The sequence below is a fragment of the Pelobates fuscus genome, chromosome 6 (genome assembly GCF_036172605.1).
Source record: "Pelobates fuscus isolate aPelFus1 chromosome 6, aPelFus1.pri, whole genome shotgun sequence".
In the NCBI taxonomy this organism is placed as follows: domain Eukaryota; kingdom Metazoa; phylum Chordata; class Amphibia; order Anura; family Pelobatidae; genus Pelobates; species Pelobates fuscus.
Genome location: NC_086322.1, coordinates 163,328,731 through 163,390,026, shown reverse-complemented (window position 1 = coordinate 163,390,026; position 61,296 = coordinate 163,328,731). Strand labels below are relative to the sequence as shown.

The following is a 61,296-nucleotide window of genomic DNA, read 5'->3' as shown; positions in this document are numbered from 1 at the left end:
CTCCTCCCCCGCCGCTCCTCCTTCTGCTTACGTCGGCCAGTGGGCGAGACTGATCTCGCCCGCCGGCCGAGGAGACCTAATGCGCATGCGCGGAGGCGCATTAGCGCACCCCATAGGAAAGCATTGAAAATGAATTTCAATGCTTCCCTATGGGGAATAGAGCGACGCTGGAGGTCCTCACACAGCGTGAGGACGTCCAGCAACGCTCTAGCACAGAAAACCTGTGCTATAGAGCAGGAAGTTCCCTCTAGTGGCTGTCTAATAGACAGCCACTAGGGGAGGATTTAACCCTGCAAGGTAATTAGTGCAGTTTAAAAAAAAAAAACTGCAATAATTATACTTGCAGGGTTAAGGGTAGTGGGAGTTAGCACCCAGACCACTCCAATGAGCAGAAGTGGTCTGGGTGCCTGGAGTGTCCCTTTAAGTATTGTCTTGGTTACATAAGAATACAAGCATTTCAAATTAAAACTGTGGGAAGTAATGAATTTATATGAATGGTAACCAAAAGATAATAAAGGCCAGAGAGTATAATACATGGCTAGCACAGACAAAGTCTGTTTAAAAGAACACTATAACATTAGGAATATACATCTGTATTCCTAACAGCAGTATGTGTCCCTGCCCCAGGTGCACTACATTTTTTACTTTCCTTCCGAGCTGCGTACCTCTCCATCTCCTGAGATAAGCACTGGGGGCATGCAATGCATGTATTAAAAACTCCCCATAGTGAAGAATTTAATCAATGCTTTACTATGGGTCTTGAGTTTTACTCCGTCAATCCAGCGAAACCGACTCTAGTGACGGTCATACTGACAGCCACTATAGGGGAACTTAACTCAGCAAACTAAACATTGAAGGGTTAAAAAGACAGGGACACTGCACCTGGTGACTATAGTGTCCCTTTAATCCAGTCTGTAATGAAGCTATTCAAGTTTTGTCGGTCACATGGGCAGGCAATCATTATTAGCAATTGTTCAGATGCCCTATACCAGGGGTAGGCAACCTTCGGCTCTACAGATGTTGTGGACTACATCTCCCTTGATGCTTTGCCAGCAATATGGCTGTAAAAGCATTATGGGAGATGTAGTCCAAAACATCTGTAGAGCCGAAGGTTGCCTACCCCTGCCCTATACTCATAAATAACTCATATATAACTGAAATTCTGAAAGTGTATATGTCACTATTTTTAGCGTCATTGGCAAGCGGAGATTGTTTTAAAAAAAAAAAAACCCTGCCAACATTATTTCTCAATATATCTGGATCTTTGCCTTCTGCAGAGAATCTGTCAGAATGTGAATAGAAATCCTGGGTAAAGAAAAGAGCGAAAAGTGGGTGTTGAATGCAAATAATCTAAATTTCTTCCAGGTGATTGCAACCAACAGAGGCAGATGTAACAAGATGGCAGTGGTAGGTTTAATGTAGATTTTCTGAAAAAGCCGTTAAAGACCCACTTGAGAGTACTAGGATTCTAGCAGGTATGTTACAGTGAACATTCAAGTCAATATCTAGACAGTCATGAAAGAAGTCAGGAATGGAGATTGTTTGGTTTATTGCGTGTTGTACATTATGTGTATTTCCAACTTGATTATTGTAGATGTGCTACTACTTTCCAGTATCCCTTTTAAGATTTAGAACTAAAATCCTGTATTTAAAGGATTGTATTTTCACCGACGACTTCAGGGCCATCACTCCATATTATGAATGGAGCATTAATTGTATTCTGTGAGCATCTACACAATGAAGCCCATGGATTGTATTTTGGTTCTTATTATGAATGTTCACAATTCTCAGTAGAGGTGGTAACATGAAAGATGCCATGGCAGGCAAGGCACATTCTTATAGGACGGAGTATGAAAGCCTTCATTCTAAAACTGGTACAGTTGATTTGACACAAACAACTTTGCATAGACCAACACAAGTTCAAAAGTCAGTCTTATATCATAGCATCTGTTTTTGCACTTGAGTCTTAAAATAATTTCTAGAGCGGTCACACCATTGCCTTAAATCGGAAGGCCATCATGCCCAACTGCACACCTCCACAAAATAGCAGTTTAGTATTTATGATTAAAGACTGTGCTGGAAAACATCACAAAAGGTTAAGATTTACTCTGCGAGGTCACATTCAGCTGTGCATCACTTAGTTAAATGAACCTCTATTGTTTAGCCTGTATAAACACTATTGTTGGAACTTTCATTTAACAAGAGAAAAAAAAAAGACCATTATTCTCGGGAGTACATGCAACCCTTGAATAAACCAGTTATGTATAACGTGTATTTTTCATGCATTAACCCCTTGTTTTACTTTCTGTAATGATCCATCTTTTGCCTCAATAAAAACAAAGATTGACAAAAAAAAAAGATTTACTCTGTTTCTAAAAAGCAGCCTTAGGAACCATTTCCGTACGGTCAGCTTCAGAATTCTAAGCCTAAAAAGGTGCATGTCATTTGCAGATGATGCCACTTTTGTAATTACTTATTTTCTCAGAAGGGAGCTTTTGCGGACTCCAGGACCAGAGCTTTGCGGACTCCAGGTCAGCTTGACTGTTTAAAATGTGTTAAGAATTTGCTATTGTGAAGTGAGGATTATTTCAAAATGGAATCCATTATTTTTTCCCCACCATGAGTCTTGACATGCATAGGAGTAATTATTATAAGTTTTGAACAGGGCCAAACCACTTTATTTACTCGCCACTGCAGTCTTGACAGATTCATGGCATACTCACCAGGTTTAAATTTTCATTTGACAATGGTTAGTGGAAGTTTTGAGCACTGTTTTGGCGAATCTAATGACACCTAAGTGAAATAGGAGCACTGCTCTATCGAAGTCATCCATCTACAATAAAATGGGGAGGAGGGATTTTTACACTCGAGCAGAAAATGTAGACAAATGTCAGAATGGTGAATATGTTTTAAGCCCTTTATTTAACAAGTTAAAGGAACACTTAAAAACCCCAAAGCACTTCAAGTTTGCCAATTTCAAAAGAAATCGACATTTATTTTTTAAATCCCTAGGTTGCACACTCCCAGCTGACAAGATACTCTTTCTAACATGTTTTGAGTGCTTGATCAAAAGGATAAGGGAGTCTCCTCTATGAGAAGTCTTGCAAATGGTGCACAGCAATATTCACTCATGCACCCTGCCTCCCAGTAAGTCTCTGTGAAGCATCATAACGGCCAGATCTATACTGATCTTCTAAAAAAAAGGAGAAAAGTAGTGAGATCACTAATACAGTGCCAAGTGGGATCCTAACCTATTTTACATGAAAAAGGGGCCAAGTCATCTTAAAAAAAATAAAATTTTACATATAGATATATATATCTATATATACACACCAACACTCGTTGTACATAACTGCATTTATACCGATGGAATTTTCCTTTAATTTCCACATCTGGAGTTCCAAAGGTTACCTACCCCCCTGAGGAAAACCATTAAATCGTAGACCTAAAGAACATTCAACCCTTATGTTGACTAGGGAATCCGTAAATCTAACAAAACGGACTAATCATTGTGGGCTTTAAGCTAGTTCCAGAAGAAGCTAGAAAAGGCTGCACTCTGCAGCTTTTACAACTTTTTATTGAAAAAAAAAAAATTGAACACCAAGAGCGGACACCTTAAATCCCATTACCTTTTTGGGTGTAGCCTACACAAAGAACTACCGTATTTATCGGCGTATAACACACACCGGCGTATAACACGCACCTCATTTTTAGAAAGAAATTCCAGGAAATTTCCCCCCCTCCCATAGTATTCCCCCCCCTCATCCCATAGTATTCCCCCCTCATCCCATAGTGTTCCCCCCTCATCCCATAGTGTTCCCCCCCTCCCCTCCCATAGTATTCTCCCCCCCTCCCCTCCCATAGTATTCTCCCCCCCTCCCCTCCCATAGTATTCTCCCCCCCTCCCCTCCCATAGTATTCTCCCCTCCCCTCCCATAGTATTCTCCCCCCTCCTCTCCCATAGTATTCTCCCCCTCCCCTCCCATAGTATTCTCCCCCTCCCCTCCCATAGTATTCCCCCCCTCCCCTCCCATAGTATTCTCCCCCCCTCCCATAGTATTCTCCCCCCTCCCATAGTATTCTCCCCCCTCCCATAGTATTCTCCCCCCTCCCATAGTATTCTCCCCCTCCCCTCCCATAGTATTTTCCCCCTCCCCTCCCATTCTCCCCCCTTCCCTCCTGTAGTGTACTTCCCCCCCTCCCCTCCCATTCTCCCCCCTTCCCTCCTGTAGTGTACTTCCCCCCTCCCATAGTATTCTCCCCCCCTCCCATAGTATTTTCCCCCTCCCCTCCCATTCTCCCCCCTCCCGTAGTGTACTTCGCCTCCCCCCCCATAGTGTACTTCGCCTCCCCCCCATAGTGTACTTCGCCTCCCCCCCATAGTGTACTTCGCCTCCCCCCCCATAGTGTACTTCGCCTCCCCCCCCATAGTGTACTTCGCCTCCCCCCCCATAGTGTACTTCGCCTCCCCCCCCATAGTGTACTTCGCCTCCCCCCCCATAGTGTACTTCGCCTCCCCCCCCATAGTGTACTTCGCCTCCCCCCCCATAGTGTACTTCGCCTCCCCCCCCATAGTGTACTTCGCCTCCCCCCCCATAGTGTACTTCGCCTCCCCCCCCATAGTGTACTTCGCCTCCCCCCCCATAGTGTACTTCGCCTCCCCCCCCATAGTGTACTTCGCCTCCCCCCCCATAGTGTACTTCGCCTCCCCCCCCATAGTGTACTTCGCCTCCCCCCCCATAGTGTACTTCGCCTCCCCCCCCATAGTGTACTTCGCCTCCCCCCCCATAGTGTACTTCGCCTCCCCCCCCATAGTGTACTTCGCCTCCCCCCCCCATAGTGTACTTCGCCTCCCCCCCCATAGTGTACTTCGCCTCCCCCCCCATAGTGTACTTCGCCTCCCCCCCCATAGTGTACTTCGCCTCCCCCCCCATAGTGTACTTCGCCTCCCCCCCCATAGTGTACTTCGCCTCCCCCCCCATAGTGTACTTCGCCTCCCCCCCCATAGTGTACTTCGCCTCCCCCCCCATAGTGTACTTCGCCTCCCCCCCCATAGTGTACTTCGCCTCCCCCCCCATAGTGTACTTCGCCTCCCCCCCCATAGTGTACTTCGCCTCCCCCCCCATAGTGTACTTCGCCTCCCCCCCCATAGTGTACTTCGCCTCCCCCCCCATAGTGTACTTCGCCTCCCCCCCCATAGTGTACTTCGCCTCCCCCCCCATAGTGTACTTCGCCTCCCCCCCCATAGTGTACTTCGCCTCCCCCCCCATAGTGTACTTCGCCTCCCCCCCCATAGTGTACTTCGCCTCCCCCCCCATAGTGTACTTCGCCTCCCCCCCCATAGTGTACTTCGCCTCCCCCCCCATAGTGTACTTCGCCTCCCCCCCCATAGTGTACTTCGCCTCCCCCCCCATAGTGTACTTCGCCTCCCCCCCCATAGTGTACTTCGCCTCCCCCCCCATAGTGTACTTCGCCTCCCCCCCCATAGTGTACTTCGCCTCCCCCCCCATAGTGTACTTCGCCTCCCCCCCCATAGTGTACTTCCCCTCCCCCCCCCATAGTGTACTTCCCCTCCCCCCCCCATAGTGTACTTCCCCCTCCCCCCCCATAGTGTACTTCCCCCTCCCCTCCCATAGTGTACTTCCCCCTCCCCTCCCATAGTGTACTTCCCCCTCCCCTCCCATAGTGTACTTCCCCCTCCCCTCCCATAGTGTACTTCCCCCTCCCCTCCCATAGTGTACTTCCCCCTCCCCTCCCATAGTGTACTTCCCCCTCCCCTCCCATAGTGTACTTCCCCCTCCCCTCCCATAGTGTACTTCCCCCTCCCCTCCCATAGTGTACTTCCCCCTCCCCTCCCATAGTGTACTTCCCCCTCCCCTCCCATAGTGTACTTCCCCCTCCCCTCCCATAGTGTACTTCCCCCTCCCCTCCCATAGTGTACTTCCCCCTCCCCTCCCATAGTGTACTTCCCCCTCCCCTCCCATAGTGTACTTCCCCCTCCCATAATTACTTACCTGTCCTGAAGCGTGGGCCGGCTTCACAGCTTGCACCGCGGTACAGGAACTTTAATTTCATGTTCCGGTTTCCGGCGGGACTGAAAGGAAGTGTGCACACTATTGTGCACACTTCCTTTCAGTCCCGCCGGAAACCGGAACATGAAATTGAAGTTCCTGTACCGCGGTGCAATCTGTGAAGCCGGCCCACGCTTCAGGACAGGTAAGTAATTATGGGATATCGGCGTATAACACGCACCCACGATTTTCCCCCTATTTTCAGGGGAAAAAAGTGCGTGTTATACGCCGATAAATACGGTATGTATTGTTAATACTATATGATGAAGCAACGTCTAGCTAGTTAAATCTTTGTAGCAAGTCATTCAAGAATAAATATTGCTGGTAAAAAAGTAAACCACTTTCTAAACCAATTTACCAATCATTTTTAAAGAACTTACTGACTTCCAATCAATATTTATAAAATGTAATCTCCGAAGCTTACTTGGAAGGAAAAAATATCCAATATAAAGTCCCCTAATGTGACAGACACACAATCCATTTTGTTTCTTGAAATTAGTCAAATCTTTTTTAAAGGGTTTTATTGCATTATATTTGGTACCTTATGTTTGACAAAAAAAAAAAAAATTACATGTGTAACTGCAGGGAAAAGAAAGCTGGTCTGTTACTGGAAGAAGAAAAAAAAAAAAAGTGCTCCCTTTTACAAAGTGTGGAGCCTGCCTGAAGTAACCGAGCAAGAATTGGCTTCATAGAAACATAGGGCTTCAAGTATTACAAACTTGTGATACTATGGAAAAATCCAGAGGTATCTTAACTGCACTACTTGTTTCTATCTCCATAAACAACACGAACATGGACTGCTGAGGGCTTTGACTGTCCTGAAAAGTCCACAACACCAACAGGAAGACACTCCCGTCTGAAAACCCAGCTGTAGATGACAACCTGCTTTTTCTTTTTCCTTTAAAGAAAAGCAGGGCAGATTTTTTTTCTCTCTACAATTTCAATTAACGTCAAGACAGTGCATGATTTCTTTTGGTTGTTGCAATACAGCTGACATTTGGCAAAAAAAAAAGGGAGTCGAAACAGGTCTCCATTTTAGAGTATATTAAGGAACATTTTCTTGGGTTTCAAATAGGTTATTCTAAAATCGTTAACAAAAAAAACCCCACTGTTAAACAAGCATGATGAATTAATAAAAAAAAAAAAAAAAAAAATCCAGGGCACAGCAACTGGTAAACCCTGTGTTGAATTATTTACTTATTTCAGATTATGTAACCCAGTAGATCACACTTCTTCAAAAGGTCTCTGCTAGTTGCATTTCACGTGGAGTACTTCTGATGTTCAGGACGGGACAGAAGCCAAAGCCCAAAACATCTCTTGTGCTCAGTATAAAAAAAAAAAAATAATTAAAAAAAAAATTTAAATCCAGTGCTAAAACAGCAACTTGAACCCCTGCAACGTCAGAGGAGTCTGCACTGCTAGATACATGCGGGCACCTCAGATATTGTTGGGAGTGAGCTGTCCAAAATATGTAATCTCTAAAAGACAAATGGTTAGTAATATTTCTGTCACACACATGCTCTGACTACTGTAACAACCTTTATATCTCTCAATTAACATGTTTAAAAACCGGAATTCTGTTCTCTTTAGTTCTAACACCATTTTTTTTTTTTTTATATAAGTTTAGCAGCAAATTTCTTTTAATTATTTTTTTTAAAGAAAGTGTTTCACCCATATCCTGTAACATCACTGCATAGGAACTCAACATATGTCTTCTGCAGGATATAAAAAAAAGTAAAACAATAGTTAAAGGCAACAATATTTTTACTCCTTTCATTCTCCATACAAGTTACAGAGCGATACAGCAGGTGCGTGACAAAAATATTAGATAGTTGATATGGTCCAATGTCGCTCATTAGAAGTTCACATTTCATTAGTCAGTTCTTCTGGTTCTGCCGAACTATCTCCATTGACTGTGATGCTGAAGTCCTCCTCATATCCAGGTGGCATGAATGCCAGAGCATAAGGATAAAGCTTGTGGCTGCTCACTCTGTAAGATTCAGCCACCTCTTTGCAGTCTCCTAAGCTGCCATCACGCAAGGCTTCTAATGTGTCTGTACAGATCTACAAGATACGAAACAAGTATTATGCTTAATACGATTTCCTTTTTTTTTTATTCCCCTAAATTTTCAAGAATACCAATTTGCCCTGGTCTGTGTGTGCAAAAGTGAAAGTATATCACATGCAAATAGGTAGCAACGTGATCATCTCAGAACAAAGCATTCTACGGATCAATATAAGTTTTATTCTAGTAAATGTGCTGTTTGTGTCACAAAATAACTCAGACTGCACATATTCCTTCCTGAAGTCTAACGTGCAATCTAGGCTCAGGAAGGTACTTACTGTGTTCAAAGTCAATGTTATTTTTTTAAAGAAATGTCAGAAATATTCCTTGGCACATTTTTTTCTAAAAACAGGCAAATTCTTACTGATTTTTCATGGTAAGACAGCTGTCAAGACAGCCCTGCTCTTTTTCCTTTAACAGATCACCACATTTTTAAAGTAAGCATAGCCATGCACACCACTAACCATTTAAATAACGTTCATAGTAATAATTAAATAAAACCTAGAAAGCATTTACCTGGAGACTTCTATTATTTAAGGTTGCATCAAGTGCTGTAGCCAGCTCTACCGCTCGTTTCTGACTGGATGTATCCATGTAGTACATCATTTTGGCAGCTTTAAAAAGAATATTGCAACATGTTTAGACATAAAAGAACAGTTAAATAATTGCCCCTTAAAATAAGTAAATTACCATTATCATTGTGGTCATATGGTGCCATGAGTCTTTGGACACATCCTTTTTAATCATTTGAGTGGTTTGACAAACATCAGTTCTCCTGGCATCAAAAGCACAACAATGCTGCAACAGTGGGAAAACCCACCTGACCCCATCATAGCTGCCCATGAATGGATGGCTTAGGATGGATGATGCAGAAGTGAAGCTTCCACATGTGTGCACTGTTCTTGTCCATGCACTTAACAAAAAAAAACACAAGGACAACATCCATTCATTCACTGCACTATGAACATTACAATGAACTGTGGGAGTATATAAAACTAGTGTTGTGGCGCTTAATGTCGTGGTTCTGGTGTCTATAGCCTGTCCATGCAGACTGAGGAAAGGATATGCTGCCTTTTCATAGAAAAGGCACTATTTACATTTCTGGTTAGTAACACCTCTAATAGCAGTCACTCAGATGGGCACTAGAGCTGCGTCCTGGGTCATTGCTGCACATTATGTTCAGTGTCTCGCAGAGACACTGTTCCCATAGAGATGCATTGATTCAAGGCATCTCAATGAAGAGATGCCAATAGGTGCAGAGCTGTGCTGCGCAAGCGCAATAGCCTCCCAATGGGAAAGCATTGGATTGGCTGGGATCATCAAGATTGATGCATGTAAGCTCATTGAGCATGACTCAGCAGACTGCTTGTGTTTCCTGACATGTGATAGCCTGATCCGAGGAAAGTTCAGTGTCTGCATGCAGAGGGACGAGATACTGAATCACAGGATGCTCGTGAACAGCAGATCTGAGTTGAGCAGATCATATTATGCCTCCATCAACTCTGAAGTCCCTCTGGTTCACTCTGAGTGACTGCAACTGGAGGGGTTTCTAGCTTTCAATGTAAACACTGTATTTTCTCCGAAAATACAGTGTTTACATGAGAAAGGCTGCAGGGAGCTATAGTTCTCACCTGAACAACCTCATTAAGCTGAAGTTGTTCAGGTGACTATAGTGTCCCTTTAAATACATTTTTAGTTCACAGAGAGGGGTGCTGGACACCTAAACAACCATTCCTGCACTATAAGGTTTCTCCTTAATACTTACCAAGTATGAGCACTATCATTGAAGGACCCATGTATTCACACAAAGTCCCTAATTTTACCTGCTAATCTATGTGGTATTGAGTTGATATTTTCTTTCAGGAAAGAGTTGTTAAAATTTGTGGGACTTGTTTCTCCAAAAAGCCTCTTCATTTCTTGCTTTAATACTGTTCTAAGCGACTCATTTAGTTCTTTGCTCTCAGATACTGAAAGATAACAAAATACCAGAAAAAAATAAATAAATCATTGCAGTTATCAAGGTTTAGCAGGTTTGTACAACTTTATTTAAAACCTAGGTGAAGTGAATTTCACACTACAAGGTAAATTAAGCAGAGTACATATAACCTGAAAACATTCAAAAAGACTCAACCTGCATGAGAAATGAGATCTCTACAATTTGTATTTGGTACAGACATGCACATCAGCAGTGTAGTGCAGTGAATGCTAAAAGGTAGATATCATTAAGTATTTTATATAGAGATTACAATTTTTTGGAAGGAAGCCAATTACAGATGCACTGTGTGTGGCTCTAATTGCCAATATAATGCACACTGATTGTTAACTGCATCAGTACAAAGGCTAGAAGGGGAGTTGTCTACAACTACAGGGTTAGTATACCTTTTGTATACTTACTTTTTGGGTTTATATATAGTGAGCACTTTTAGTGCATGGGTTTCACGTGGCTTTATATGTAGTGTATACTTCTGCATGTCTGCACTTTATAGTTTGTGTGTTAATTAAGCTCTCATTTGAATAAACACTTTGTTTCTATGGAATATTGTAATATATTGCATTAGTCGCTTATATCTAGGATAGCCATTTGCCCATCCACCAATGCTTAAACTCCCTCACTGTGTTAACCTCTACCACTTTAGCTGGAAGGCTAAGCCTGCAAATAACATATGATAAAAGATAGGAAGGGGGTAAATATGGGATGCAGGGAAATTTAAAGGAGAATAGTAATAAAAAAGTAAAAAATTGGTAGATAAAAAAAGAAAAAAAAAAAAAAAACTAGTGTATTAAAAGATTTGTGGCTTCAAAAATGAGACCAAGTAAAGGTAGACCGAAATTAGGAAAAAATATATAGGCAAACAGCCTACAATCAGGTGCAGAAAATAATAAATACTTGTTCTAGATTCTGCATGCAGAATGTCCAGACCTACCTGCACAAAAGAAGCGAATGAGACACTCATGAAGCCACGGGTGACGAGAGTCCAAAGCAAACGCCCTCTTCACAGACTGCAACATTAAGAGGAACTTTTCTGAAGAAGAAAAAAAAGATACATGCAATTATGCAATCAAACTTTGTGTCCTAAGTGAGCAGGCGCGTTATCTACTGAAGTTACATATTCCATTAATTGTTTAAGTAGTCTGAATTAATCTAAAACACACCTTCAATAGTGGGAGGAGGGGGACTGCAAATGTGCTTTAGCATTTGCTATTGCCCTTTAAGTATGCAGGCAGTCTGAAAAGCAGAGATCAGTGGATTATAATTTAGTTCAAAAGTATGGATTAATACAAATCAAATGGGAAAGAAAAGCTATTGTCTCCCTTAACCCCTTAACCCCATTAAGGACCAAACTTCTGGAATAAAAGGGAATCATGACGTGTCGCACACGTCATGTGTCCTTAAGGGGTTAAGGACACATGACATGTGTGACATGTGATGATTCCCTTTTATTCCAGAAGTTTGGTCCTCAAGGGGTTAAAGGACCACTATAGTGCCAGGAAAACTTGTTTTCCTGGCACTATGTAGTCCTTAGGTCCCCCCTCCCGCTGGGCTGAAGGGGTTAAAACCCCTTCAGCCACTTACCTTTCTCCAGCACCGGTGACCTCTGCCTCCTCCTGCCGACGTCCGCGCCGCATGTGCGGCAAGAGCCGGGAGTGCATTCAAACCGCCCATAGGAAAGCATTACTCAATGATTTTCACAGTGAGAATCACGGAAGCGCCTCTAGCAGCTGTCAGTGAGACAGCCACTAGAGGCTGGATTAACCCTAATGTAAACAGTTTCTCTGAAACTGCTATGTTTGCATCTGCAGGGTTAAAACTAGAGGGACCTGGCACCCAGACCACTTCATTGAGCTGAAGTGGTCTGGGTGCCTATAGTGGTCCTTTAAGTGGCTTACATACCTTTTCTGTAGTAAATTTCAAAGGCATAAAGATGTGTTTCTATTTTGTTCTTGACCAAATTTTTCAGAGGCATTAAAAATTTAATAGCTTCTTCCAATGGACTGTCAATCTATAAAGAAAAATATAATGACAAAAACAATTAAAGGGGACTTCAGGGACCAATGCACATTTGTTATATTATTTACGAAAGGTTACAGTTATGTTGGATGTGTTTTTATTATTCTTCAAAAGTTTCTTTGTTCAAAATCTCCCCTCACCATCTCCTGCCCTTCCTCCTACCCTTTTGCTCTGGGAATTGTCAGAAAACAGAAATATATACCAACATCCAAACTACAATTCTCAACCCATAAATAACAATAAAGAAGTTCAGCAGTGCTATATAGAATAATAAGTAAGCATCAACACTAGCTGAGCCACTTTCAGATTTTGTGGAAGCTGCACAGGTTGAGAATTTACAGAAAATGAAGAGACTTCAAAATGTGTATCTATTATCTTCAGTATTTTGACAAAAGTGAACTCAAAGAGATTTGAAATTTAGGGTCAAAATAAGTTGATTATTTCTTAGAGATGGACTTAACCCTGGACTATCCATTAATGATGATGGAAAACTGAACATAATGCAAGTTTGCTACTGTTTTCTTTTCTTTTTTTTTTTTTTTTTTTAAATACTGTAGCTTTATAAGTGGTTAGGATAATGTAGGCAACTTTTAGATTATTTCTACAAGGTTTTTGGGACATGTTGAGGAAATAAAGATAACACAGACTTTGCGCCCATAAGGTATATTAAATCTATAAGCAAAATAACTTTGGTATGGCTTACAAAAAATTAGCCATTTTTTTCCAACTAACTTTGAACACACGGTTATACAGGTTATGTGACACGTGCTGCCTGCCTATTCAGGTTTATGCTCCATCTTTCAAAGACAGATTCATTGTAAGGAGTTAGTTTACAAAGTGGATTGCACAGATCACCAGCCAGCGTACGTCCGTCCGTCCGTCCGTACAATGTGTACACGTACACACACACCTTAGCCAGTTTGTCAGGAATTAGCTCTTCTTTAGGACCTCCAATTTCCTCATCATCGTCCTCCTTTTTCTTTTTCTGATTTCGTTGTTGTTTCTCTTTCTCTGCATTTTTCTTCTCTTCCTCTAATTGCGCTTTCTTCTGTGCTCTCCGCTGCTTGTTGCGTAGTTTCTTTAACTCCTTGTCAGACATATTTGCTACAAAGCAACATATTTGATAGATAAAAATGGTGGTGTTTTCCATAAATCAGGGAGGGAGGACATTATGATAGATGGTAGCGACTCTAGGAATAGTAAGGGGGGGATGGGTGGATGCTCTTAGCAATGCCTATGGCAACAACTACTGTGTTTACAACCAAACAAACACATTTTAAATTCACGAGAGTCTGAGGGAGGGTGAAAACCATACTTTTATGGGATCAGTTAAGCTTTCACTATAATAAATAGCCCCACCCTTTCATGACATATTTAACAAGCTGTTTAATAGACTCCTGTATTGCTTGAAACCATTATGTTTCCAAAGAATGCATTGTAACACCTGCACTTTTAAGGCGTTGCATTTTCAGAACTTAAAATGTCCACAAAGCAAATAGGAGCAAGGATTACATAAAGATACATCTATGCTTGCCTCACTGAACTGAAGTTTATAGCAGCTTGTATTTAGAAAGCTTCTTGAAGTGTTTCATGGCTGTTGTATGAATGCCATTGGGTAACATTTTGGGATCTGATAATGTGATTATTGGATTTATGCATGATACTAATGGAATGTATTAACGTTACAATTAACCAGAAAAAAAAATAAAGTTTTGTAAACTGGAGAACATAAAATTGATGCAACATATGCCTTTTTAAAATGTCAATACCTGTATCTGCTTCATGTTCCTTATTTTCATCTGTTAAGGGATTATCATGTAGTTTCAGGTAAATTTCTATAGCTATCCGTGCAGCTTTGAAGTAAAATGGATGTTGTCTAAGAACATCTTCTAATTTTAGCAAGTCCACGTATGACCTGAGTGTAATTTTCCTCATACAGTATGTGTGGAAGTCAAACTGATCATCTGTAATCTCCACAAAATGCTAAAAAAAATGTGCAGGAAGAAAAAAAAAAAAAAAAAATAAGCACAGAGGAAAACTAAAACAAATAACGCAAACCGTACTTATTGAATTATAAATCCAGTCTTTATTATATACAAGTTTAATGAATAGGCGCAATAGGAATTAGTGGATTGCATTGGGTTCATTATACCGGGGTAAAAATAAATGAAAAATTAAAATGTAAGTTTTGAAATACTTGCCTGACCAAAAACTTACTCCCCATTATAAACTCCACAAATCACTACTACTTTTTTATTCACTTTTTTAAATTACTTTTTAATCATGGCTTTCTTTTATTCATGAAGTATTTTAGGCTTGAAATATCAGCGAGATTGTAATTGTATAGGATTAAACACTTTGGGCATTATAATTACTTAATCTCAATGAAGTGCCTCTAGAGCAGTCTTAATGTCCTTTGTTAAAACGCATTGGAACGGTTTAACACAGAAGCATTGTCCCCAGGGAATCATCACACGGTCTCTCTTCTGGTGCTTGGCTAGAATAGAAGCATTCCCTAGAGCAGAAAATGGGAGGCAAAGATATGCAGAGACAGTCAGCTGACATTCTCAGCCTATCAGTGGCCACTTTTTAAAAATGTACTTGTGATGGGCGGCCAAGGATAGAAGAAATTATGGAAGAAACCCGATGACGTTTCTCAGAAAGCACATTTCTAAACCGTCTTACTATAATAATTCAAGTAACTCCAATATCCCACTACAACTATTGTTTGTTGAATACTTACCCTTTCAATTTCATGGCATTTTTTTAGTGCATCTCCGTATTTATTCATGGACTTGTAGGCCTGGGCACACTCTGTCTGAAACCACATGCACTGCATCTCATTTAGGTTCTCCACAGCAGAAGTGCCTTCCTGAAAAATCAATTCAAACGGTTAGGCATGTAAAGCTCCTTTTATCTTTATCACTTTTATTGAATTGGTTATGCTGAGCTCACACTGATCATATTCATATAAAAAAAATATGTAAAAATGGTGTGGAAAAGCAAAGTGTGATGTAAAATTTGTTAAAGGCAAAATAAAATGAACAGCTCTTATATCTAAAACAATATATAAACTAACCCTTGTAAACTTTGAGCACATTTCCTCAGCCTCTTTGATCAGGTTTGCTTTTAACATGTATTTTGCACATTTGGAGTTGATGAATCTGTCTGCTGTGTCGAGAGCCTGGGCCTCATCCATCCAACGTGCGGCTTCTTTTATATTACCAGCATGCTGAAAATAAATAAAATTATAAAATACAATCAAGTTATTTAATTCATTCACTAGGGATAACTTCGCATCATGAGACAGTCTATAAACACTGACTTTGCTACAACTTGCCTCACTAGTTTGTAAGAAGTGTAAATTTCTTTACATGTAAATTGTTAATATTCTTTACTTTGAGAATAGTATCACTAGCTTTTCTTGGGCGAATAACAATATTCTTCCATTATCTTTTTTCATAAACATAACATTGGATAAACATTGTATTACACATAAGAAAATATTTAGAGGAGTGAGGTAAGCAGATCAAAGCGAATAACTAGTCACATGTAGGTCGATTAACCTTTGCAAGTGACTTCATTCATGTTTATTGAGATTCTCAATGCAAATCAAAGAACAGCAGTGCTACATAAGTACATAAACACCTGCAGTGGGTACACATTAACCCCTTAACGTCCTTACGGCGTTCTATGCCGTCCCCATTATAATGGGCTTTAAAGCCGCTGCGGCGGCATAGAACACCATAACGGCTTTCTACCCCAGGAGCTCCGCGATACAGTATTTACCTCCACCGCGATCCGCTTCGGGAGGACTGTCTGACAGGCCAGGCAGCCCTCCCCGGGGGCCATGTGATCGCTCTCAAAGAGCGATCACATGGCCGCAATAGCTGGCTGTGGATCTGCCAGCAGAGGGACTGTCTGGGCTCTCAGACAGCCCCCTGCTGGTGGGTAGTATAAAAAAAATAATTATTATTAAACATGTAAAATAAATTAAGTGTTTTATATATACATACATACATATATATATATATATATAACGTCATACGTAGTGTATTTTAATATTAATATAAGTACATATAAAAAATACTTAGAACGAAGTTACATATAAGATATATATATATATATATATATATAACAAAATACACTTGTGCAGAGAATTTAATCTCATAACTTTCCAAAGCACCATAAAACCTGTACATGGGGGGTACTGTTTTACTCGGGAGACTTCGTTGAACACAAATATTAGTGTTTCAAAATGGTAAATTGTATCAAAACAATGACATTTTCAGAAAAAGTGACTTTTCTGCATTTTTCACACATGAACGGCACTTTTAGACTATATTATCATTGTTAAACGTTTTACTGTTTTAAAACACTAATGTTTGTTTTCAGTGAAGTCTCCCAAGTATAACAGTACCCACCATGTACGGGTTTTATGGTGTTTTGGGAAGTTACAGGGTCAAATATAGCGTTACATTTTTCTGTTTTTTCACATTGAAATTCGCCAGATTGGTTATGTTGCCTTTGAGACCGTATGGTAGCGCAGGAATGAGAATTACCCCCATGATGGCATACCATTTGCAAAAGTAGGCAACCCAAGGTATTGCAAGTGGGGTATGTCCAGTCCTTTTTAGTAGCCACTTGGTCACAAACAATGGCCAAATATTTATTTTTTGCTTTTTTTCACAAAAAAACAAATATGAACGCCAACAGTGTTTGTGACTAAGACTGGACATACCTCACTTGTAATACCATGGGTTGTGTACTTTTGCAAATGGTATGCCATCATAGGGGTAATTCTCATTCCTGGGCTACCACACTGTCTCAAAGGTAACATTACTAACCTGGCAAATTTAAATGTGAATTTTTTTTTTTTTAATTTTACTGTGCTATATTTGACCCTGTAACTTTCAAAAACACCATAAAACCTGTACACAGGGGGTACTGTTGTACTTGTGAGATATTGCTAAATACAAATATGTGCATTTTATTGCAGTAAAAACCAACAGTATTATGACATTTACAGCTAAAATGTCAAGTGGAACTACACTTTTTTTTTTTTTTTTTTAAATCTTAATTTCTCAGTTTATTTTAATTTTATTCATAATAATACAGGTTTCATATATAACTAGTTCATGAGAAATTAAAGCCCTGTTTCTCCTGAACAAAATGATATGATATATAATAAGTGTGGGTGCACTTAATATGAAAGAGGTGAATTATGGTTGAACAGACATATAGAGCAAATGCCAGTTTTTGTTTACATTTTGATCAGAATGTTTACTATTGACTCCGTCCTGAAGGGGATAATATATAGAACATTTAGAGTGCTCCAATTAAACAAAACCATTCGACACAATGGCTGAAAGATTTAAGCCTTCCCCTTGCTTCTGTAGACATAATTTCAGAAGATTGCAGGGTTTTGCGCCAAAAGAAGGATATTGAATTAAAATGTTTGCTTTTTTATGTTTGAGCACTCATACCCTCTTTATTATTATATCCTATGGATCCATGTAGAGGTACACAGATGTCAACAATTATGCAAACTGTACCTTGTAGATTTTAGCTTTCACTAAGAAGAGCTCAATCAGAGTTGGTGTACTGTCAATAGCTGCATTAATATATTCCAGAGCTAAAGATGGTTGGCCAATTTTGTCATAGTGCTGTGCCAGGTAGTACTGCACCCAGAGCAAAGTCGTTGGCGGTTCTTCTTTGCCATCGTCTACAAAAAGAAGATGAAATGATTTTTGATTACACAAAAGGTTGCAAAAAGTATACTATCATACTGCTACGTAATTACATTGTTAAGGTATATTAAATCTATAAGCAAAATACTTTTTGTAAGCTATACCAAAGTTAACAGATTTATTTTTCAACTGACTTTGAACACACTGTTATACGGGTAATGTGCTGCCTATTCAGGTCTATGCTCCATTGTTCAATGACAGATTCATTGTTAGGCAAGATGCATGAACCTGCAACCATAATATACAATTTGTGATCGATAATCACACTACATGGGATGCAAATGCTTACATATGTATGGCAATCAACTAATCGTTCAGTATAGGAGAATATAATATTTTTCATCAAAGCGCTCACCATTAATGTTAAATAACCGGCAGCTCTTCAAAGATGTATCATAACCAACTACAAGATCTTCAATAATCTCCACCTAATAAAGACGAGAAAATTAAAATGCAAAAAAAACAAAAAAATTAATTTCCCACTAGGCAGATAAACTCACCCGATAAACTGTTTCAAACAAAGCATGCAAAAGAAAAATATGGATACGAGGGCAGACAGAGATGCAATGTAATCATTAGAGTTCTCTGGAACTGTAATGTTTTACATTGTAGCACTAGGTTCAAAAGTGGCACAGCACCCAGACCACCTCAATGAGCTGAAGTGGTCTGGGTGCCTACAGTATCCTTTTAAAAATGTACCATGAACACAATGACTTCTGGATTAAAGAGGCTTAACTGAGTCATTAAAATCCAGGTGTAAAATTGGGATTTTCACTTTGCAATTAATTAAAACTAAGGAGTCAATATGGGTAGTATGAATATTGTATATTTCTCTATTAAAGCTAGACATTTATAATATAGTGATAGGTGTGTCTTGAAAATTGTTCTCTCAATATACATTTTGTACATTGGAACAAAAAAGTTACTGAATCTTTGCTCTAGTGGCAAACATCAATTACCTATGATATGTTATACAAACTAAGGAAAGGTTTTCAGGATTTTCTCTCTTGTACAGTAATCTACACACTATGATCACCAACATAATGCTTTTATATATAGAATTAATTAACCTGATTGTTATATAGTGCTAGGACTGCTTAACCCCTTAAGGACACATGACATGTGTGACATGTCATGATTCCCTTTTATTCCAGAAGTTTGGTCCTTAAGGGGTTAAAATCACTTTATACGATTTACAGTTGTAAGAGCACAATTACATTTATACTCTGCTGGAGAATGCATTCACTACAGCTCAGTGAACATACTTTTGAGGTTATATTCACTTCTACTATTTATACTACAACAGTCAGTTGTCCATATGCACTATAGCACAATCACTGTCTTTCTAAGATGAAGTGTGCAAAAACACACAAACAATATTCCACAAAATCTAAGCAGTTTTGTGTGTGTGTGTTTTTGCACACTTCATCTTAAAAAGACAGTGATTGCTTCTTTTCCTACAAAAAAATAAAAAATCAACTATGAATCATTCTAATAGATATTAAACAAAGAGATTGCACATGTTTACCTTTTCTTTGTCGTTGTATAATGATCTCAAAGTATTGAAAACAGGTGGACATCCTTTGCTAAAATTCATCCGCAGATATTTGTCCAGACACTCTCTAAATTTTACACCTGAGAAGAGAAAATGCCCCCAAAGTAAGGAACAAACTTCCAAGATTGGGCACGCATATGACTTAAAGACCGTTCCATTTTACATACCAGTTAAAAAGTTTAAGGGCAGTCTTCTTGGCACCAATCCTCTTGGGTATTTAGTCCAGCTCTCCTCATAGATCTTCAGTCTTTCGTCCATGCTGGCTACAGTGATCAAGAAAGAGGTTTATATCAGTAGATGCTTGCAAGGTTAAAGGAACACCATAGGGTCAGGAACACAAAAATGTATTCCTTACCCTATAGTCTTAAAAACACCACCTAAAATCTTACTTGTATCCAAGTCTGCTGCTGCTGATTCTGCCCCTGATCTGCCTGCTTGGTTGACATCATCAGAAGTGATTATCTCAGCCAATCACAATGCTTTCCCCTAAAATTGGCTGAGACCGTCAAGTATGCAGATCAGGGGAAGAGCCAGCACAAGTCAAACACAGTCCTGGCCAATCAGCATCTCCTCATGGAGATGAATTGAATAAATACATCTCTATGAGGAAAGTTCAGTGTCTGCATGCAGAGGGTAGAGACACGGAATGGCAGGAAGCACCTCTAGTAGCTATACGAGGAGTGGCCAGTGGAGGTATACCTAGGCTGTAATGTAAACACTGCATTTTCTCTGCAAAAAATAAAAATAATAAAAAAAGTGTTTACTGCAAAAAGCCTGAAGGGAACGATGCTACTCACCAGAACAAATACAATAAGCTGAAGATGTTTTGGTGTCTATAGTGTTCCTTTAAAAACATTTCACAGATAACCATATATTACCCATACATTAGTGTAATGAGGTGAATTTCTAAAAATTTTAAGAGTGTTCATTTATTCTGTTGTTCCTCTTTAAATGTTCATGTTGTAAAAAAGTATCAGCAATGAACACTTTAGTTAAGATATCTTACTATAGTACATTAGGATAATGTATTGTAGATAAATAGGCTGGTAAAAAATTTATGATAAGGCAATGATGAAATTAACACTTACTAGGTTTAAGGGCGTTTTCTAAGCCTTTGTAATATGCCCAGTTCTCAGGACTTCGTTCCTGCAGCGCCCTGTACACCTCTGTAGCCTCATCCAACCTTCCCAATCGTAGTAGCAAATCTCCTACAAAAGCAGAATGTTATTTAGAACTACAATCTTGGTGTCGTTAGAATATCAGAGAAGCAAAATAAGTTTCTGACAAGTTGTATTACATGGAATTATGTTAAGATTCTATTGGTACCTTTAGTTTCTTCTACAGCTAATTTATCGCAGATCTGTTTCTCATATGTGCAGAGGTGATCTAGTGCCTCCTTAAAGAGACCTGCCTCTCGAAGGACTTGATTTTGATAAAGAAGCAGCTCGCTATATTCGTAATCCACCTTGTCTGGAGAGGTCTAAAATGAGTCAAGAAATATTGTCAATTACATGTTAAACACAGTTTCAACAGGTAACCTACTCAAACTTAATCAATACGCTTATTTCCTGAAAGAAAGCACGCCCAATACAGCAAGTCAAAGAGCAGGACTTATCTGCTGTGACACCGGGATGAATATGCTATGCCACAGACATCTAATATATAAGAAACTGCTAATATATAAGAAAAATAAATTCTACAGTAAATTACACATTTCTAATGCTATATGAATTTAGCAGGTTCTATTCTCAAGACAAAATTCCTGATCTGCAAATTAGCCACCATCTTTATTTAGGGAGAGTTTATTATGCATTTAAAAAATATAGGTATATGGGGGCGGGGCCTGACCGCTGAGCAGACCGGTCGCACTAAACAGGAGCTCCGTGAGAAACTCTGACTAAAAAGCGTTTTATTATCTTTATCTCACACTGAGCCCCTTAATCTGACACAGCAGAGCAACGGTGGCACCCGGGGACTTACCGGGCCGGTCCACCGGACTCAGAGAGGCACTCTGTAGCGGACACGGAACTGCGGCCTACACGGGCATACTGGCGTGGGAGAGGCGGCCGACCTCCCCGCCGACGGACCAGCGGGAATTTACTGCAACGCTCAAGACCCCGATCACCCCCCCCTTGCCGGTGAGGGATATCCCGGTACAAGCGATAGACCAAGCAACTAGCAAGTTGGCAGACCCCACATGGGGATGAAAAAGCAGTCGACCAAACGGGATCTACTGGGCCCAGCCAAAATGGCGGCAGAGACGCAGCCCAGGCCCAAGCACACACTACTTAAACCGCCTAAGCACGCGATGGAGTACATACATAGTTTGAGTAACTACCTGTGGGCAAGACTTAAGACCCAGAGACAGCGATACAAGATGGCCATGAGAGAGGTGACCGCATGGCTTCGACCAGCCACTCGGCGCAGCTTGCAGGGAAACCCCCTCCGTGACTCCAGAGCGGCCTTCAGGATGCAGCGAGGCCGACATCTAAAGCAACCCTATACTCGACCACGGGTGAGTCGCCTAAATCCCTCACAGGGACTCATCCCAGGGTTACCTCCACATCAACCCTCCCGCACGCATACAGCCCCTTCTATGAGACACCTCGCCGGAGGGCTCGATCGGAGCTGCTCCCCTCCAGCACGAAGTGGGACAGGGAGATCAGATTGGTCACTGTACCACCGCTGCAACCCTCCAAGCTACCTGATGGGGTCTGATCCACGTTGGAATCCTGCACCGTTGGGAAGATGCAGAGCGGAGACATCCCCAGCATGGCCCGCAAGAGGGGTCGGCTGACCGGCGCAGGAAGCAGCCGCTCACAACACGAGCAGAGCCCAGAGACACTCAGGACAAAATCAAGATGCAGAGCGCAACCCCCAGAGAGATATATAACGATAAATATGTACCACTGTCTAATCCATTTGTGCCCACAATCACTATGAGCCTATAAGTAGTATGTTATATACGCCGATTTAGCATGATCCTAATGTCTAGCTATTTGCTTTTGTCTTGTTTTGCAATCTCTACCCAAGCTTGTTGGATAGCACTAGGTATCAGCTAAATACATTAACAGATGTTAAAACGCTAAGTTACGTCTAAATAATCTTTACCCTACCTCGCAAATCTGTCTCCATGCTAAAACACGCTAAGCGAGGTCCATATCATTAACGGTAATATGCCTGTTTCTACAGCGTGAACCCAATTTGCTAGCATATACACCAAAACCGTACCTCTTATGTGGAAATAACCTACTTAGTCCTAGCATGTTACTAACTCCCACAGTTATCGCGTTAATTTAACCATGTTTGCATGACTTATACTACTATGCCCATGTAAAGCGAAACCCTACTGTTATGTCTAATATGCCTGACAAAAAAAAAAAATTGTGCCAGTTAAGAATGTACCCCGCATGCTCGCGTGGGAAAAACTTGAGGATTGCCTTCAGGGCACCACATGCCTGCCTGTAATTTTTGCGTGCACTACAAAAATAAAGAATTAAAAAAAATAAAAAAAATATATAGGTATATTACATGGAAGTGTGCAATGACATTCCAGGTTGAAAATGCAAACTTGTATAAGGCCAATTAGGAAATCTGATGAAACATTTGTGGATGTAAACCACTCTATTAAAAATTTGATCGATGTTTGTCCCCCTTTGGTACTCTCATCAGGATCAGGCATGCCTGATCCTGATGAAAGTCCCAAGGGGGACTGAAACGTTGATCGTATTTTTAATGGATATTCAATAAATTTAAATGTTTAACCTTTAAAGACCAAGAGTGCTGATCACTATCTGCAAAATAAATATATACATTTTTTTTTTTTAATTAAAGCCCACCTTGGCAACATTCAAAGTTAAAGAGATCCTATAGGGGCGGGGCCTGACAGCCGACCGAGGCCGCCGCATGCAACTTGGGCTCCTCCACAGATTACCAACATCGACTAACGTCAGGGGTATTTTGCCCGACTTATCAGCGGCTAAGTTGCCTCCTGACCCACGCACAAGCAACTCCTGCACACAGACTGAAAATTTGAAGCGCAGCCCCCGGTGGCCGCTACTGCAAGCCTCGGCGGCCTACCAACGCAACCCGAGGGGACGGCCGCTCCTTGGCTTCCTTACGAACCACCAGTCCAGGACCCTGTTTCATCCCCCTCCCCCCGCCGGTCCCCACTACTGGGTAGACCCCACACAAAGCAATAGAAGCCTAAAGCTAAAAGATGGCCACCACGCTGGAAGCACACCACGGTGGCCCGTATCAGCAATGGAGAATCCTCTTCGAAGCAAGGTTCGATGCCATCTGCCGCAAGTTCTGGCAATGCATCGCTCGAGGAGCTGCTCCGGACCCTTCTGGCGCGGGATTACTACAAACCACTGACACAGCAGCCCGCCTACCTCCCGAGCAGAGGGCCCACCGGGCACAACAGCCAGAACAAAGCCAGCGTGCCCGAGAGGACCCATACAGCGGAGACCCGCGGCCAACCTACTCTGAGCCGTCACGGCCACAGCCGAGTTGAACCCCGATCAGGGGAAAAGGGAAAAAGACGGCATGAAAGCCGGAGACATCTCCCGACTGCCCGCAAACGATTGCACAGAATGGCGATGCCACCGCGAAGGGGCCCACGGGGTCCTCCCCAAACACATAGGTCCGACAAGCAACCGCCGAGTGGCAGACCCTCATCACGGTGCCAGTGCCCGATAAAACCGCAGGGAGTCCCAGAGTTCCAGACAAGGACACCATCCACCTGCACCATGATCACAGGTACCCACAGAGATAAGGAACCGGGTCCAGCACGGGAACACCTACAGCTAGACTTTGTCCTACCCCAGCGGGACCCTCAGGTACCCCTAACACCCTTCCCCATGATGGGAGTCGGATGAAGAGGAATTTGCACAGCAGAATGGCACGGAGGAAGCTATTTGGTGCCTTTACCACAACGAACTTTGCCTAGTCCCTTCTGCAATTTTCTAAGCTGAGCTGACCTACGCTAAAATCACATATTAAATCTACTGTGGTTTCGCCCTTGTTAAACAACAACATTTAAAAATGAGGCATCTCTATCTTAGAAATGTGTTGCACTGATGCTATCGATGTATTGACCCCATGACGTACCTATGCATACATTTCCCCTGCTCTATCTTCTGTACCCCATCTCATATGCCTTAAATAAAAGAAAGAATTAAAAAAAAAAATGAGATCCTAAAGTGCATAAAAACAACACAGTTTTCCTGGCACTATAGGGTTAATAGGCCCCCCTCCCACTTACCTGAAGGTTCTGCCGACGTCAGCTGGTGGGGGAGCTCTAATGCGCTTCCATGTGTGCATTAAAGCCTCTCCGCAGGAAAGCATTAATCATTGCTTTCCTATGGGAAAAATCTGATGCTGGAGGTCCGTGAGGAAGCCGTGCGTTAGGTAACGAACCAAAAGTTAGCTTGGATTCCGGGAAGCCACAGAGGGCAGACTTAGAGCTGCAATGTAAACATTGCCGTTTCTCTGGAACTGCAATGATACACATTGCAGCACTAAGTGCAAAAGGGTCACAGCACCCAGACCACTTCAATTAGCTGACTTGGTCTAGATGCCTACAGTATCCCTAAGAAGCTTCTTAACCCTTTAAGGACCAAACTTCTGGAATAAAAGGGAATCATGACATGTCAGAGATGCCATGTGTCCTTAACGGGTTAATCTAGCGAAGTCTAAAATTAAATAATTAATGGATAGGTATGCAATATACACAACAATTTGGTTTGTTTAAGACGTCTCTATAGTAGTTAACATTAGCAATACTGGAGCAGACAATTCTATTAAAGGTATAATATATCAGTATAACAGTATTTCTCGGCAGTACCTGCTGGGTCTTCCGAAATTCCTCCAGGATTTTTGCTGCCATCTCATAATCTTCCAGCAAATGGTAAGCAATGGCATATCCAATCCATGAGGCACGCTGTGCAGGCCTCAACTGCAATAATTGGTACCTTGTTTCCTGCAAGAAACCAGAGAACACATATATATTTTACAAAGCAGGGAAATCAAATGTCCCTTCAACAAGGAAAACCATTATTAGCTCAAAGATTAAATGAGCGCTCTTGCGCTTTTTTTTTTTTTTTTTTTAACTAGTCATAATAAGAATAAACTTTCATGCACAAAGCCCCCAACTATGTATATATTTGTGGCTGCATGCAGAAAGAAATTAGTGAGCTCTGTTCGCTTACATACCCTGTAGCCTTCCAAGTCCCGCATTTGGATTTGCAGCAGAGACAGATCCCTCAGAATTTGGAGGTTGTCTTTATCCCATTTCAGGGCATTCCTATAACACTTGATCGCCTCATCATACTTTTTATCAGACCTCTGCAACAGGCCATACACATGCCAGCCTGGAAGACTTTGTTAAGGAAACCTTGTTTTTTGATAAATTCAAGTTAGAAAGCAAAATGATCTTAAAATGACTATCCGTTTTCCTGGCACTGCAGGCCACTCCAATGGGCAAAAGTGGTCTGTGTGCCTAGAGTGTTCCTTTAAAGATAAGGTGGATTACTGCTGGTTGTACGAAAACTGGATAGTTTCTGATACAATCTCACCTAAACTTCTCAGGTGTACAGTTTCCACTAAAAAACATTCCTTTTAAAATGTGCATAACATTTAGGCACCCATTATTTGGATTCTTGCTCACCATATTGCTAAAGCAGAAGTTAATCATCTATATATGCACAGTATTGATTTGCGCTCAAGACCGCGACAATCAATGCCACATTAGCAAGCGACTGGGCGTTATGATCTCCAGTTTATGTCAAACTTCTTGGAAACTATTTAACACAGAATCGTGGTACAGAGCCAGTAGCTGGCGCGCGCGTGCGTGTGTATATATATATATATATATATATATATATATATATATATATATATATATATATATATATATAAATAAAATGATATTTATGATGAACACAAATTGTAAACTTATCATTAACACCTTGAATGGTGGGAATATTTTCAAGCCAGCTACTTAGAAACTTTTGTCTTTCCTGTTGTGGTAAAGAAAAACAAAACACTATGAACAGACACATGAACATACATATTTTTTTGCAGGTATAATCAAAGGATACAGACATGACTCTTAAGGTCATTTCTTAGTCCTCTCCGAACAAGATCATAGGCATCCTCTTTCTTCCCAAGACAGTTTAAGGTCAATCCTTTCATTGCCAATGTTTCTGGGGGGAAATATTTCAAGAAAGTCCATCAGACAGATTGCAAGACACTAAGACTAATTTATTATATAAGCCAACCTCAAATCTTCCCTTTCTATAATCATAAAATGTGGTGAAATATGTTGGCAATGTATAAATGCCAATGATTATCATATCTGGCAGTAAGTTGGATTGGAGTTTTATAGCCAAGTAACACGTCACCAAAAATCACAATACACGTTTAAAAACCACATAAATTTAGCATAGTGTGTTATGTTGGTAAACATCTATATCCCATCACTTATCAGTTCACAATGGTGATGGAATAAGAAGCAAAGAAGTAATATTTTGATAAAGTTACTGGATAAATACCCTGGCTCTGTTCTATTAAAATCTCCTGATTATACAATACTATATGTATCTAAACAGTGATAGTTAATCCAAAGTTAAGTTACCTCCATGCTCTGCAAACTTGGGGTTGGACAAAATCTGCTTACAAAACTTCAACCCATTCCGATATTGCTTGTGTTCATAACATCTCTGAGAAAAAAAAAAAAAAAGAAGATTAAAATACATGAGTAAACATCTACTACTAGAAGGCTAAACTTTATACTGCTATACATACTGAAAAATATATAAAGATATTCCTAATTTGATACACATTGCAATCATTCGAATCACAATAAGAGAGGCCTACACAAGCTTCCAAAGAACATAGCTCTCCTGTACTCAGTATTGTGATTGCAGCACATGAAGGAGATTTACCTCCCATGCTGCAGCTCCTGCAGGCTGTGGTATGCCGATCACACATTCATCTGAGTTGGGCAGTTGGAAATTCCAGCAACAACCACTGGCAAGAGGCATGTAGGGGGGGCCAGACTAATTCCAACTCAATCAATGTGAGTATTCATGAAACACTCATTTTTTTTTTTTTTTAAATTCTTTATTTATTCCAGTGCAAAACATCACAAGCAATACATGCACAGTAATACAGAAATTCCAAACATAAAGCAAGTATATTGATACCGTTACATGAAATACCAACAAGAGGAGTGAACTAGCATGAATTTCCAGGTCACCCTGTCTCGTATCCCCATAAGCATGCCCAACTCCCGTTCACCACAGAAATCAAAAACCCCACAGGAGCTTGGATGTTCCGCCTGGCTTTTTTGTTATTATATAAAACAGTAATCGGTTAACCGATGAATAAGGTCGGCCGCACCTCCATCGCAAATTTGAGGAAAGAAGCATCTCGATAGAGTTTAGCACCCCAGCGTACTACCTTTCCTGTAGCATTAGCGTCACTCAAAAATAGTTCCGCTACGTGCGGCTCAGCCGTAAGAAGATTAAGAGACAGGAGAAAAGAGAAAGATGAAAGGTAGAGCCCGAGAGGTCGGGGCCTTAGAGAATGGGAGAGAGAGAGAAGGAGGAGGGGGGGGGGGGGAGGGGGGGGTATCCGAGGAGTGAAGCCCCTCACGAAGCCTCGTGAGGGGTATGATGCCCGCTCACCACTATCTCATACAGGATTAATTAGTTCTTCTCCCTGTAGGTCGTATCTAGTCCGCCTAAAAAACCGCCTAACACAGAGGTCCCCTAGTAACATCTAGACGCCCCAATCAGTCCCTACCGTCTTAATCGCTGACAGTGCAATCTATCCAGGGGCCCCAAAGTTTGTCAAATTTCTTCGTTGTCCCCCTCACCCGAGCTGTCAACTTGTCCATCAGAAAGGTGTCTTTTATTTTTTGTATCACCGTCGCTATCGTAGGGGTCTCCCCCTGTAGCCATACCTGCGCCAGAGCTCTCCTAGCCGACAGATTTATCTTTTGGACAAGGGCCTGTTCCATTTTCGTCCAACCATCCATGGATCTAGACAGTAGGAACACCCACGGGTCTAGCCTCACTTCCCTGCCTAAAATTTCCCTCAGTAAAGCAGCTACTCGTTTCCAATAGGCTTGCGCCTCCAGGCACTCCCACCACATGTGGATATACGTGCCCTTGTGACCGCAACCTCTCCAACAGAGGTCCGTCGGGTTTTTGCCCATCCGGTGCAGCGTTACTGGGGTTGTGTACCACCTGAATAACGTCTTATAGGATTGTTCCTGCAGCGAGACGCACACCGACGATTTTGCCGCGGCCTCCCATATCTCTTGCCATTCTATTCCTTCCAATACCTCGTTAAGATCTGCCTCCCACCTATGTATGTATGTGATGTCACCCCATTCTAGCGTACTTGTGCTCAAGTGGGAATACAAGCACGAGATCAGGCCCGTAGGGAACTGTTCCCTCTTACACATTTTTTCAAAGAATGTTAATTGCATCGTTGCAGCCGCCTTGATCCTGAAACTCCGGGCAAAATCTCTGAGCTGCAAGTACCGGAAGTAATCAAAGGGACGCAGAGGAGCTCTGCTCTGTAGTGCATCGAATGTGATGAAGGTGCCGTTTTCAAAGAGGTCGCACAACCGCTGTAATCCTGAGTTTTCTATACCCTTAAAATCTCGAGGGCACATGCCCGGTATAAACTTTTTATTTCGCAAAAATGGGGTCATGGGTGATGGTACAGAAGCCAGTCTGTATTTAAGTACTGCAGCGTCCCAGACCCTAAGGGAAGTGTGAATCGCTGCGCAATCCACTCGATCTGCTGGTCTATGTTCCTTAGGAATCCACATAAGAAATTGTGGTCTATCTGGGCCCATCATGGTGGATTCCAGATCCACCCACCTCCGCTCCCCTGGGGGGGAGTGCCACAGTGCAATCTGAGTCAATTGAGCCGCCACATAATAAAAATATAAGTTCGGGAGACCAAGGCCTCCCCTGTCTTTTGCCCTATACAGGACGTTGCGGGAAACCCTTTGCCTTTTATTCTGCCAGATAAACCTTCCTATGGCCTGTTGAAGCGGTCCCAAGGCGGATTTACTCAAGTGGACTGGCAGAGCCTGGAACAAAAAAAGTATCCTAGGCAGCACATTCATTTTTACTGAATGCAATCTTCCGATCCACGAGATCGGCTTGTCTACCCATGTCTCCATGTCAGCTATCAACTGTCTAATCAGTGGGATATAATTTTGCCTATGGAGTTGAGAGGGGTCCGCTGTCAACCAAATGCCCAGGTATTTAATCTGGTCCTTCTCTATCCGTAGGTGATAGGTCCTCCCTATAGACGCTGCGTCTTCGTCCGTCATACCTAAGGGGATCGCGCTCGATTTATGCAGGTTGACCTTATATCCCGACACCTCCCCGTATGCTTCCAGCATCCTAGTCAGTGCCTCCATGGAGGCCTCCGGTTCTGTTAACGTCAACAAGACGTCATCTGCGAAACCCGAAACAACGTATTGTGTGTCTCCCACCAAGATACCCTTAACATCAGGAGCTTCTCGTATGGCCTGCATGAGGGGCTCCAGCGAGAGCACGAATAGCAGCGGTGAAAGAGGGCAACCCTGCCTCGTACCATTGCTCAGGTGGAACGGTTCGACTCGCGCTCCCGAAATTTGAATCTGTGCCCTAACGTTGGAGTACATAGCTTGAATAGTTGTAATAAACGGGGCCGGCACGCCATAGTGTCGCAACACCTCAAATAAGTAAGGCCATTTCACTCTATCGAATGCCTTTTCGGCATCTAGGGACAACAGTAGTGTCGGGGTGCCCTTCGTGACCTGCCTCCCTATGAGATCTATATTGCGTCTCGTGTTCTCGAAAAGTTGTCTCCCAGGTATAAAGCCCACCTGATCCGGGTGAATCATACCCGTAAGGAGTGGGCCTAATCTGCCCGCAAGCACCTTTGCCAAGATCTTTGAGTCGTGGTTGATCAAGGAAATAGGGCGAAAGTTCTCCGGGACCGAGTCGTCCCTTCCAGGTTTGGGCAATAGAACGATATTCGCCAAGGACATATCTCTATCAGGCGTCCCCCCATCCATCAACTCATTAAACCAGGGTTCCAAGTGAGGGAGGAGTTCTTCCCGGAAGGTTTTATAGTAGCTCCCCGAAAAGCCATCAGGTCCAGGTGCTTTGTTGCTTTTCAAGGCGGATATTGCCGCGTCTATCTCCTCTCCCGTGATACGGCTTCCCAGTACATTCGAAACCGCTGCTTCTAGTTTAGGGAGTCGTAATCCAGATAGGAAATTCTGAATCCCTTCTAGTTCCCGGCCCGTGTCCGTGGCGCCTTCCGAAGAGTGGTTATAAAGTTTAGCGTAAAAATCTGAGAACACCGTGGCTATGTCTGTGGGGTTTGTCTGGTAGATACCCGCTTCATTCTTGATCCTCGTAATGTGTGTGCTCCTTTGCCGTGGTCGAAGGGATCTAGCTAGCAAGGTATCCATCTTGTTCGCCTTCTCATAGAAGGTGCGCTTGGCCCATATCATAGCCCTTGCGGTATCATCCAGGAGCGTTTCTCTAATCGAGATCCTTATGTTCTGCAATGATGTCAAATTGGCAGGCGTAGGGTCCGATTTGTGTCTGTTTTCCGCCGTTCTCAATGCTTCCAGTAATGTGGCCAATCGTTGAAATTTACGTCGCTTCCTCAACGTCGCTTCTCTGATCAGTACACCCCTAATGACCGTCTTATGGGCTGCCCACACCGTAGCCTTCGTAACTCCTGACTCCGCTTCCCTTTCAAAGTAGTCCCTGAGTTCCGAACGAATAATCTCTACAATAGCTGGATCTTGGAGTAGAGACGTATTCAACCGCCACGACCAAGGGGTCGCCGCGCTTAGCCTGTCTAGGGTTAGGGAGATATCTGCGTGATCCGACCAGGTTATGGACCCCACCCTGGACTCTGATACCCTGGGAACAGTTAGTGAGTTTACAAGAAACAGGTCTATCCTTGAATATGTGTCGTGAGGTGGCGAGTAGAACGTATAGTCAGTATCGTCTGGATGTTGAGCCCTCCATATATCCAGCAAATCAGTGTGTTGTATAAAAGTGTGTAACAATTTATCTTGCCCTCCCCGTTTATGCGATCTCGGAGCTCCCCTACAGGGCCCCCTGTCCATTGCTGGGGATGGAGCCGCGTTAAAATCCCCCCCTACGATGACCATACCATGTGGCAGCGAGTTGACCACGCGGGTCATCTCTGTCCAGAATTCCCTGGACTGCTCGTTAGGGGCGTAGAGATTGAGAACATGGATAGTGTGAGAGTGTAAGGACCCTGATACTAAAACATAGCGTCCGCTCGGATCCGTACTGACCTTGCTAACCCTGAGCGGGCATCTATGATGTATAAGAATAGCTACCCCGTTCCTCTTATTGAGTGCTCTGGCCTCAAACGAGGTTCGAAATGTATGATCTTTAAGGGCAAACTTAGCTGATTTCGGCAGGTGCGTCTCCTGCAGGAAGGCTATATCCGGGTTCATGCGCTTCAGTTCCCGAAACATGAGACGTCGCTTTTTAGGGGCATTTAGACCCTTAACATTAAGGGACATTAGTTTCACAGGCATAACTCATCTTGTGGAATATCGCTATTGTGGAGCCTACCGACACTACCATCTGTGGCCAAGATACTGAGGGCGTTCCTCGATTCCCCCCCCAGAGGAGAGATATGATGGGAAAGGGCAGAGTGGAGAGGGAATAGAAAAAGTAAAGAGAAGAAGAAGGAAGAACAACATAACATATTGTACAAAAGTCGCCTGGTCTTACCTAAAGCCAGGCTTATCCGGGGTATATGTCCCGTCATCCCCATAACTAAGAAAAGGTTCTGGGATGCTCGGGACATGGACCAGCCAATAATGGCACTACTTGAGTGCCAACTGAAGTTAAATATAGGAAAAAACACTGCAGACCCTGCATAACCCTTAACGGCAGGGAGGGCAAACAAAACCGAGTAAATGAGCCAGAGTATCTAATATCTTATGCTCCAATATGCATAACCAGAGGAGACATAGTTGAGAAGGTATTAATCGTAATTGAACAAATGTATTTCTTTTTGTTGTTTTATTTTGTATTTTTTTTTTTTTTTTTTTCCCCTTTTTTTTTTTTAACTATTATTCTTGTTTTTTTTTTTTTTTTCTAATATAAGATATATAGTTTTTTTTTTTTTTTTTGCTAAGTAGAAGTCGTACACACCAATAAAGCAAGCCTAATATAAGGCAATGAATAAACGAATAACCCGGTGCTGAGAGAGTGCTGCAAAATAAATAAACGAATGAGTACATAGGTATAGTGCAAGAATAAACTCGGGCGGATGGCCGCCGGTGCGGAGGGGCGTCCCCCAAGGTGAGACTACGTTCCCAAGCCAGGGATAGGAGGGGCCAGGAGCAGGGAGGGGAAGGTCACTCTACCCCATACTACCTAGGGGGATCCCGGCGCCATCTCGTGGCTCCGGCCCAGACACCACCCTCCCCCACCCATACGGGGACGAGAGAGCGAGCCCACGCTTCCATGCCCCCTGTAGGGCCTAACCATCTAAGCCAACCATAGCAATTACACCTCAAAAAACTAGGGCCCTATTGCCTACCCGGCTCCCCACGGTTCCGTCCCCCACCCGTGCAAACATAATACAACGCAATACAATTGCGCAAAAAAGTACATAGCGACATACATAACAGTAGCCAGACATCATCCCCCCACCTCCCTCCTTGCGGCCGTGGGTTATATAAAAACAGTAGCCCGGGAGAGAGAAAAAAAAAGAAAAAGGGAGGGGGGGGGGGGACAATATCGTCCAAAGGCATGATAGTTCCGTAGTCTACTTTGATATGCTGGCTAGGAGGCAAATGACCCCCAGTCCCGATCCTCTCCGATCCCCGCACCCCAACATGAGAAAACAGAAATATAAAAATAAACGGTGAATCTGACCACCCCGGCGTGCAGCCCATAAAGAAAAAACATAGGGGGCACGCATAATCAATGAAGGGGCGTCATGTCTCAGCAACCCTAACCCACCCAATAAGGGGAATAGGTGCTCCACGAACCCACCCGGGCCCGAGGGCCTTCTCAGGGACCCTCACGAGAGCTCCCCAACCATGCCCCCACTGGGTGAGCCCCAATGGAAATTAGGCTCCAAAAACCCGCCATACCATCCGCATCTTAAGAGCCCCCCCTCCGGAGTGGAGAGACAAAAAACCCGATCTCCTCTCCGCCAACCACCGCCGGATCCGGGTCGGCCTACCACACCGGGACTCACTCACCCGCCGTGTCCCACTCACCGGGGAGGGGACGCAGCTCCTCTACGGCAGGAGGAAGCTCCGACAGCTCGATCTGGTCTCGGATATCCAGGCTCCTCAGAAACGCCGCCGGGTCTCCGTCCGCGTACAAGGTTTTGGTGCGACCATCCCGGAACGCCAACAAACGGAATGGAAAGCCCCAAGCATATTTCACTCCATGCCTCTGTAGGAGCCCTGTCACAGGGCGCCACAGCCTTCTTTTTTGGAGTGTGGCCGGTGTCAGGTCTTGAAACAGGGTGAGTTCTACCCCGCCATACCTGATTGGGCCCTCTCTACTCCTCTTCAGCAGGGCTTCTTTCGTCTGGTAGAAGAGAAACTTAATAATCACGTCCCTCGGGCGGTTGTCAGTCGCTCTTCTTGCCCTGAGAGCTCTGTGCGCTCTCTCGATATGCCACTGATTATCCGGCATGTCCGGCAGCAAAGGCTTCAGGATCTTAGTGACCACTTCCAGCAGCGGGCCCTCACCTTCCTGTTCGGGTAGACCCCGAAGCCTGATGTTGTTCCGCCTGGACCTGTTCCCCAGGTCGTCCAGGGCAGATTCCGCCGCGGTCAATCTGGAAGACAGCTGGTTAATCTGAGCCGTAGCGGCATTGTGGGCCACGACCGTGGACTCCACACGCTGCTCCAGCACCGCCGTCCTCGCTCCCAAGGCCTGAATTTCGGCCTTGACCTCGTGTGTGTTTCTGGTGATTTCCGCAGCTAAGTAACCGCGAACCTCCGCCAGTTTTGCTAGGATTTGCGCAGTATTAGCTTCCGACACTTCCGAGGCCGCCGCCGCTCCCGGGCTAGAGGGTGATCTCGGAGCCATCGGGCTTTCCCTTCCGCCATCTTGGGCTTGCGATCGCATGGCGCGGGAGGCCGCAAACAGATCAGTCACCGTGGCTCCGTGTTCCGATGGCTTTTTGGACTGTTTCTTCGGTGCCCGCCTGTCCATAATGGCTCCCCCGGTTATTTTCTCGTCCAGGTCAGTGTTTTTAGCGCTATTGTAAGCTTATGGCATCGTGGTCCTAACGGAGCTTCAGGAGGACACGTCCATCTTGCTCCGGCTTCAGACCACGCCCCCGAAACACTCATTTTTGATGGGGTGACTGACAATAGCCCCTTAAACAGGATTTAAAGGGCTATGTGCAATACTCACTTTAACCATTGGACACAACTCATCTTTCAGTCTGGGTCCACTAGTTGTGGTCCTACCTGACAGAGGGGACCCTTAGGTACTGAACAATACCTGGGCTCCCTGGTTTTAACAGATGGCAGGCTCAGAATAACCCTCGCTGGGCACGATCTTTGCCGTGGTGAATTGAAAGGCTATGTGTAGCCCTCACTTTGAGCCCTACACACAGCTCACCTGTCAGTCTCGGGCTACTATGCTGGTCTTTTAAATGAGGTATTAGCTGTAATGGTTATGAAGCTATAAGTTCCCTGGGTATTGGTAATGGAGAAAACCGGTTTGAAAAGGTTTGCCTTTATACCAGACAAGAGCTGGGTGCTGAACCTCCTTTGAGTTGGTAGATGCGCATCCGACTTCTGCAAAGCAGCAGGAGTTGGAAATCCTGTCCCGATGGCCATTCATTGGCTGAGAGTGTCAGCTGAGCACTCCAAGTCAAAGAATGAAAAAGTACATGAAATAAACAGAAAATTTACATTAGTTAGTCTGGAACTCTAGTTCTGGCCTGGTTAATGTACTAATGACGCTGCAGGATGTAGAGTTGCACTTAATATAAAATATCTGTATGTGCAGCGTTTCAATATTTACAGATTTCAAGCACCATGACAAAATACTGAAGTGATGATCATGGTTCTTGGAGCAATGCAATAGCTGCAGTGGTTATGGTTCATAGAGTGAACATATTGTGCAACTACAATTGGAAAAGAGAGTTTCCTAGTGTAAAATCCTAAATATGCATTTGAAAACCGAACTATTTCTTTCTTAGGCCCCATTTCACAAGAAATGTATTCTAGTATATTGAAATTACTGATAATTCAGACATGGTAGTGTAAAATACTGTACTCCTTATAACAGCATGTAGACAGATTAAAATGAGATAAACATGGCAGATCTGCTTTCGTTCTTTCATAGAACATGCAATTTATGGTGTAATAGCTCATACTAAAATGTATACAAAGTAAAACAATTCCGTAGGAACCAAACATCCCATGGATTAATTATTCTAGGTTTTGTTTTTAAAACAAATCCCAGTACTGATGCACTGTAAAAGCATTAACTTCCAAGCATGTCATAGGGCAGGTTGATTTATTAGGCGAGTATTCTGCCTCTACAGAGAATAAGTACAAGGCTGTAGCTTGCTAAAAGCAGCTATCAGAGTTACATCAAAGAGTTACCAAATATAATAGAACTAAGCAGCACGATTTTTATCATTGGCCTACACAGGTTTTTTTTAAAACCCTTCTCACAACTACTGTACATTATTAAAGCAGCAGTTCTCAAAAAAATGGCAGGGTGACCAACACAAGAGTATGCAGTAATGCCTGTGTAATACATGCCAGAGCCCCTACTAGCAAACAGAGCTGAGAAGCACTGTAATTGATGCCACATAACCCATCAGAGGGAGAAAAAAAAAAATCTGCACACAGCCAAGTATCTGAATGCTTACAGCTACCAATACTGCTGACTGTTCACAAACCGCTTCCAGGCAGCAAAGCATTTAACTCAAAGTAATGCCAATCGTTACTCATCCATGACTTCATGCAACAACTAAAGTTGTTAATGTCCACTATAAAAAGCACTAAATAAAGGGACAATCTAGGCACCAAAATACTACAGAGTACTGTAATACGGTACCAGGAGCCCCCGGCACCATTCACTGATGATGATCTTGAGAAGTTTCTAAACAGAAAGACAGATAGCGTGCTGTGTTTTAGTGGCTTGTGGTCTTTCTGGTCTGATTAAGTACATCAACTCATACCGGGTTTAAACAGTATTTATTAGCTTATAGGGAATGTCAGGTGACACTAGATATTTCTAGAAGCTGATAAGAGAATAAGGACACTCGATCAGTTCAGGTAGGAAGGAACACAATTGCATACAACATAGCAAAGGTAAGTCTCAAACAGTTTGTAAATGGTTTGATTACTTGCAGACAGCATCCCAGGACCCTTGCACTACTGCAATGTGCTATAGAGCCTAGAGTTTTCCTTTAATTACAGTGCCTTAGGGGTGTACGTAGATGTGGTCAGGTACAGGGCTGTTGTGAAATTCAAAGTTACTTCATAATTTATCCAAATAAAATGAAATTTATATCTCAACACATTCATCGTAGTTTAAAGCGGCACTGTCATGGCTGCATTTTGTTTTTTTAACCCCCCCCTCCCCCCGACTCTAATACATATAATAGCCCCTTGGTCGCCCCTAAGCCCCACATATTATCTACATTTAATGTTTATTTTCTGACCAGACCTAGGTCCTGGGCCCCACCATTTTTTGTGTGGGTAGATGAAGTCCCTGTGTGACACGTCATCTGCCCAAACTAGATAGAGCTGTGAAATTCCTGCACATGCCTCGTTCGGCATTCGGACATGAATTTCGACTATTCATTCATCCTATGTCCTCCCCCCCCCATTGTCACTAGGGCCCCCACCCGCCGCTAACGGCTGAGGGCCAGGACATTAGGTCTAACCCCCTCCACCCACTGTTCATGGATGAGGGCCAGTGGAGGACCTATGTCCATCCCCCCCGCTAATGGGTGGGGGCCAGTAGCTCTCCCCTCCCCCCATTCATCTAAGGTCCCCCACCCGCTGCTCATAGGTGGGGGCCAGGGGGAGACACTAAGCCCCCTTTACTTTAGTGGCCCCCACTCGCGGTGCATGAGTGGGGGCTTGGGGGCACACACACTATGCCCCCCCCATTGTTATAGGTGCCCCACTAAGGGGCACTTTATTAGATGCTTGAGGGCGTCTTTTTTACAACAGTGAGCAGCCACTGGCTTCTCACTGTTTACTAGACATGCCCCTACTCGCGATATAGCAAGTAGGGGCAGATTAATTACTAATATCAAGTCATTTTTACTTGGTATTAGTACATTTGGCTTAAAGACCAATTTAGGTCTTTCAGCCTTTTGGTAGATAGCTCCCTAATACCGTGGAAATTAGGGAGCTATTTACTAAGCAGCTGCAAGATGTAGCCGTGGCATGAAAAGGATCGGAGTTTCATTTATTCAAATTCAATTCCGATACGAACAGAAACTACCGGATGCCATTCTTACACGAATGAACAAAATGTTCATTCAGTTAGGACGGAATTCGGTAGTTTTGCCGGCATCCTATCTATGACAGGATGCTGGGGAATAGTGAAAGGAAGCATCACGAGATCAGGTGATAATTGTGGGAAAATGTATTTGACCGCGAGAAGTGGGTCAAAGCTGGTCAAGCGTAGGAAACCTCCATAAAACAAAGTAGTCTCTCTTCCTTTTCTTTTGTTTTAAACAAAACTAGAGCAGACAGGAAGAAATGAAGAACAGATCCTGACCGAGGGAGAGAAGAGGAATAGATTAAAGAAAGGTAAGTTCGGCATGACAGTGCCGTTTCAAAGTACATTACTATGAGTATTATACTCAGAGACAGAGGACTATGGAACCAAAATAGGAACACTTGTCATACATGCAGTTACTTTTGTGTTGTGTTTTGGTGGCAGGAGTCCCCTGCCAATGTTTAAGGTATATGTCACCTAGCCTCCAAAAAATTAGTATTTCGGAAATATAAAATCTTACAGAATATTCACTTGGTATGGAATTTCAGTAAACATGTGGATCTACCAACGTCAAGTTTGTCATTTCCCCCAGCAGTCACTAGTGTCACAAAACTGGAAGAGAGAGTTTAGACGGGTCTGCACCCAGGTGGAGATGCAGACCTGCCTAACAGTCCCCCTGACCAGCAGAAAAATAAAGTATTGCTTGTCTTCCCTGCACAAAAAGGTAAGCAGGGGAGGGGGGAATGCTAAAATAATAAAAAAATAAAAACAAAGCACTGCAGTAGGTGGGGAGGCAGGATGGAGAAGCACAGCCTCTCCAGTCTACGCCCTTCCAACTCACCCTGCCACACCTAGTCATCACCCACATTTAGCCCATACATTAACATATATATGCGTACAGCTGAGTTCACTTGGGATTACGTATATGTAACAGGATTACAGATTTTGTTGGGGGAGGGGGGGGAGAGGAATTGGTTCTTTTTTTTGACAATCTTTATTTGTGTTGGTATTTTATGTTTTCCAGCAATGCAAGGTAGAACTACAGGTCGGCTTTTGAGCAAAGTAGATGATCAGGGGCTTCTATACAGCAAGCCATGCGTTTGTACCTAGGTCATTGATAATCAAACATGCATTTTCAGGCTTATGAGGTTACACATATATAGGTAGTGCATAGATTGGGATGCTAATTGGACAGTTATAATTAAACAAGCTATTGCCCACTTACCAGCCATATGTTAAAAACACTATAGGCGAGTTATATCAAGGTAGTCGGTGGAGGGGTTGAGAAGGTGGGGTCTGTCTCCGTCAGGGGTCGTGTGTAGGCAGTGAGCCATAGGCATCAGTCGGGTTACAACAAACACATGCAAATAGAGAGCTATTCAATAACAGACAAAAACACACTCATAGGCACACCAGTACACATACAGGCCTACATTTATTAATACACCCATAGACGACACACATACTGCGGGTAATGAGGGGGAAAGGCTTCACATTCCCCTGTCAGATGCTGGTACCCATCAGTAACAGCTTCTGCAGTACTCCTCTTTACTTTCCAGCTCACCCCCTGCTTTCAGAGTGGGCAGGAAGCAAAAGGGCCAAAATTGATGGAATTCTACATGGACTTCCTGAGGCACAGTAGGCCGTGGACAAAATTATGTTGACATGGGCAAGAACAGCTAGCACAGCTCTGTAGACAGAGAGCTAGTGTCTGCATTAAGCAATCAGAGACTTGTGGCTCCCTTGTCACTGTGCAGTGTGCTCCCTCTGTATTTGTGGCATAATTTACAAACTAAATTTGTTTCTGATCAAATTTAATTTGCACATTTTGCATGAACGATTGTAGGATATAGCTGCATACCATGGCAGTCGTGCACATTGGTGCCAGCATTAAGGGGTTAACTGAGTACCTTCAGTTTGGCGCCCTTTCAATTACTGTTTTAAAGGAACACTATAGTCACCTAAATTACTTTAGCTAAATAAAGCAGTTTAAGTGTATAGATCATTCCCTTGCAATTTCACTGTCATTTAGGAGTTAAATCACTTTGTTTCTGTTTATGCAGCCCTAGTCACACCTCCCCTGGCTATGATTGACAGAGCCTTCATGAAAAAGAAAACTGGTTTCACTTTCAAACAGATGTAATTTACCTTAAATAATTGTATCTCAATCTCTAAATTGAACTCTAATCACATACAGGAGGCTCTTGCATGGTCTTGAAAGCTATTAACATAGCAGGGGATAAGAAAATCTTAATTAAACAGAACTTGCAATAAAGAAAGCCTAAATAGGGCTCTCTCTCTTTACAGGAAGTGTTTATGGAAGGCTGTGCAAGTCACATGCAGGGAGGTGTGACTAGGGTTCATAAACAAAGGGATTTAACTCCTAAATGGCAGAGGATTGAGCAGTGAGGCTGCAGGGGCATGTTCTATACACCAAAACTGCTTCATTAAGCTAAAGGTGTTCAGGTGACTATAGTGTCCCTTTAAGCTCTGCTATTTTGCAGCAAACAAACATCAAGAAACAAACACTGGGGGAGAAGTACCACAGTGTTCTGTTATAAAAAGTGGCCTAAGGGACTACAAGTAGACCTATTACCATGGCAACCAGCCGGAACAGGAACAGTGTATTGTGTGACTCCTCCCCTACTGTTTCTCATGATTTTATTCAAGGATGACATTGTCACAGAAGTGACTGTTTACTTTTAATATTTACTCTGAAATGTGAATTTCCACAGCACTGCATGTTTAAAACGTGCCCTCCTACACCTAGTACTGTAAACCTCTCCAAAAGAGGTTGTTGGGCTATAAAACTTAATATCCCTTCTAGTTCTAATCTGTCACAAAGATAAAATTTTAAAACAAAACAAGACAAAAATCAAACAAACCTGTACCTGAAAACTTCTAACAGAGGTGATAGATAACACTGTGTAATTCAAAGAAGGCGGCTGCTGCCATTCATTGCACACTACCAATATGATCTTGACAAATGACCTACCATGGGTTTCTGACAATCTGCGCTGGAGCCAAGCATAATCAAGTGCTATTAGAGTGTCATAATGATATATAATGTATTTTAATCCTAGATTTAAAATATAATCTAGATATTGGACATAAATTGAACAAAACAGCAGTGGAGAAAGGTCCACGACAGTCCAACAACACAATATAAAATCGGTAAAGAACTAAGTGTTTTTTAGGAAGCTAAGGAGACAAGAGAGATTTAAAAAATGCATACAATTTTAGTTTTTTTAATTCATGCAGTGACTCAGCACAGTGTGTTATCCAATTCAAAACAGAATTTATATTGCTCCCTTGCTTTTAGATGTGTCAGTAAATGTTGGAATGGATTTAGTACTGTTAAACATACTGGTGTGCTATAAATATCTAGCAATACAAATAAAAATAGAATACGTTTTAACAGAGGGAAATGCAAGAGTTATATCCTCAGCTGTAGGGAAAGTGCACATGCTAACCTTCAGTGCTCCTATTTCTTACATGGGTGGAACAAGGAAGAGTGCTGAAGAAGCAGTCGTTAAACAGTACAGCACTTGCTCTCCTTTCGTCTTTCACTTTGGGAGGTGCAAGTATAGAAAGCATTCTCATAAATTAGACTGAAGAAAGGCGGCAATTTGAAACAAATGCAGGCCACAGCATGTCAGTTGTTATACTGGTCCTGGGAAGAGATTTGCTAAACGTTTAAAAGAAGTTTAACTTGTTAGGTAACAAGGCAGACACCGATTACTAATTGCACATAAGACGGTTTATTTTACTGCAAGTAAAAAGTCTTGCCTTGGTATATTATTTGAAGGTGTACACCATGACACTGCAGTATGATTTAAATTTATTGCAGGCTACTCATTTGGGTGCACGTTATAGGAAACAGCATGGCACTGCAGTGGTTATGGTGCCATAGCGATTGCCATTCCAGTTTTGCCCATGTAACCTTAAAATCATCCCATAAGCACCTAGTAATCTGTGTTCTTGCAAAACTGGGGTATGAGCAGAAAAGGCATTCTGCAACACAATATTTAGCAATACAGTAAATGTAGGGAGTAATATTAGGTTAATTAAACATATAGGAGTGTGGGCATTGAAAGAGAAAAAAAAATTCTACTTATCCTAGACATTAAAGAAGAAGCCCAATCTACTAGTCTGTCATAAAATCTGCTTGATTTTTTTTAATTTGGGGCACCTGCCTTAAAGAACTCAGGGAAAAAATAATAAATAAAAAGGCATAATTAAAAAAACTAAGCCATCAACTTTTGTATCTATTCTTTTGCAAAAATGTGGAGTTTAAAGGGACACTATAGTCACCTGAACAACTTTAGCTTAATGAAGCAGTTTGGTGTATAGAACATGCCCCTAGAGCCTCACTGCTCAATCATCTGCCATTTAGGAGTTAAATCCCTTTGTTTATGAACCCTAGTCACACCTCCCTGCATGTGACTTGCACAGCCTTCCATAAACACTTCCTGTAAAGAGAGCCCTATTTAGGTTTCTTTATTGCAAGCTCTGTTTAATGAATATTTTCTTATCCCCTGCTATGTTAATAGCTTGCTAGACCCTGCAAGAGCCTCCTGTATGTGATTAAAGTTACATTTAGAGATGGAGATACAATTATTTAAGGTAAATTACATCTGTTTGAAAGTGAAACCAGTTTTTTTTTTCATGCAGGCTCTGTCATAGCCAGGGGAGGTGTGGCTAGGGCTGCATAAACAGAAACAAAGTGATTTAACTCCTAAATGACAGTGAATTGAGCAGTGAAATTTCAGGGGGATGATCTGTACACTAAAACTGCTTTATTTAGCACTGCCAGCCTGACCTACCATTTCTTTGGGCACTCACAATCTTTATGGGCAGATACACCCACTTTTGTCCCACTTCAAGGGGCACTGGTCCTACGGGTGTGTGGTAATGTGTGTGCTGGCTGTTTGTAATATGGGGCGTTGTGGTGTGTGCTCGATCTGAGTAACAGATGTGTACTGTCTAATCTATGTGGATGGTGTGCATGCGCTATGTTACAGGTGCTGCAGCAGAGAGGCAGAGTATGGACCCTGGTAATCCACTGGGTGAGTGTCTGATCTACAATTGTGGCAGGTGTAGACAACCGTAATACCTCCATCACAGTTCTAAAACTGGACTAAAGTGGTAGCCAAAGCTACTTGTCCTGGCCGACAAAATAATTTTAATTAGAAAGACTATGGACACTACACAGAGTGTCTTCCCTTTCTGTCCTCCCCCATAGTGTGCATGCGTGCTGGCTGCGTTTAGTTTATGTATTGTGAGTTTAATGTGTGTGTGGGTGTGTTGGCTGTGTGTAAGGGTGCCATCCCCTCCGGCTAATCTTTCTGCGGGGAGAGGGGCTATGATTCCTGGTGGTCCAGCAGGGGCCTAGGCCCTGTGTACTGGAGTCGCATGAGGGCACTGCACTCACAATTAGGATGTGACACACAAAAAAAAAAAATTGAGAAGGAGTAAGCATTAGAACTGAATAGAAAGCAGGACAACAAGCAGCCACTAGATTGAAATTGCTTCTGCTAAGCTGCAGCAGGAAGACTGTCTGGTGCTTTCTAAAAAGGTGGGTAACCACTGAGTTCAATTTAAAAAGGGAGTGGGCCCAATAATCCATATCTACTTAGGAACATCTCATGTGTTCCTTGAAAGATAAAATGGTTTCACATTGTGGCTTTATTTATTTTAAAAAGCAGCACAACCAAACCGGTAACTAAATAGATTTTTATATTTTTTTATTATTTAAAGGAACACTATAGTCACCTAAATTACTTTAGCTAAATAAAGCAGTTTTAATGTATTGATCATTCCCCTGCAATTTCACTGCTCAATTCACTGTCATTTAGGAGTTAAATCACTTTGTTTCTGTTTATGCAGCCCTAGTCACACCTCCCCTGGCTATGATTGACAGAGCCTTCATGAAAAAGAAAACTGGTTTCACTTTCAAACAGATGTAATTTACCTTAAATAATTGTATCTCAATCTCTAAATTGAACTCTAATCACATACAGGAGGCTCTTGCATGGTCTTTAAAGCTATTAACATAGCAGGGGATAAGAAAATCTTAATTAAACAGAACTTGCAATAAAGAAAGCCTAAATAGGGCTCTCTTTACAGGAAGTGTTTATGGAAGGCTGTGCAAGTCACATGCAGGGAGGTGTGACTAGGGTTCATAAACAAAGGGATTCAACTCCTAAATGGCAGAGGATTGAGCAGTGAGGCTGCATGGGCATGTTCTATACACCAAAACTGCTTCATTAAGCTAAAGTTGTTCAGGTGACTATAGTGTCCCTTTAAAACCGCTAATCCTGCAAGGCCATACGCATGTATGCCCATCTGGAGAAAATGCAGTGTGTGCATGTGCACTCATAGAATTTCTACTTGAGATGCCTGAACTTTTTAAATATGATAGCTACATTTTAAAAAGTAAATGAAAACATAGCTGCTTCTACAACAATTTAAAGAGTTCTGGCCCAGATGTTAGAAATGTGATGTCCATTTCAATTGGTTCACAAAATTGTTTACAGGTCGGTTTGAGTATATTCAGCTGGTAATTGGAAATTTATTTTATATATTCCTTTTTATATGCTTTTTTGTGTAGATTTTTTTGCCCCCTTTCTTTTTCTAATGTACTAATTGAAAAGGAGAATGATAATAGTTTTGTTTCTCACATGACAATTTTGCATTTAGAAAGCTAAAGTTATTATATTAATATATCATTCCGTGGACGCAATCAAGTATATTTTGGAAATATATTTGATAATAAAAGTAAAATTTATTTTATTAGCTCTTTACCACAGTAAGAGCTTAAAAAGCATTGAATGCGGTGAGTGAAGTTACAGTTCCTCTTTTAGTAACTGCAGAAATGTTTCCCTTGCACTTGTAAAGACTGAGGAAGTGCCTTGAATCATGAGCTGCACAAGGAATCTCTTTTTATCTTGAGCTTTCCCATTGATTTTCCCAGGCTTTAACACTTATGAACATTTTGTGAATGAACTAGTAATGTATTGTTAAAGGCATGCTTTCAGATTCCCACCAGGGATTCAGCAATTTCTTTTTATTTTCTATGTGACTAGGAGTATCTATTCCTGCAGCCTCTCAATTTCATAGTTGATTCTGGGGATAAGACCCAATTATCATTTTCAGATTACCAGTTGTTGCTAAATTGGATCATTTGTTTTTGGACAAACTATGTGCCCTTATATGTAAAGGCACTTTAGGATCATAAGCACTCATCTCCATTGAAAAAGATAGATATAGAGTATCTATCCAAAGATATGCACCTTCATCTATCCACCCACCCAATATGAGACCTGGACCAGTGCTCTCCACCCACGTACCAGAGACGAATCCGGGGGGGATGCTGTCCCCTGCTGGGTGCCTTCACTGACCAGTGAGGGAGATCATAGATCTCCCTCACCGTCCACAGACATTGCTGGCAGGGAAGGGAGAGGAGACCTGTGAGCTCTAGCTTGCAGCTCTGCTGGGTCTCCTCTCGCAACCACAGAGCACTGCCGCGGTTACCATGGCAAGTGGTTCACTCCCCACTAGAACCGCCAGGGATTCTCCCCCGGACCACAATCGATATCCCCATCCCTGGGCAAAGGTAAGAGGGGATAAAAAGCACAATTTTTTTAATTACAAAAAACACTTTTTAATCAGCTCTCTCCCCCAACTACACACACACACACACACACACACATTACTAGAGGCCCTATCCCCTACTACAGCCCCTATCCTGGCAGACCCCAGGTAAATTGTCAAACTGTTCTTAAACGGTTTGACTATAGACCCTAGGTGGGGGCCACGGCACTCCTGGCACCATAACCACTTCAACCGCGGTTGTGGTTATTGTGCCTGGATGGTTTCTTTAAATAATCTATGAGTGCCCCTCCTGAGATAAAGCTCTGGATCCACCCACACAAGACCTGGACAAAATCTCTCTATTCATCCACACACCCGAAACCCAGACAAGCATTCTCCATCCATTGGACACCTAGACAAGCCCTTCCCATACATCCACCCACCCCAAGCGAGACCTGGATAAGCCCTCTCCACACACCTACCCAAACAAAACCTAGACACTCCCTCCCTCTCCATCAATGCATGTATGCGAGACGTGGACAAGCCCCTTCTCCACTTCCACTCACGCACTTGACTTTCCTTTTACGCCACCTGGTTCACCCACTTTTTCTCACCTATCCCACAACACCCCTCTACGCTTATTTTATTTACCTACATGTGAATATTGTCCTTTATTCCCACAATCTAAGCTACGCTGTCTGGCACCCTGTTTTTCCCCTATGTTGTGAACCAACATTTACAGTCTGGTCTCCACGCCATATATTTCCTCGCCATATATTTCCCGTTCAAGACACCTCCATTCACCAGCTTACCATATCATATACACAAGACAAGTCCCCCTAAAAGCTTGCAAAAGATGTGTGCTGATCCCCTGCTCCAACTTTTCATTGAATGGTGTGAACACTATCGCCCACTCAATGATATACCCCCTCTCTGTTTTCCAGACTAATGTGTTTGACCACAAATATATTTGATATTAGTCTGGTTTTCAAGCATGCTCATTGTAATTCCCCCTCCCCCTTCATATTGGGGAATAGCACCATTCATTGCTATAGACAGGACAGAGCCAGCCCCCGGGCCTGTCACTAGGATAAAACAATGATGGCTCACACTGGCAACCCCAGGTATTTCTGAACTACATTTCCCATGATGCTCAGCACCACTTTTAATTCAGAGCCCCCCTCCCTCCCTTGATTCATGCCTGATCTCCTCTCCCATACTATGGCTCTCACCCCTCTCCCCCGTGCACCCGCACATGGCTCTCACCAGGATCCTTTTAAAGAGCGCGTTCTCTTTGGGCGGGAGGCTGACGCTCGGCATCTCGAGGCCGCTCCTCGCGCCGCCTGCACGAGCTCCTTGTTGTTCCCTGGCGCCGCCCGCGTGCTGTGCTCCGGTGATCTCGCGCCGCTGGGAAGCCGGCCGCCGGTTACAGCTGGCTCTCTCCCCCGGTGGCCAGTCTGACAGCACGGACCGCGGGAGCGCTCACTAGGCCTTCCTCCTCACCCGCCCTGTCTGGGCCCTGGCCGGGCACTTCACGTGGTAATGTAACAGACCCGACAAGAGGCAGAGGCCAAAATGGCGGAAGGAGGAGGGACGGCTTCCAGGGTCACGGCATGATGAGCGCCTGCGCCGTGACCCCGAGCTGGACCGCTTCCGCCCTCACCGAGCACCGCCCATCCAACCAACCTGCCTAGGAGCGGTACAGCGCTGGGTATATCGCCCGCAGGCCGCCATGGAGAGGGAGGGAAGGGGTCTGCCTCCAGCATTGCAGTGGGTCCGTGTGTCGGGCTGTCTATATAGGGCAGCACTTAGTGAAGGGAGACTGGCTGCATGCATGTTTTTGTGAGCTTCTGTTGGTGTACAGTGAGCATTGAGCCAGCGATCCATCCATAGAATTTAGAATGCTGTGTGGAGATTCTGTATGTGGAAGGCTCGGTCTAAGCACCAGACCTCAGACATAGAGCCACTAGTGACCAGAGGTATTTCCTCCTTAAAGGAACACTGTCACTTCAACATTATCAACAAGATTATTCAGCCATTTACATGCATCTTGGGTCAGACAGTGGTTGGGTTTGAAAGTTTTTCGATATGATGGTTTCTCTGCACCGTGCAGGGAGTGAAGCTGGGAAAACTGTAGAGATTATATATTGATTTTCAAACACGGATAATCCATATAAAAAAAGTATGTTGAGGTGACAGTCATTCCTTCACTTTTGAAGGTCTTGAGTTATCACATACAGCATGAGGATGGAAAATGCCACCATAAAAGATGTGGTTTGGCGGACAGACGTGATTGCCATGCATGCACTTTATGTCCCCAATACAAAAAAAAAACAGATCTGATTATGGAAGGAGAAGCAGCTGCAGAGAGGGAAATTACAGATATGTGTTCTAGCCTCCCCCCCCCCCCCCCCCCCCCCCCTCTCTATCTATTCTCTAATAATGTAGCTTTAAAAAATATATATATGAAAGCACCATCTAGAATGGGTATTTGTCTGAGTCTGGTAATATTGATTAATCTTAAAGGGACACTCATTGAAGTTGTCTGGGTACAATGTCCCTATTGCACTTATTGCTGCAATGTTAAACGTTCCAGAGAAACTGCAATGTTTACATTGCAGCACTAAGTCTGTCTCCAGTGGCTGTCTCCCACTGGAGGCGCTTCCTGGATCCTAACGGACCTTTGGTTTGGTAACTGAAGCTGGAAGTCCTCACTTGATTCACTGCTTTCCTATGGGGAGGTCTAACGCGAGCGCTTATTGCGGGGCGCTGAGGGACATCAGTGATGGGGTGAGGTAAGTAAAGGGTTTTTTGACTGCGAGGCAGAGGATGCTATAATGCCTGGCACCTATAGTATGCCTTTAACCAGAAGTGGTAGAATGATCTAATCACAATGCTTCCCCATAGGACTGTCTGAGACTGACAAGGAGGCAGATCAGGGGCAGAGCCAGCATGATTCAAACACAGCCCTGGCCAATCAGCATCTCCTCATAGAGATGAATTGAATCAATGAATCTTTATGAGGAAAGTTCAGTGTCTGCATGCCGAGGGAGGAGATACTGAATGTTTGGGTGCATTTTAGGCAGCCATGACCCAGGAAGGATCTCTAACAGCCATCTGAGGACTGGCCAGTGAAGTTATCACTAGGCTGTAATGTAAACGCTGCATTTTCTCTGAAAAGACAGTGTTTACTGCAAAAAGCCTGAAAGTAATGATTCTACTCACCAGGACAAATTCAATAAGCTGTAGTTGTTCTGGTGACTATAGTGTCCCTTTAACCCCTTAAGGACCAAACTTCTGGAATAAAATGGGATCATGACGTGTCACACACGTCATGTGTCCTTAAGGGGTTAATTATGGCAGATATTCTATAATAGTTTTTATTTTTTTAAAATACATGTATTATAAATATTGTTTCTCATTTCACAAAGACAATTCCTTGAATTTATTGTTTTTAGATTCTATGCTTTTGTTTTTGTTCTCAGACCTTCTAGGTTTTATTTTGTTCCCAAATTATAATTACAGAGAACATTTTTAACCTAGGCTTGATAATTTGTAAACAACAATTGCGTAGTACATCGCAAACAAGTGATTAGCAGATTTATTAGACATACTATTTTATTATAATGTTAGAGAACCCTGAAGTGGTCACTGTTGGTAATTTGATATAAATACTTATTTATAGGTAATATTATATTGTACCAGATGTCTATTCTTTGGACATATGGTAATTAGTACATGTCCAAATCCACCTATAAGGGCATTGGTCTTGTTATAAAAGTTTTAGTCCTCAGTCACCTTGGTACTTGGAGAGGACTGCAGGTCAGCCTCCTTCCCACAGACTATGGGCTGTGGCCTGGAGTGGAGTTATGCTTTGGGGAGGCAGGTACACCGAGGTCATTCGGACTGCTTCCTCTCCTACGTTGCCTTTGAGATAGAAGTCCAGGAAAGAAATTGCCCCAAGACGTCACTCCATTGTTGTCCTCCGAAAGGGGAGGGGTATGACCAGTGTTTTTTTTTTTTTAGTAGGCACTTGTAAAACCTGGCCAAACAAAGTTTTCATATTTTGTGTGTGTATTTTACACACAAACATAGCATTTTCACTATTATCATCATCCTTATGTGTTTTACTGTCCTAAGACACCCACATTTCTGTTCAGCGATTTCCCATGCTTACATCAATACTCATCATATACAGATTTTATGGGGCTTATGAAAGTTACCGGGCCGGCTCATTTCAATCTTAAAACATGGAAGTTTGGCATATTGATTTTCTGGGACTGGGAAATAAAATGTCTATTATAGTATACCATTTTCAAAAGTGGACAATTTAAGGTATTTGAAATGGTGTATTTTGATTTGTGTTGTCTAGTCACTTTATCATATAGTGGGATTACTTTAATTTGGTTTTTTTTACACAGATGAATTCCATTCTCAAAGTAAGTTTCATAATCCTGATATGTATCCGTGCAATAAAGCCACAATATTTTTATTTAACATCGTCTCATGGCTACGAAAGCCTTAACACTTTATGCACTTCACCAATACCATCTAGTGCCACCATAAGTACAACTGATGTCCTACATCAAGACAGTGATTTTAAAGTGTTGTTTTCCTCTAGAGAAACGTGTGCATTGCCGAGTTATTTATGAAGTGTAAGGAAAGGTTATAGCATTAACAATCATAAACTTTGTGAGAGACACTTATGCCTTCCAGGTATATAAAGGTTAGAGTTATTACTCTAACTTACCTGCTTGCCCATACTTTCTGGAGATCAGTGATAATATAGTTTCCGATGTCATGAAACCCCTCCTTAATTATGGCTATGTTTATAATCATCACTTCAGCATGTCTTCTTTTGAATTTCTTTTTTAGCCTGCGTATGGTGCCAGGCAAGACATTGCGACATAATCTCGAACTGTTCCCAAAGCTATTGACACCTGGGGCAATCTCAACCTTGCATCAGGACCAGCAGCTGATAGTTCTGCATAGTGACCAGAAAGCTGGGTATATGTTAACCACCATCCATATCAAAAGCATGATGTCTATCCTTGTCTGTTGAACAGTTGGGGCTGCCTGGAAGCCTGTGTCTACAACAAGCACATTGGACTGTGCGTATAGCAGATTAGTTTCTGCTGTCATATTTGATCGGGTGTGGTATAAAAAGCTTGAATTACCATTATACATGAGGAAGAGCCAAGGCAATTTAGAAACAAACAAAAACAGAACATACTAACGATGAACAACAGCGAAAGCTTGCCCTTTGGACATGGTCCCATGCTCACTATACCGTGAAGTGTCTCAGCCACATCTCATTGGTGAGGCCTGCCAAGGCTGACATGAATATCTAGAGTTCATGTATATCTCATGCAGAGGGAGCCTGCCAGTATTTTGGATCTGGACTACTATTTAGTGTGGGATCAATCTGATATGCAAATGGTTTATGTTCTCTCTGTAATTTATTTATTATTGCCATTTATATAACGCCAACATATTCCGTAGCGCTTTACAATATTATGAGAAGGGTGATTTAACTATAAATAGGACAATTACAAGAAAACTTACAGGAACGATAGGTTGAATAGGACCCTGCTCAAACAAGCTTACAGTCTATAGGAGGTGGGGTATAAAACACATTAGGACAAGAAATGGCAATCAAATAAGGTGGGAGTGAAGCAGAGCTGGAGGAGAGAGTAGAGTGCTGCCCCTTAGGAGATAGCAAGATACGGGTATGTAAGGTAGAGGTTACTCTGGAAGGCCATAAGCTTTCCTAAAGATATGGGTTTTAAGGCACCTCTTAAACAATTGAAGACTAGGGGAGAGTCTGATGGCGGTAGGCAGGCTATTCCATAGGATGGGAGCTGCCTGCGAGAAGTCCTGCAAGCGTGAGTTGGCAGCAACGGACAGGAGAAGGTCACAGGCAGAGCGGAGAGACCAAAAAGGAGCATACCTATGGATCCGTGATAAGATATGAGGGGCTAGAATTTTTCAATGCTTTATAGGTATGGGTTAGTACTTTGAATTGACTCTTATAGGATATAGGAAGCCAAAGTAAGGACTGACAGAGGGGTGAGGTGTGAGAGGACCAACTAGAGAGGAAAATCAGTCTGGCAGCAGCATTCATTACAGACAAAAGCGAGGCAATATGGCTTTTGGGTAGACCAATTAGGAGAGGATTACAATAATCCATGCGGGAAATTACTAGAGCATGGACAAGCTCATTTGTAGCATCTTACGTAAGAAAGAGGCAGATGCGGGCTATGTTTTTAAGATGGAATCTACAGGATTTGGCAACATACTGGATGTGAGGCTCAAAGGTGAGGCCAGAATAAAGTATGACACCTAGAAATCGAGCTTGCAAGGATGGACTTATGTGGATACCATTAACTTAAAGGGACAGCAAAAGAGGAGGATCAGTATTAGGAGGAGGAAAGACAAGGAGCTCCGTTTTAGAGAGATTGCGTCTCAGAAAGCGGAGGAACATCCAATTGGAGATGGAAGAAAGGCTAGCAGTGACACGTTGCAGGACAGCAGGGGAGAGGTCCGGGGAGGAGAGATGTCTGCGTACAGGTGGTAGTGGAAACCAAATGAAGTAATAAGTTTGCCAAGAGAGGCAGTATAAAGAGAAAATAGAAGGGGACCAAGGACATTGGGGGACTCTAACTGAGACAGGGCAAGGAGAGGAAGTATCATTAGAAAATGAGACACTGAAAATGAGACACTGAATGAGCGTTGGGAGAGATAGGAGGAAAACCATGAGAGGACAGAGTCACAGAGACCGAGTGATTGATGAGTTTGAAGGAGAGCATGATCAACAGTGTCAAAGGCAGCAGAGAGGTTAAGAAGAATTCGTATAGAGTAGTGCCGTTTGGATTTAGCTGCGATTAGGGAGTTATGTCTGGAAGTGAGTGTGTGTGTGTGTGTGTGTCTGGGAGTTAGTGTGTGTCTGGAAGTGTGAGTGTGTGTCTGGAAGTGTGTGTGTGTGTGTGTCTGCCTGTCAGTGAGTGTTTGTCTGTCAGGGTTTGTGTGTGTGTGTGTGTTATTGAGAGGCAGGGCCAGCCTTTGAGGTGTGCAAGCTGAGTGTGTGTGTCTGGAAGTGTGTGTGTCTGAAAGTAAGTGTGCCTGTCAGTAAGTGTGTGTGTGTGTGTGTCTGGAAGTGAGTGTGTGTCTGCCTGTCAGTGTTTGTGTGTGTGTGTCTGGAAGTGAGTGTGTGTCTGCCTGTCAGTGTTTGTGTGTGTGTGTATGTGTCTGCCTGTCAGTGAGTGTTTGTCTTTCAGGGTTTGTGTGTGTGTGTTATTGAGAGTGAGTGTCAGTGTGTCTGTCAGCAGGCCAGCCTTTGAAGTGTGCAAGCTGTGGGGTCACGTAGGGTGCCATGACAACAGAGGCGCCCGGTGGCCAACACAGCTCACAAGTTTAGGACACCAGCACATTGAAGGGACACTCCAGGTGATATAGATTAATTTAGAAATAAACAAATATGTTTAAATGTCTATCTGTTCCTGTCCAAATCTGAGATGATTAAATTGCGTATACGCAGAAGTAAGTTCACACTGACACATGGAGTTCAGGTTAAAAGCACTTCAGAAAATTTAATGGCATCTGGTTAGAAAACGGGTATGCAGACCCTTTTAAAGGCAAAATGACATCATCATTGAATATCAGATAACAACAAATAAACATCATTAATTGGATTAAATGTTAAGTGGCTATATCAGTGTCCACCCATCAATATTATTAATTGGCTCAGGGATTTGAGTGACTAGCTAGGTGTCCTCCCACCGGGAGGTGGTATTGTTCTGGACACGGGTGTGGACAGATGGCTCAAGCGCCATCTCTCCCAGCATGAGGCTTACTCGGTGGGAAGGGGGGCTTGAGCGTCATTTTGGGCAGTTAGTGATGTCAGACTCGTGGTCAGGTGCAAGGTTCTTTTTATGAATAGAACATTTCATTAGTACAGTGTTCTCATGGCCTTGGCTCTGGCCTTGGTTATACTTTGTTGCATGTTACAGGAGATTCAATAATTCCGGAGTCAGCTATGTCTTTTTAGAAAATTCAGTCTCTATTCATTATACTAAATGCTGTTAGGAAATTCTGTCATGTAATGTAGACAAAAATGGAGGGTTTGTCATAATGTGAGGTTATGTGAGATTAAAATGGAGTTAGTACAATAATTCAATACAGGTGCAATAAAGATTTTTAAATAATTCTACATCACAGGCACCCAGACCCATTCTGCCCATTGGAGTGGTCTGGGTGCCAACTCCCACTACCCTTAACCCTGCAACTGTAAATATTGCAGTTTTCATAAACTGCAATAAGTACATTGCAGGGTTAACTCCTCCTCTAGTGGCTGTCTACTAGAGGAGGAGTTCTACGTCCTGGTTTATAGCACGTTTTCTGTGCTATAGCGTCGCTGGACGTCCTCACGCTATATGAGGACCTCCAGCGTCGCTAAAATCCCCATAGAAGAGCAATGAAAGTATTTTCAATGCTTTCCTATGGAGAGGTCTCCCCCGCCGGGGGCCGCGCATGCGCAACCTGTCTCCCCTGCCGGATGACGTCATGGGGGGGAGCGTGGGCGGACCCTAAACCAGCGCAGAGGGACATCGGCGCTGGTCTCAGGTATGTCACTGAAGGGGTTCTAACCCCTTCAGCAACATGGGATGGGGTGGGAGGGAGAGGGGACCTGTAGTGCCAGGAAGCCGATTTGTTTTCCTGGCACTGGAGTGTCCCTTTAATTTAAATGATTCCCTAGTGGTCCACTGGTGCACACCAGCAGTAGGTGCCTTAGATCATATCCTCTCCCTCATGGTTCCGGTGCTCAGTTAGTGAGTCAGAGCACAGGCTCAGAGATTCTCAGCCTGCGCTCTAACAACATTGAAAGTCGGAGCCGCAAAGTAGTGGGTATAGCAAAGAGTTACTGATTAGCATAACATCAATATCCGTTATAAAACCAGGAAAAGGTGGGCATGGATGCTGAGCTGATTCAGGGGTGCAATGGGCCACTTGACTGGGTTTGCCCCCCAGGCCTGAGGCCAGACGTTAGATATAATATATATATATATATATATATCATATATACACTTTTTTTTTTGTACTTTTATTTATTTTAACTTTTTTTTTAACTTTTCCACCAGCAGGGGGTCTCCCTGTCAGTTCAGGCAGTCCTCCTGCTGGCAGTACAATGGACACCTATGGGGGCCATGTGATCACTCTTTTAGAGCGATCACATGGAGCCTGGGGGCCTAATTTGGAGAGGGGGGACTCTCTGGGCTCAGTCTAGAGAGTCCCCCCAGAAGAAGAAGAAGAACGATCGCCGGCGGGGGAACGCGGCACTCAGTAAGTACATAGGGAAAGGGGGAGGGTGGGTTAGGGTTAATTTTTTTATTTTTTTTTAGAACTGTTATTATAAGGCACTCAGTAACAGTTAGAGCATCTGAAGCCAATGGATGGCTTCAGATGCTCTTCCTTTACTGCCGCGCGCCAATCCGGAAGTGATCACTTCGGGGGGGGGGGGGGGGTGCACGGCAGTGTAGGGGGGTATTCCATGATGCCTCGATATCGAGGCATCATGTAATACCAAAAGAGCGTCTGGAAGCAATCGCGGTCGCTTCCAGTGCTCAAAATACCTGGTACGTCCGCGGTCGCGGAGGGGTTAATATACCAATATTTTATGTGACATGAAAGCCCTGTTTCTCCTGAATAAAATGATATATGATAAGTGTGGGTGCACTTAATATAAAAGAGGTGAATTACACCTGAACAGACCTATAGTGCAAATTCAAGGTTTTGTTTACGTTTTGATCAACTTGTACAACTGCCTCAGTCCTTAAGGGGTTAATGGAACATAAATTGTGAGAATGTTTTGTACACTATGTGACCTTTCCCAAGTCCTAACAAAGCATATTATTGGTGACATATAACATATAAATACCATTTATAAATTGCCATTTAAAAAAGGGTAATCAATAACATAATAAAGATACCTGCTATATTTGCTTCAGATCTTCGGAAAAACAAAAAAGGTGCTACAACAAGCGTAATCATGTGACACTCTGAGAGGACATGAGGACGCACACAGCGAAATGACGCACATAGCACACAGCAATGGAACATGTCACCAAAAGAACAACATGTTCCACCTCTCTACATTTACGAAGAAAAGAAATCCAAGCAATTAACTTAAAACAGAACAAAAACTGTGATCATTAAAAGTGGAAAGCCGAGTCCGGAACCAAAAATAAATAGAATCCACGCACAAGATCAGTTAAAGGGACACTATGGTCACCAGAACAACTACAGCTTATTGAATTTGTTCTGGTGAGTAGAATCATTACCTTCAGGCTTTTTGCTGTAAACACTGTGTTTTCAGAGAAAAGGCAGTGTTTACATTACAGCCTAGTGATAACTTCACTGGCCACTCCTTAGATGGCTGTTAGAGATCCTTCCTGGGTCATGGCTGCTTAAAATGCATCCAAACATTCAGTATCTCCTCCCTCTGCATGCAGACACTGAAAATTCCTCATAGAGATTCATTGATTCAGTTCATCTCTATGAGGAGATGCTGATTGGCCAGGGCTGTGTTTGAATTGTGCTGGCTCTGGCCCTGATCTGCCTCTTTATCAGTCTCAGCCAATCATATAGGGAAGCATTGTGATTGGATCAGGCTACCACTTCTGCTGATGTCAGCAGGCAGTGGGCAGGTCTAAAAGGAAACAGGGACCAAGTAAGCATCTGCAGACTTGAATACAAGTAAGATTTTACTATCTTTAGGGAGGTATGAGGGGACCAGCGTGACTAGATGGTGGTTTTAACCCTACAGGGTCAGGAATACATGTTTGTGTTCCTGACCCTATAGTGCTCGTTTAAGTGTGTCAGTACATACATCATCATGTTTTATATTATTAATACAAAAGATTATATTAAAAAAATCATTAGTAAGCTAAATATAGACACGTACGTGAAAGTCAACACTCAACCTTTAACAATTCATTTTAAATGGGCACCAGATGCATCGTACAGGAGCACACACAGGAATAGAGAGAAAAATTAAGGTGGAAGAAACACAAACAATGGACATCCACAAAAATAATGTAAGAAGGTCACGGTGAAAAGGAAAAAACAAAAAAAACTTTACAGCAAATTGGAATAGCGGTTTAAAAATGAAATATCTCAGCCTGACCGCGAAGGAAGATGGACGCCTAATTCCTGAGCTTCCTCTCCCCATAGCACTACCATCCGCTACCATCGGCGACCCCCCTTGTGTTTGAACCCCGAAAACACACTATACCGGTGCAACAAACCTTGCCCAACACATCCTACCATGGGCGGAGGAAAAAAGAAAAAGGAACTCACCCTGTCGGTAGCGACGATGTTCCGCACGCATAACACCTCACAACGGCCTACCAACTCGCAACTCCGAGATGAAGAGGAATCAGAACTGGAGGACTACCCTTACAGCTCGGACCCCACCGCGCCACTCACAATAGGCGTCCTGAGAGGAATGTTACACGAGGCCACGGCAGACATTAAAACGCATGTGGCCACCGAGATCAACAAACAACTGGTAGGCCTCAGAGCGGACGTTACCGCACTCACCAATAGAGCCGACCTCGCAGATACCCACATCTCCAAACTCAAAACAAGGAGCAACAAGGACTCTTGCCTCCAAAGTTTCCCCCCTCCGCACCATAACCCTACACAGGCAGAAACTCCAAACGGACTGGACTTATATATGTAAAACGCAGCAACCCACCTGCCACAGATCCCTTTGCACTCACCAACCGAGAAGTTAATAGACCTCACCCTATGCCGTCACCCCCCTGTTAATACCCACACTCCGGCGGACCTCAGCCTACTACACCCACATCAACAGCAAAGGATGCAGGCCTGCAGAACACCACTAAGAACTTACCCTGCCTCCTGAAATTCCACCGCCACAGCCTGTTGTCACCAGAAGACCGCCAATTGCCGATGTGGACTATTGCAAGTACACTGTAATACGGACTTCGGGGGGAACAAAGGACAGCCACACACCCGTACCTGTCAACATTCGACACATACCTGAGACATGGGCACACATCAAAACACTCATTGCCCATAGGGCATAGTAAGACTGCAGGCGGACCACCCATTACAGGTGCATGAGACACCTATGCTTGCACAAGAGGACAACCCCACCGACACCAAACACACATATCACAAACACACAAAAACCATGGTCACACACACGAACAATACAAACACATCCCTCCTCACTCAGAGGAACCCATGACCCACCCCACATAGACCATCGAAACGATATCAACCACTCCCCACAGAGGGAGACCGAAAACTAGCAACTAGACATCCACGCACTACCACCCTGTGATGGCTAGGGGCTCATCAAACCCTACGATCTTACCTGACTTCAGGGACGGGGACATGCAGACCCACATAACACACACATACACAACACCGGCAGAAATGTAAAGTGAACTGACAATGCTTTTTATAGTTAACGGTTAAACATTGTTTTCTGTGTTTTCTTTTCTCACAATGTTGATGATATATGTATCTTACTGTTATAATTTGTGCTGATGTCTACCACGACACATGTTGGTACATCACTCGCTAACCCCCACGTGTTCCAACCTCTCTGGATATCATCGCAGATACCTCCTGACTCCATCAACCCCAAGCACGACCCTCCTACCCAAACCAACCGGCCACAGAACCGATGTAACCACAACAAACACAAGGGAACTACTCACGACAATCTTGCTGACTAACATCTCACAAAAACCGTGAGTAAAACACTACACGCTGTGCTAGAGGGGAGAGGTAACGGGAATGTGAAAACCTTCCTCCTCTCTCCCAGACACACACACAGCCAGACCCCTAAGGGGCACACTACCAATACAACCCCATTCCGCAGGCACCAACGACCCCCCAACTCACCTGGCAAAGGAGCTGTAAGACCAGGTATTACCCATACCATAACCCCCCCCACCCCCCAACCCCTCCACCCCAACCCCATACCACCCACTCATACCACCAGCCCACGACCCACCCCACACCCAACCCTCTCTGGATAAAGAGAACCAGACCCGCAGGCCTTTCACCACAAAACCCGCAAACGACCCACTACAAACAATGCCTAGGACAATCTCCTGTATATCACTTAACTGCAAGGGCCTAAATAATCCAGCCAAACAATATCAACTGATGCGCAGGGCGACCCGTACAAGGGCAGACATAATCCTACTCCAGAAGACACACTACGAGGAAAATAGACATTTCCCCCTTAAAAACAAACACTACACAACATGCCACCTAGCAAACTCCCAAACTGGCAAACATAATGGGGTGGCCATACTCCTACACAAATCTTGCCCGATAACATTCCAAAACACAATAATGGACCCACAAGGCAGATTCCTGACTATCACAGGTAACCTGGGGAACCACAGGTATGCCATCTCTACCATTTACGCGCCCAACAAACCAGACCCGATCTTCTGGATAACCCTCAAGGCCCACCTAAAGCTATTTACCTCACACCACATAATACTAGGGGGAGACTTCAACGCGGTCATGTCCCCCCTTATAGATCGCAAACGGACCACATCCACCAACACCAAAAACCTCAAACACCCCACTAAACTTGACAAATCACTGACGGATCTCGCACTCCACACCGGTCTCCTAGATGTCTGGAGACTACAACACACCAGACTTCACCTTTTACTCACATCCACATTCTTCATACTCCAGGATCGACATGTTCCTGATCTCCCCCTCCCTACTTCCCCTGGCTACAAACACCTCCATAGGCACCATTACATGGTCAGACCATGCGGACATAACACTAGAACTTCAGATCCCTCTCTCAACTCGGACATGGACATGGCGCTTGAACCCCACCCTACTCCATAACCCAGATATAAGAAAGACCATACGTACCGAACTAGGGAACTATTTCAAGGACAACAAAGATTCGGTACCCTCAATGGGCACATTATGGGCAGCACACAAGACAGTAATCAGGGGGAAATTAATAGAGCAGGCCACCAGACAGAAAAAGCAAAAACTGGTGGAACTACAACACCACCTACTCCAACTACGGACCCTCACAGACCAACACAAAACAAACCCAACACCAAACATTCTCCTTCAAATCAAATCCCATCAACAATCCATCAAATCATTCATGACCAAAGACTCTCAAAAAGCACTCCTATGGACCAAACAACTCTTCTATGACAAATCCAACAAAGCAGACTCCCTCCTTGCACGCAAACTACGCCATAGAACCCAAACAAAATGTATAGACAAAATTAACTCACCCAAAGGTACGACATACGACACCCCTGACCACATAGCCTCTATCTTCGCCAAATACTTTACAAAACTCTACGACCACAAACCGGAAGCCTGTCAACATCCATACCAAACAACCTCCCAAAAAGCCATAGACTCATACCTGCACGAAATCCCCCTCCCCACACTGACCGACGAAGCAAAAGAGCAACTCGCAGCCCCTATCACGACAGAGGAAATAGCATACACATTAAAAACAATCAAACCACATAAAAGCCCTGGCCCGGACGGATTCACAGGCTTAAATTATAAAACATTCCCCGACATTCTCACCTCACACCTAGTCACACTCTTCAATTCACTTCTACAGGGAGACGCCTTGCCAAACGACATGCTGAGATCAAACATATGCCTCATCCCAAAACCAAATAAGACACACCTTGACCCGGGACACTACAGGCTCATCTCCCTGTTAAATGTAGACACCAAAATATTTACTAAACTCCTGGCAATCCGTGTACAACCCTTCCTCCCGAAACTGATTCACCCAGATCAGGTGGGATTTATCCCCTCCAGGCAGGCAAGCGACAACACTAGACGTACCCTGGATCTCATGTGGGTAGCCCAACATCGACAGATCCCGACCCTTCTCCTCGCCATGGACGCAGAGAAGGCATTCGATCGCCTACTCTGGCCCTACCTATTCTCCACCCTTAAGAGATTCGGATTTCCAGCACCCTTCACCACAGCCCTAACTACCCTCTACCACAGACCAACAGCCACACTCCTGATACCCAATGCGACACCAACGACAATCACAATCCACAACGGAACGAGACAGGGATGCCCACTGTCACCTCTCCTTTTCGCCCTATCCTTAGAACCCCTTCTGCAAAAAATACGGAATTCCCCATCGATACAGGGTCTCAAAATAAACAGAGACGAAGACAAAATCGCAGCCTATGCGGACGACATATTACTGACAATTACGAAACCCACACAATCCCTCCCACCCCTGATCACACTATTAGATGAATACGCGACACTATCGGGATACAAACTAAACCTCGACAAAACCGAAGCCCTGCCACTAGAAATCAACGAACCAACCCTGAGGCAACTGGAAACCACACACCCATTCACCTTTAGGGACGATAATATACCTACTCCCCATACACCTTTCTAACCTATACAATGTGAATTACACCCCCCCTAATCCAACAAGCATACACTGGTCAGATCTCAAAATAAATTACTAGCAAAGATAGCACTAGCTGCTAGATGTACAATTGCAGAAAAGTGGGGCAACCAAAATCCCCCCACTCTGGAGACGGTGATACAAAAAACAAAAAAGGCAATGGAGATGGACAAACTCTCAGCCCTTATACATTAGACCACCCACCACCA

General features: G+C 43.3%; 1 protein-coding gene across 1 annotated transcript; it reads right to left on the bottom strand.

Annotated features, from left to right (window-relative positions):
- Positions 1-7,817: 7,817 nt before the first annotated feature.
- On the bottom strand, positions 7,818-47,207 carry NAA15 (N-alpha-acetyltransferase 15, NatA auxiliary subunit). The gene is made up of 20 exons (XM_063458442.1): positions 46,855-47,207; positions 27,090-27,174; positions 26,554-26,658; positions 25,667-25,824; positions 25,299-25,433; positions 20,777-20,930; positions 20,539-20,658; positions 19,618-19,713; positions 19,424-19,530; positions 18,251-18,323; positions 17,701-17,870; positions 15,225-15,377; positions 14,889-15,017; positions 13,915-14,128; positions 13,056-13,249; positions 12,029-12,137; positions 11,061-11,159; positions 9,960-10,103; positions 8,653-8,750; positions 7,818-8,135 (listed from the first exon to the last, which is right to left on the bottom strand). The coding sequence occupies exons 1-20, from the start codon at positions 46,906-46,908 to the stop codon at positions 7,935-7,937; spliced, it is 2,598 nt and encodes an 865-aa protein (XP_063314512.1). The 5' UTR covers positions 46,909-47,207; the 3' UTR covers positions 7,818-7,934.
- Positions 47,208-61,296: the final 14,089 nt, after the last annotated feature.

Excerpts from the sequence above, each read along its gene's own strand:
- NAA15 (XM_063458442.1), bottom strand. The coding sequence starts at position 46,908 with ATGCCGAGCGTCAGCCTCCCGCCCAAAGAGAACGCGCTCTTTAAAAGG. Across the intron at positions 20,931-25,298 it reads AATTTCGGAAGACCCAGCAG|ACCTCTCCAGACAAGGTGGA; the intron begins GTACTGCCGAGA and ends GACTCATTTTAG. Across the intron at positions 13,250-13,914 it reads GGAACATGAAGCAGATACAG|CAAATATGTCTGACAAGGAG; the intron begins GTATTGACATTT and ends GTTGCTTTGTAG.